The sequence below is a fragment of the Lycium ferocissimum genome, chromosome 10, assembly GCF_029784015.1.
Source record: "Lycium ferocissimum isolate CSIRO_LF1 chromosome 10, AGI_CSIRO_Lferr_CH_V1, whole genome shotgun sequence".
Lineage (NCBI taxonomy): Eukaryota > Viridiplantae > Streptophyta > Magnoliopsida > Solanales > Solanaceae > Lycium > Lycium ferocissimum.
Genome location: NC_081351.1, coordinates 11,428,266 through 11,500,354, shown reverse-complemented (window position 1 = coordinate 11,500,354; position 72,089 = coordinate 11,428,266). Strand labels below are relative to the sequence as shown.

The window sequence follows — 72,089 nt, the reverse complement described above, 5'->3', positions numbered from 1 at the left end:
AGTGCTTAGGGAAGTTTTGAGTCAATCTTATTCAAAGTTTACCCTACCTTAACCAAAAGCCTACAATACAACCCACAAGTCCTAATTGATTTCGAACAAAGTGTATTTACATTAGTGGAGAAATACTTGAAGGGCAAGCCTATGGCATCGCATTTGTGCACTTGTATATCTTTTGTGAGTGTGAGTTGTTCTCTTCTCCTTCGTCTTTTATCCCTGGTGTAGTTGTAAATATGTGTGTTTTGGGACTATTTTCGTCTTTTGTGAGGACATGTGGATTGCAACACTTAATGAAAGAATTACTTCTCAGCTTACGATTCTAGTGCCACTTTCTTGAGGCTAATAGCATTGTGTCATCGAGTGAAGTGGTTAGTTAATCCTCAACCTTTAAGTGAATGCACCATGTTTTGCAAAAAGAAGAATGAGGGGTATTCATATCTTAAATGCATACTTATAACTGATCACTATCACCATTGTAGCCATTATTATTTTGAAATGCTTGAACACTTGTCATGTGGTTATAATTTTGTTTAAGTTGCTTGAGGACAAGCAAAAGTTTAAATTTGGGGGTGTTGATGTGCCGTGAAATTACGGTACATTTAATCCTAATTCCTTGGACTTTTGTGACTCTTCAAGTACTTTCGGTGTTACTTTTCTTATGTTTGTGTCGTTTTGTAGGATAAGATGTCCGGAGAGCATAACGGAGCAAAATAGAGCAAAACAACCAAGGCTGTAGGAGAGCATGGCCTGCGAACCACAGATCATGCCTGCGAGACGTAGATGAAACGCATAAGATGACAACCATTTTGGAAAATATGAGAAATTGGAAGTAGCACCTGCAAGCCACATTTGATGCCGCAGATGCTGCCACCCACACAATGAAGATTTCACAATCTACAAAAGTTTGGCGCAACTTGCGAACGACACCACCTGCGGTTCGCATGTTATGCACGCAGGGGTATTTTTGTCCAAAGCTGGTGCACATGTTTGGGATGTTATAAAATCTCTCCTAGGTTTTGGAAAAGGGATTCTCTATTTAGTTTGTTGTCACTTAGTATTAAAAGCTTTTAGTGTTGGTTGTTGAAGACTTTAAGAAGAATCTTGTACTTTTGTCATCATCTTCCATTATCTTTGTAAGCATTATGAATATTTACTTTATTCTTGTCTTTTATTTAATGAAAATGAGTAGCTAATCCCACTAGCTAAGGTTGTTGGATCAAATGTGTTCGTTATGTGATTGGGTTTTGGTATTCCAATTATATTTGTATGTTAAAAGATGTTTTCTATTAACTCTTCAAGCTTGAACTACTTTTAATGGTGGCTAACAATATTTGTGCCTAAATAATTTTACTTTGCTTGGAAAATAAAGTAGAAGTTAGGAAAAGAATTAAATAGCAAGAATTTGGGGCTTTAAACCTCATCTAATAGCTTGAGCTAGGAGTAGCAAGGTTACTTGAAACTAAAATGGGTGTTCACATGTATAACATTCTAAGGCTTGGAAAAGCTTAGTAATGAGATTTACCAATTTGGTTTAAAGACTTTTGGTAAAGTTAAGGAACCCATTGTTTATCACATCTAAGCATATAAATAAGTTGAATTGATACCCAGGTTCATTACTTTCCTTTGGAACCACAACCATAGTCCTTTTACCAATAGATTAAATTTCGCAACAAGATTTCTCTAACAATTAGTGTGAAAAACTTAAAATCAAATATTATTTATACCCCCTTTCCTAGAAATATAGACTATTAGTTGAATTTACACTTGCTAAGTACATTTCTTCATCGTATTCCCTGTGGGATTCAACCCCAGCCTGGTTGGGTTCTATATTTGACCAACGCCGCTTTCCTCCTATTTTAAGGGTGTAATTTAGGCATATCAAATTTTGACGCCGTTGCCGGGGAACAATTTAGCGTATTAAGTTAGTTTGAAATTTAAGCTTACTTTCTTTGATCCAAACTTGTGAATATTTGTGTAGTTGTTTTCTTTGCCTTTGTTTATTTTCTTAGTTTTGTAAATGTTGTCATATAATTAAAATTGGTCGGGTGGTAGTTGTTCATATTTTGATGACCCTTGTCCTTATTGTGCAGGACCACACTCATGGCAAAGTTGTTTGAATTATCTCGGGGGGGGGGGTAGGGATTACGATCTCAAACCTATGAGTGGAGTATTTGTGATAGGTGTGGTGGTCAAAATGGTCATTGGTATAATTGTGCGTATTTGTCCTCCCCTTCCCCGAACCCCTACTATGATGATTCTACTTTTTGTTTTGATGATGCTAGGGATATGGAAGTGGAAGAAGTTTCAAATGCTCAAAATGAGAAGATAATACTCATGTTGGAGACCATTCTTGAAAAGGAGGAAAAGTTGAACTTAGAACTCGAGGACTTGAGGGAAGCATTTAATGACATGAGTCAAGCAGTTAAGTGCAATGACAAAGCTATTCACACCTTGGATGATCAAATGAAATCATTGGTTGAGGTTCATAGTCCTCACCAACACGAGGGTGTTGAAAGTAGTCAAGAAAGGTCCATATTCGAGGAAGAAAGTGAACTTAATAGTGAGGAATCAAAAATTGAACATCCGCCAACCGGTTCTATGCTTATTAGAGATGTCGGAAAAGAAAGAGAATTAGAGTCAAATGGTGTCATGGAAAATATGGTTGAAATTGACTCTAGTTCGGGGGAAGAAAAGAATGTCAAAATATGAGAGAATGTGTATTTTGGGAGCTTGGTTTCTCATTCCAAGCATTTTTCAACATTGGAGTTGTGTGGTGATATAGAAATTGAACCACATGAATCCATGTGGGATTGCGAAGAGGAAAAACAAGAGCCTTACATTTTGCAATTTGATAGTTCAAGAAGACAAAATGACATCCCTCACTTAAAGGCCAAAAAGTGCAAGATGTGACATCCGAGAGTTGACCACTTTGCTTTTCTACCACCGCCCCATATCCTCCAAGTAGAGGGAAAAGTGGTAAAGTTAATTCACGTTGTGCTACGACGTTAAATTCGGTGCTTGGTGGGAAGCAACCCATATTTTAAAAAAATTTAGTCGTTTTTTAAATTTTCTTTTTTAGGATAGCTGGTTTATTGTTTTTGACAATTATACCAAGTTTCATAATTTTTGAAATTAATTTAGATAAAAATTGGGGTGTTAGAGTGGCTGCACAGTGCAAAAAGAAATGCAGGAAACTGTTTTAGGTGCCTAAAGGTGAAAAATGTTAAAAGCAGTGGTACTTGCTTCACAAACTCAAAGCTAGAAAAAAAAAAGCTACTGGGCAAGAAAATCTCTTGTGCTACGCACGCATGGCTAGCGAGCGGTGAACTAAATGAAAATTTAGGCAACAAAATAATCCATTGTATAGAGTGAATAGTCAACACAATGTAATTTCTTTTCATTCTGATTTTAAAACAACCCAACACCTGGCTATTATTATTTCTCGTCCAAAACAAAAGAAATCCATCGTTCCAGTACACCATCGTCCCTCCATTCAATCTTGCACAGCCCAGGTAAGTCTCTCCACCTTTACTCTCTCTCTCTCTCCCCCTCACTCCTCCGTTTGCAGATATTTTTTTAATTCCTTCTTCTTCTTACTTCTCTTATCTTATCGTTCAATTTGGTGTTGAATTGAGAGCTCAAATTGTGAAACTCTTGTTGTGTTGTTGTTTGCTTGAGATGAAACCTTGATAGTTGAACTACAATTCTCACTTTTTTGGGAGGGTAATTCAATTAACCAATTTTCTCATAGAGCTTATTTAAAGTGCTGCACACAAACTGTTTGATAAGTTGTTAGAGAGGCGATTTCATCCGCCGGTGAAGTCTAAGTAACCGAGCGAAATGATGTGATGTTTAGAAGTAAGTGTGAGGTAGTTCGGGTTGATTTTAAGGGGTTTTGTTCATATTGTTCAGCTGTTCATTGCAACAACTCAATTACGTGATCTTTCGGCATCTAATTGTTAACGAGTCTTCAGAATGAATCATTTTTTTCTCATTGCTTAACTGCGTTATATTGACCATTGGTTCAAAATGATGTAATGTTTAGTCTGGGATACTGTTTTGGCTTGAAAGCATTGTAACACTTAACATTTTTGTGCTTTAGGCATCTGCAATGAACTTTACTATATGAATTGTTACTTAAATTGAAATAAGGGTGTGCCTTTGTGAAGATTCATTTGTCTGGTGGCATTAAACTTTGGTTCAGTGAGTCTTGAAGATGTGTTAGAATGTTATGCTTCACTAAAATTGTTAATTGTAGCTTGCATTTTAGAAGTGATGATTATAATGCAAGCTGCTTGAAGTGTTGAAACTTAGCATTCTGGAAGATTTGACGAGGAACGGATCAAGTCATGGAGGACGAGGTTTCTGATGCTACCATAGTTAACAGGAAGTTACTTCTAACTTTGATTTTCACTGTTTAGTTGAATTAGGGACAATGCAACATTTTTAGTTGGGGGGTGAGACTTCATTTTGATGGATATTTTGTGATGGGGTGTGATGTGTCATGATGGATAATAATTAGGTAGATTTGACTATATTTTGGTATTTTTTTTCTATTACATATTTATATTAGTATGCGTTACAGGCTATGCATCCACCAATTAGTGTATGAGGGACCTGATTGAGTACCAGTTTCCTTATGCAATGCAGTAAGTACAGAAGGCAGGATGTTACCGTGAAAAACTCCTTGCTCAAGGGATAAAAAACTACGACCTACCTCAGTTGGATTTCAACTCCACTACACGAGCAACTTCAGATTACAACCTATTGTAAGCTAGGAACTAACTCCCATAATCCCTCACCCTTACGATAACGTTTTTGCAACCTAGGAACTAACCCCCGTAGTCCCTCTACACTTGTGATACTCCGATTGCAAGCACCTCCGCTTGACTAACTCTAGCCAAGGACCTAAGGTTGACTACCTCTAGCCAAACCCAACTAATATACCTTAGACTAAACACTAGCCAAGGGTACCACTTAATAGATTGAAAGGTAAACTGCCTAACAACTACTAAGAGTTTGAAATATCTACAACAACTTCTTATAAGAGAAGAGTACGTTTACAAGTTAAAGCACATAAAACAAAGCTTAAAACAAACTAAGAGAATAAAGCATCTTCAGTGTGGAAACAGATCCTTCAGTTTGTGATTAGCTTTGTTGAACACTTGGAGTGTCTTGTGACGGCTGCACCTTTTGAGTGATTTTTAGGTTTTCCAAGTGATGCACAATATGTTGCAACATATTGTATATACAGTAGGAGGCATGGGGGATGGATCAGACCATTTCGTTATTATTTGACCTAAAGCACGGGCCAGCCTCATTGTTGTACTTGTGTGCGGTGAGTAGCTCGGCTTCTACGGTTGTCTCGCTACCGTGCAATATGCAGTAGAAGCGAATCACGGACAGTCTCTATGGATTCCGAATCAGTTTGTCAATCGTTAAAACAAAAAGCACTTGGACGTATCAATTTCCCCCTTTTTGATGATGAAAACTTATAGACTATATTCCCCCTGAGGACCAGCTTTCCACTTGTTCCCCCTGCGAAGTAGACCATCATTGTCAAGGCACCTGCAACATGTTAGCAACATAATACCATTTCCTCTACTGGAAAACCAACACATATCAATCTTTCCCCTTTGATTTTAGCATGTCTTCCCTCTTAGAATCACAACTACACATCAACATCAAACCAGATGCATATCAATCTTTCCCCTTTGATTTTAGCATATCTTCCCTCTTAGAATCACAGCAACACATCAACATCAAATCAACACATATCTTTCCCCTTTTGGAATCATAAAAAAGAAAATAGACCACAGCCAATAACTGGTACGAGCAACAGCGAATGAAAAAAAAATAATAGCTTAAAAATATATAGTTGTTCAAACAGTGCAAACATATGTTAAATAAACTACTTTTATGCCAGTCAAAAAGAGAAAAGTCATACATGGGAGGGGAGTACAGGGACTAGGGGGAAATGGTAGGGATCGATTACTAGGGATGATCCGAGATCGTGAAGAATTTTGTCAATTTTCTCGATGTGTGCACCACGATCCTGGGAGCGCTGGTTCCTAAGATCTTCCTCGTAGCTTTCAACTGATCCTTCAGAAGAGCGTTCTCAGCCTTCAGCTATTGAATTTCTGCATTGGCTGCCTTTAGTGTTTCGGTTAGGAAAGAAATGGTGGAATCTGTTCCTATCAGCCACACACTTACTATTTTTCAGAGTAGCTCTGGACAACAAATTCTCTTATGTTCCTAAGGTAGTTTTTCTGGTTCTTACATTAAAATGCCTAAGCACCTTTGTCAAGAGAAAGCCAAAAGCAAGACCAGGCTCATTTTCCCCCGTGCTCACTACATTGATCATATGTTTGATCATGACAGCGCGATTGATTGGTTGAGAGCTTATAGGGCTTTCGCGAGTACCAAATGTGTCGTAGTGACACTGCCATTCCCTCCAACTCTCGGTATGAGTACCTTGTCCACAAATTCAAAAATCAGTTGGTAGGTAAGCGCAAGCTCCTTTTTGGAGAGTTTTCCTAGGAAGGCTGGCATTTTTTCCTTGACGATTGCATTTTTTAAGGAGATGGACACCATCGATCACGTCCGCCAGCCCGCCGGCTTTTACTCCAGTTTCGGATTTCTTGATTCGGTCAAAACAAACTCTTGTCATGTTTACTAATATTGAGAGTTAGTCTTGGTGGCATCCGAGATGACATAGTCTTTTAAACGATTCGATCAACTTTGACTTTATACACGCACGGAGCTGGCGGAGTAAGAAGATGAGTCCAATCTTGAAATTCTACCATTTCCAATAGTTTTTTTTATCCCATTCTCTTCTTCCAGGTTTATATCAATCATCATTCCAAAGAGAATCTTCTGTGTTTGGAGATGTCCCTCTCTCAGTTCACTTCCATGTCTCATAGAGGCACTCAGTTCTTTACTTGTGCTTATCCTCCTCTTCTTTTGTGAAGCAGACTCTCCTCCTATCTTCTCTTCTCCTTATGTCTTTCTCTTTGATTTTCTTTTCTTGTTTTCTTTTGAGGCACTGGTTTTTCAGCATAGATGGAGCACCGAGTTTTCTTCTCGGGGTGGGAGATGGGTAAGACATCAATAAGATTTTCTTCCCTATTATGATTTTCGATCTATTGTCCCGCAGAGTTGTCGATGTTATCTCTTTCCATTTTAACCCCTCCACTTCTGTCGTTTAATTCTCTCGACGAAGATTCTGACGATAGCAGGTATGCATCTACACTTCCGATGAGGTCAAAATGTTTTCTTTGGTCAAGAAAACCAGATAAGGATCTGAGATTTTCTTGAAACTCTTCGTCTACTAGTACCTGGAGGGACGAGTATTGGGGATTTTGGAATTGGTTCAGAGGTACTTTGGTTAGAGGAGATTGAGTGCTCTGAGGAAGATGGTTTGAAGACCGTTTTGATTTGGTTTGAAAAGGTTTTTGTGATGCTTGTACTTGAGTTAGTTTAGACAGCCTTTTATGGTATCCGAGAAGGCATTTTAGGACAGGGGTAACAGGAGGGAAAGATTGGTTCAGAGGTGAAACGTTGATTAGAAGGTTTAACATTTAAGTTTTGAATTATGAGATGCTTCACCGACTTGGTACTTAAGTAGTTCAGAACATATAAAAATACTGAAAGGACTACTAACCTGAGTCACAAAGAGACCGGGTCTCTGGACAATTTTGACAGTATCGAGCAACAATTTTGAAAACTTGTTCACATGCTGTCCTGTACCTCCTATGTGTGTATATCCCTTCTCCTGTCACATCCACCTTTTGACCTAGCATTTGCATTTTCTGCTTCATCTTACTTCTGCCTGGAGTATCTTTAAATTTTGAACTGCAGCATCTGACATTGAGATGCGTCCTTTCCTTTAGAGGAGAGACCTCTTTGACTAACCCATGAGATTTTTGCTATCCCTGTTTGTCAACATAATTGACGGCTTCCTTTCTTCTCTCTCTCTTCTCAGCCTGCACACGATGCTAGTGATTGGATTTAGGAACCTAAACCATCTTAAGGGATGAATCAGGATTCTTTTAGCCCATGTGGGCAGCACTTCTTTTCTCCTTTCTCGAGATCCTTTCTTTCGAGAACCTGTTCCTTTCGTTCCCTTTCGAGAACCTTTTTTTTTATGACCAGTTTTTCCTATTTTGACTCCCTTTTTAACAAAGTCTTTGTTCCTTTGAAGAACCTCAATCCTTTCTTTACATCCCTCCTTGTAATGTCCTGGTTTCACACAGTGAATGCACAACCAATTTTCAGTTGTGGAGCCATACTTGCTGTATGGATTATAAGGCATTTTCTCTCTGTTAAAACCAATCCCTTCCTTTTCATATCCTTGACTCCTGTACATGGAGGCATTCACATCAGAAGACCAGGTCCAATTGAGAGCTTTGTCAAGATCACACTTGATCCTTTTCATATCCTTTTCTAGGAACTCATTCTTCGCAATCTCAGCAATGCGGCTTAGTTTTGCTATCTTTAACCGTTTTTAAGGCACTAGAAAGGTTTCATTTGCTTCATCTTTTCCCTTGAAAGACATTTTCACCCCTTTTCTCACTTGGCTTTCCAACAAAATGTTCAGTTGGTTTGTCTCATGGATTTGTTTCTTCGTTTCTCCAGAGCATATACGTAGGTCATCCCTTTCCTGCTTTATCTCATCAATTACTTGATTCAGCTCATCCTTCTCGGCAACCGTAAACATGATACGCATCAATTAACACGCTTGATAGAGATATCAATTTCTTTGAGAGTAAACTTTCAAGTTTTTCTTTATGTCAAGAAAGTTTCTCTCCTTATCCTTATCATCCGTGTTAGACCTAGCCATGAGCGCACTTATTGACCCATTTTTAGTTGCTTCATCTTCAATGGGCATCATTGATGTGTCCCCTTAGTCGTTTTCATCTTCAGATTCACTAGAGGAATTTCCCCATGCAGCAAGTGCTTGCTTTACCAGCTCGTCAGCAACTTCTCTTTTTCTGAATATTCTGTTAGGGATTTGGTTCCTCCTGACTATCCTGTCATAATTGTCCTGCTTGTTTTGAGGACAATCCTTCATGAAGTGGCCAGGTTTTACACATATGTGACAGCAGTTGTCGTTTTCTCTAAAGTTTCTGCTAGAGCTCCCTGTCTTGGTGAATCCACCATTCGTCTTGATTATGTTATGAAACCTCCGAGTAAGATAGGTCATTTCAAATTCATCGTCACTTGAATCCCCTCTTGCAGCTTTAAGAACGAGATTTCTCTCTTTCTTTACTTCATTCTTTTCTGCCTTTTTCCAGGTCATCTTCACCTCATATATCTTGAGATTTCCTATTAGTTCATCAACGGTCAGCTTAGCGAGGTCTTTGGCTTCATAGATGGCATTTACTTTCTTTGTCCCAAGAATCAGGTAAAATTCTGAGTAGCTTCCTTACCAGCTTGATAGATGTGATAACCTCTCCTAGAGAGTTGAATTCAATGATTATAGAAGTGAATCTAGTGTGCATGTCATAGATAGATTCGTGCTCTTTCATTTTCAACAACTCATACTCTGTAGTGAGCATGTCAATCTTGGAGTTTTTTACTTGAGTTATTCCTTCATGGGCAGTTTGGAGAGCTTCCAAGATCTCTTTGGCAGTTGTACATGCTAAAATTTGATTGTACTCATCAGCTCCTATTCCACAGACAAGAATCTTCTTTGCTTTATAGTTCTTCTCCACAGCCTTTATGTCTGCCTCATTATATTCTTGCCTTGTTTTTGGAGTGGTTGCCATGCCAGCTTCATCTTTGTTTACAGGAACATGAGGACCATCACAAAATAATATCCCACAGTTCTGAGCCCTCAGCCATAATGAAGTCATGCATCCTAGCATTCCACCACCCATAATAATTTTCGTTGAACTGGGTGGTCTGATGAAAGATTGACCTTCTTCCAGGTTTGGTGGGGCTGCCATTCCACAAATTCTTTCTAGGTTTTAACCTTTTAGAAAGCGCCTGATTTGATACCAATTGTTACAGGCTATGTGTCCACCAAATAGTGTATGAGGGACCTAGTTAAGTACCAGTTCCCTTATGCAATGCAGTAACTATAGAAGACATGATGTTACTGTGGAAAACTCATTGCTCAAGGGATTAAAAATCGCGACCTACCTCAGTAGAATTTCAACTCCACTACACGAGCAACTTCATATTACAACCTATTGTAAGCTAGGAACTAACTCCCATAATCTCTCACCCTTACAATAACACTTTTGCAACCTAGGAACTAACCCTTGTAGTCCCACCACACTTGCGATACTCTGATTGCAAGCACCTCCACTTGACTAACTCTAGCTAAGGACCTAAGGTTGACTATCTCTAGCCAAACCCAACTAATGCACCTTAGACTAAACACTAGCCAAGGGTACCACTTAATAGATTGAAAGGTAAATTGCTTAACAACTACTAAGAATTTGAAATACCTACAACAGCTTCTTATAAGAGAAGAGTAGGTTTACAAGTTAAAACACATAAAACAAAGCTTGAAACAAACTAAGAGAATAAAACATCTTCAGTGTGGAAACAGATCCTTTAGTTTATGATTAGCTTTGTTGAACACTTAGAGTGTCTTGTGACGGCTGTACCTTTTGAGTGATTTTAGGTTTTCCAAGTGATGCACAATATGTTGCAACATGTTGTATATATAATGGGAGGCATGTGGCATGGATGGAGATCATTCATTCAATAATTGACCTAAAACATGGGCTAGCTCAACTACTGTACTTGTGTGCGGTGAGTAGCCTAGATTTACAGCTGTCTCTGCTTATCGTGCAAGATGCACAGAGGGTAGATCACAGACCAGGTCTCTATCTGGTTCTAAATCAGTTTGTTAATCATCAAAACAAAAAGCACTTGGACGTATCAGTATGATATGCTAGTCTTTTGTTTGTTTTTGTATGCCCATGTTTTGCCGTGTTTTAGCAATATCCTTGGCTTTTCTTTGCCGCGATTCTTTTTCAGAGGATGCTAATGTCTTTTGAAACTGGTATTTTTAGGTAGTTTTGAGTCGGCTTGTCCCTATGATAGATCATTGGGCACTTTCTTAAGGGAAATAAACCTTGTATGTTAGGTGTAGAAGTGAGTTTTAGGTAGTTTAGGAGGAAAAATAGTGAGGGATGTGATTTTTTGCCCTTTGGCTAACTTTTGGCTTGTTTGGTACCAACTTATTTAAACTTTGACTTATGAATTCTTGGTCTTTGAAAAAGAAAAATGTTTGAAGTAATGATTCTTGTTTTGGAATTTAGACTCAATTTTTGGCTCTTTCTTTCACTAATTAGTCTATTTAGATTAAAAGTGACTTTTAAGTTCATTTGTTTCAATTGGATTATGGAGACATCTTTTACTTAAGTTCCATGTGCCATTTGTGGTGAGATCTTCGTGAGTTCTTTTGTATTATTTGTAGTCTAGAACTTGCCCGGAATGTGTTTCAAGGCGAAATTCTAGATTAACTTGGTTTGAAAAATGATGTTAGGCCTTCCTTGGACTGTTTTTGTGCCTTAAATTGCCTACCCTTGCATACTTTCCCTGGTCAACCCCCTTTGAGCCTTGAACCTTTTTGTTGGCATCCATGTTACAAGTTTTACCCTCTTATTCTTAACTATCCTATCTTTTGGCATCCTACCTCCCTAAGTATTTCGAAATTGCAAAATAGGCTAAAAGCCTAAGTTTAGGGTTGATGGTTAGTAAAGTTGTGATGTGGGAGTTGCTTGAAAGGTGAAAAGATGAAAATAAAAAATAATAGTAATAAAAAAGTGTGGAACCTTCCTTGGTATTTTCAAAAAAAGAAAAAAAGAATGAAGAAAAAGGAAGGAAGAATAAAGAGTTGAAGACTAGGTGGTGAAATGAAAAAAGGAAGAAAAGGTTGGAAAAGTTTTAAAGAAAGTGCATTTTGATTGTTGAAAATTTTAGTGCTTAGGGAGGTTTTGAGTCACTCTTACCCAAATTGTGTCCTACCTTAACCAAAAGCCTACATTACAACCTTTTAAGTCCTAATTGATTTTGAACCAAGCGTGTCTACATTAGTGGAGAAATACATGAAGGGCAAGCCTATGATCTTTTGCTTGTGTGCATTTGAACATCTTTGTGACAGAGAGAGTTAATTCTTTCCATTTGATATTCCATTTGTATTTTGAATTGCATTTTATGAGTTTGGGATTCTCTCTTGATTGTGAGGGCACATAAAAATTTGAGTGTGAATTTGATCCAACTTCCAATTGGGAGGAATGAACAAAAGAAAGTCGTTTGTGATAAAGAGGCAAACTTTGAAGTTCTAGTGCCATGACTTGATTGCTACTTTGATTAGTTTGATGTTTGAGCACTAAAATAAAAATAAAAAGTTTTTGAAAAGTTGATGAATCATATGTTTCAGATTAATTGTTGGTACCAATCAAAATCACGTGTTTGTGCTTAAAGTAAACTTTTTGACTTGGTATGATGTTGGTGCACTATTGAGTTGATTCTTTGGATGGAGATTGTATGTTTTGATTTGCTTGAGGACAAGCAATAGTTTAAGTTTGGGGGTTTGATAAGTTGGTAAAATACCAACTTATCTCTTCTTTAATCTTAGAGTTTTGCTAAGTTTGATTGAGAAAATAGTGTATTTAATGTCGCTTACTTCCATTTTATAGGTTCTATGTGATTTAGAAGAGATCGGGATGAAACCAAATGAAAATGAGGCAAAAAGGAGCTAAAACGAAGAAATGAGAAAATTGGGTAAAATTGCAAAAAAGGACAGAAATGCAATATCTGAAATCTGGGGCTTATTTTGTTATTTTTGTAATTGAAAAAAATTGGGAACTATAAAAGCAAGACTTGGAGATATTATTATCATCTTTGGCCATTCAACACAAGTTTTGGAGACTAGGGTTCCTACACCACACTCTGGGGTTCAAGATTTAAAGATTTGGTTGAGCATTTTCTTGAACCTTTACTTCATGTCTTTAATTTCTTGGTTTGTAATGAACATCTAAGTGTGTAGGATTTCATTTCAATACTTGAACCTTGTTTATGGAAGTATACATTCTTAAAGTTTGGATTGAATCTCTTGTTTTGCTTATGTATTAAACAAATTTTATTTCTAATGAAGTGTGTTAATGTTTCTCTATTTGCTCTTCAAGCTTTAATGTCATTTAGTGGTTGCAAACATTAAGTGTGCCTTTTAACCTTGGCGTTGCTTGGAAAATAAAGTTAGGGTTAGGAAAAGAGTAAATGGAAAGGATTTGGGGCTTTAAACCTCGTCTAATAACTTGAGCTAGAAATAGGATAGTTAACTTGAGGTTAAACTGATTGTGCTTAATATCACACTCTAAGGCTTGGAAAAGTTTAGAGTGAAATTCATTGATTTAGTTGGAAGACTTTCAATGAGATTTTAGAAATCATTATCTATTAACATAAACTCGCTCTTAGTTGTAAAATAGTAAAGTACATTGAATCGTTACTTGAGAGTAATTTCCCTTGTATCCATGCTTGTGGCCATTGATCATTTTACTTGCTTTCTAGGTTAGTTTTATCTTTGCTAGATTTTTAATCAAAAAATCAATATTGAAAAAGTGTTTGGCTTAGCTTAGTTGGTGATAATTTCTTACTTTCTTGATCGCCTAGTATATTATTCCCTGTGAGATTCGATCCTGACTCATAGTTGGGTAAATTATATTGCATACGACCATATACACTTTCTCTTTGAGGAGCGGATTTGGAAGTTATCAAGACCACACGAGCTAAAGAGAGGGAACATGGCTAGGCATGGCAGTGGGTGCTCGTTGAGGCAAGAAACCCCGCAAGAGAGAGGGGGAAAGGTAACATATAACTTGACTTTGAAAGTGTATATCTCCCAATCTACAAAGAATTTGGCCAAGGTATTCGAATGAAAATTCTATCCATTTGATTCTAGTTTCTAACCGTATAAACCGTTCATCAGTTCAATCTACACACGCACATCATGATCATATCAATGACCTTATAAATTCAATAGTCTCATATCAGTATCTTAATCAGATTTTCAATAGTCCCCATATATTTGTGACTCTCAATAGTCTCCATCTCTGTATTACGAGTGAACTCACAAGACTCATAGTCCCACAGTTAGATCATAACACAAAATAAGAAACAATGATAAAATAGCATGAAAGACGAATAAAACTGGTGGATGAACCAAATCTCCAAACTTATTGCCGAATCACTAACTTAGTGCGATAGCAACACTAGGAGTAAGATCACTATTTAAGAAAACTTAATCTTGTGCGATCGTGACTCTGGCATCGTGATTGCATTAGTCAACTATGTGGACAATTAACACAATCACGCATTAAGCTTTGCGATTACAAAGTTGTGCATCATCCTGCACCGTGATTGCATCACATGGACAGCAAGTCAGCAACCGCGATGCATGGTTGCACCAAAAAAAATTGTAATTCTTGTAACTTTAAAATGATGTCAAAATTTGAATTATTATAGCAAATGACTGAAATTGTGCACTAGGGTAGCTGGAAGCGGTTGTTGTTTGCTGATAATGAAATTGTTGTTGAGTTCAGAAAAAGAATGGAAGTTTGTAAAAAATAAAAAAACTCCTCTAAATTTGCAAATAGACAATAATGTTTGATCAAGCTTAGAAAACTTTTTATTTTAAAAGACATTAAATTTAAATAATTTGTTAGAGAAATACTATGGAAGAGTAAAAATGTGTATTTGACCAATTTATTTGAGAAGCATTTCTTTTTGTATTTGATAAACATGTTATTATATAGAAATATTTTTGAGATACTATCTTTTACTTATTTATAAAACTATAAAATAAGTAAAATAAGTAAGAAGTGTCAGCGAATTTCCTACAATATTTTTTAAATATGAAATGAGTAAAGAATCAAGCTACAAATTCACCAATTTTCTAGAAAAGCATTTTTCACTGGAATTGTTTTCCTCTATGCCAAACACACCCTTAATCTTTAAAAAAGAAAATCAATTCTTCTAAGGTGCATATGGGGAAAGAATTTCGACAAATAAATTTGGAAAAAATGACAAAAATGATCCGTTATGTTTTAGGGTAGGCTCCAAATAGTCCCTTAAGTATGCACTTAACAGTTTTGGTGCTTTAAGTTTGCCAAAAGGTAACACTTTTAGTCTCCGTAAAATATTTATCGAACTTTGTCAATTAGATTTAAAGAAAATAGTGGGAAACAAAAACTTAACTACAGGGGAGAAGCCAGGTGGAAGAAAGGGCCGGGGTCCATCGAAAACCTCGATGGACCCCCTTCGGCAGAGAATTACACTATATATACATAGTTCAATTTATTTTTTAGGGCAACTTACAGGAATAACTACCTTTTAAGGGTTGTTAACAATTAGTAGCTACCTTTTATCAATTTACAATTCGTAGATAGTTTATGGCGAATTTGGTGTATTTGAATACACTTTTCAGTTGTCACGTGTATTTGATGTCACGTGTATTTGATGTCACGTGTATTTGAATACATGCAACCTTAATTTCTTTGAATACATGTGTATTCAAAATGATTGTATTCCAGTGCATCTAAATACACGACGGAGCTCTGTATTTTATTGTATTTATATATTGACATATCCCTTTATTTTGACTGTATTTGAATGTATTCGAGCTCCGATCAGAAAGGTCGCCACCGGCGTCGTAAAGTTGAATGTATTCGACTGTATTTCGACAAAATTGCAGATGCAAAATTTCAAATAAACTGTATTTACTCGAAAAAATTGTATACAAACATATGCATATAGACCATTCAAACAAAACATACAGTCAAATACATCTAGTTTTGATCTGAGAAAAACTATGTATATAGAGAAAAAAATAACGAATACGCTCAAATACACTCTGATCTAATATACAACATATGTATATAGAGAAAAAAAATAACGAATACATTCAAATACACTCGGTACAACAAGGAGAAGAAGCCACGGATTCCGGTATCAGTCCAGATCTGAGAAGCTTTCCTCTCTGAAGCTTCTTCTAGTTTCCTCAACTTTTCTTTAAGTTCCTCACTTTTTTCTCTGGGTTTTGGATTGAAGACCACGAAATTGAGAAGAGAGAGGGAACAGAGATTGTCATGGTGGCGCCAGTAGTAGAGGGGTGGTGGTTAGAAGCAGATCTGAGAAGAGAGAGGGAACGGAGAGTGAAGTGAGAGAAGAGAGAGAGGAGAGAGAGAAGCAGATCTGGAGATTGTCGCCGGCAACGGTGGTTGTCGTGGTGGCGCCGGTAGTGGAGGGGCGGTGGTTAGAAGTAGATTTGAGAAGAGAGAGAGGGAACGAAGAGAGAAGTGAGGGAGAAGAGATAGAGAGGTAACCGGAGAGAGAGAGAGAGAGAGAGAGAGAGAGAGAGAGAGAGAGAGAGAGAGAGAGAGAGAGAGAGAGCGAGGGAGAAGAGAGAGAGAGAGAGAGAGAGGTAAGGGAGAAATACAAGCCATAAATCCAATATATTTGGTATAGCTACGAATGGTAATTTGCAAAATCATTGTAGCTACTAAATATAAATAAATGAAAATGTAGTTATTATCAATAATTACATCTATGAGGTAGCTATGCCAAGTAATTTTTCCTATTTTGTTATGTATATATTGTACGTGTTGAATCCCTTTGGTTTCTTCATCTGTTTACTTCTTCGTATTTTGAAACCCTTAGTGAAAACTCTGGCTCCGCCACTACTTAACTATAAACATCAAGATGGTCAGATCAACTCCTAAAATATGCAACACAAAAAATTACGCTAGTTACTAGAAAGATATAAAAAATCACCAAAATTATACCACAAAAAGTTGCGCACCAAACTATAGAATTTTTTTTTAGCAAAAACTGCGATATTGTACCTCTAAATGTGAGTCCCGCTAAGTTCTTTTTTTTCTTCATAATTTCCGTCAATTCTAACAAACAGAGTTCAATAAATATGTCACGTAAACTAAAAGTGTTCAACTTTTGATTAATTTAAAGGACCAAAACCGTTAAGTGCATACTTAAAGAGATTATTTTTAATCTACCTCAAATATAAGAGACCACTTTTGTTATTTTCTCAACATATTTAATTCAACTTGAAGATACATCCAAAAAACTTTTCCTTTCCCTTCTTTATTTCCCTGAAACCATACAAGAAAAAATATTTTCCCTCATGGAATCAACTATCCTACAAACCCAACCATTGCAATTCATGACCCCAACAATCACTTCAAAATTAATCCTCACAATTCGATTTACTACATTCAAACTCTTCTCAGCAATTTCATCTTCAGCTGCAATAACTACCACAAGTACCCTGTCATTATAGAACAAACCCATCACCTGAACCAGGGGCGGAGCTACAATGTTATTGGGGGGTTCGGACGAATCCAGTAGCTTTTGTGTAGAGCCTGGATTTGTACTAGAAAATTTTGTTAAAATAAATCAATATATTACAGGCGAACCTGGTAACAAAAATAGTTGTCGGTTCAGCGGTGCGGAAGAGGCTAACAAACTCCTTTGTTTTCCTGTGAGATGTGGGTTCGAACCTAACTGCTGCATTTTGTTGTTTTCATTATTTGCTATCACTCTTTTAAAAAGAAAATGTAAAATAGAATACTCATTGGGTCAACTATTACATCGCTTTTTTTCCTTTCTCCTATATGTAGAATTTTTATTGAAGTTTATTTTTATAAAACAAAACATAAAATTGATAAGTGAAAAACATAAAATCGCTTCGGTACACACATTCGAATTGAAGTTTGAAAAAACCGAACCGAATAACCGATGTTTGGCGGTTGTTATACATTAGCTGACGTTGTTGTCCTGTCTTAAAATTTCGAACCCACAAACCTCAAATTCTGGCTTCGTCTCCTAAACCAACGACTACTTCTTCGAGAAATGGAACTACAAAAGGTAGGGGTAGTAAGGGAATTTTGGAAGCTCAGCTTAAAGTGGACTGGTTTGAGTCTTTGTTTTGCCCATTCCCATATACATTGTCCAAAAATTGTGCTATTTTCTTAGAAAAAATAATTTCTGATAACAGTTGATTATGTTTTCAACGTTTTATTATAAAACTGAACTCTATTCACACTTTCGAGTGAAGAGCAAATATAACATAATTTTTCTATAGTGAACTCTATAAAAACAGGGTTGGTTTTTTGCGTTCATTAAGAGCATGACACGTGCAACAAAAACAAAGTAGGCTGTTTCTGGTTGACCCGCGGCATAAGAACAAATAATTCAAAGCAGGACGAAAAGGAAATAACGAATAAGCCATGGAGACAAAGTAATACAATAATCAAAGAACAAGACAACAAATAGTAACAGAAATCGAAGCGCAAGAAACTACAAGAGTAATAATACGCCTAATAGAATGGAAGGAAGAGCATGACACGTGGCTATTTTAAAAGCTGAAAATGAAGTTTTAATGATTTACCCCCACTCTAAAGCGTAAATATAATTAGTTTTAAAGGTGAGAGATTTTCGACAATAAAGGGACAAGTATGGCTCTTTTCTGTTAAAGTAAAGATACACCCGAACAATTTTTCCTTTCCCTTTTTTATTTCCCTCAAACCATACAGGGAAAAGTAATTTCCCTCGTGGAATCAATTATCATACAAACCCAACCATTACAATTCATAACCCCAATAATGACTTCAAAATTAATCCCCAAAATTCGATTACTTCATTCAAACTCTTCCCAACTTCATCTTCATGAACCATTATTACCAAAAATGCCCCTGTCATAATAGAGCAAAGCCCATCTCCTGAACCAACTTCTCCAAGAAATGGAACTACAAATGGTAGGGGTAGTAAGGGAATTTTGAAAGCTCAACTTAAAATGGATTGGTTGGAGTCTTTGTCTTGCCCATTTCCATATACAAACAAAACTCGTGCTATTTTATGAGAAAAAATTAATTTCTGATAACAATTTATTACGTTTTTAACATTCCACTATAAAAGTGGACTTTATTTACTCTTTAAAGTGAGGGGTAAATATAACGTGATTTTTTATTTTATTTTTACGGTAAACTCTATAAAAAATTGGGCTGGTTTATTGTCCAATAAAAACATGATGACATGTGGCTTTTTAAAGCTAATAATGAAGTTTTAAGGGTGAGAGATAAATATAGCTCTAAAGTAGGAAAAGATGTCAAAAGTACCTCTCTACTTTCATTTATTAGTTAAGTTTATCCCCCATTATACTATCCGGCTATTTATATCCCTGCCATGACTAAACGTAACAAAAATACCTCTAATTTAATGAAGGAAAAAGTACATGGTGTGACTATCAGTGGAAAAAAAAAGACCTAAAAAGGCCCCATTTTGAACAAATGTCCTGAGTTGGGCATTCGGCCAAACTAATGCCATGTGCTAGCAAAAAAAAAAAAAAAAGAAGGATCAGAAGTCACCACTAAAAGTTCGCTGCAAACAAAAAGATCAGACTTTTTGTGGCGACTTTTAAAATCGCCACTAAAGATCAGGGATTAAAAAAGAAGTACTAAATAAATAAACTAAAGTAACCATCATCGAAAACTTAACAAACTAAAATATATCAACTACAACCTAATAAAATTAGTAAGTATACATTAATTATATTAAACATAAATTATACGTTAATTATACATTTATTATACACATATTATACAAAATTGATACAGTTTCTATACGTATGATACATTTTTTTAATACATATATAGTAGTGATACATATTCTATACAACAATAATATGGTTTCTATACGTATATGTATTATATATTTTTTTATACGTATGATACACTTTCTATACAAGAATGATACAGTTTATATACATATGCTAAATTAAATATACACTTTCTATACAAGAATGATACAATTTATATACACTTTCTATACAAGAATGATACAGTTTATATACATATGCTGAAATTATATATACACTTTCTATACAAGAATGATACAGTTTATATACACTTTCTATACATGAATGATACAATTTATATATTGTATATGTATGATACATTATCTAGATGTATGATACACTTTTTATACAAGAATGATACAGTTTATACATAAATTATACAACAATGATACATTTTCTATACTATGTATGGAGTATGTATAATATGTGAATCATTAGTGTATAATCAATGTATAACTAATGTATGATTAGTGAGTATACGTTGATGATGCATTTATTTACACAAATTACACAACAATGATACAAACCTATGATACATTTTCTATAGATATATGGTAGGGATACATATTCTATACAAAAATGATACTTCTTTATACGTATGATACATTTTCTATACATGGTTGATCTTTCGTGCGCGACTAAAAGCCGCCACAAATAGTCCTTTTTTTGCAACGAACTTTTAGTGATGACTTTTAGTGGCGACTAAAGTCGCAACAAAAGTTTTTTTTGTGCTAGTAAATGGGCTGGTTGTCACGACCCGACTAGAATCCCATGACAGGTGCCCGGAGTTATCTACCGAGCACCACTCATCATGCTACTATTGTCCAAACCTGTACACATATAATCTCCAATATGATACCTACTATGAACTGATCATAAACTATTCGGTAAAACATATGTATTTATACATAAGCCCAAACGGCAGCAAAAGAATGATATACAAAGTATATACAATGAGGGTCACATAACATCTACTACCCACACATAAGTATCTACGAGCCTCTAACTGAACACTGAAGTCATGAAGATGGGACAGGACCCCGCCATACCTAAGTATGTACACAAAAGAATATATCAGAACTGCACCTCCGAAATATAGAAGTGCTCCTGTGCAAGCTGATCCGACTCCTAGGAATCTGGGTCGTCTCCCTGTCTACCTGTGGGCATGAGCACAGCGTCCAGAAGAAAAGGACGTCAGTACGAACAATGTATTGAGTATGTAAGGCATGCACTATAACATAACAAAGAAACAAGAGAATAAAGGATGATGGAATAACCTATGACTGCTTGCCTCTTAAGGCGGAGTCATGCATGCAAACTTATATAAATAACAACATCATATCATATCATATATTGCTGTGGAACGTGCAGCCCGATCCATGTAGTCATCATATATCGATATATTGCCGCGGAACGAACGACCCGATCCATTTACCCATGTATCCCGCGTCCGGGCATTCCGCGTCCGGGACGATATCATAATATACCAGTTGATCAGGTGGCCATGTGTATATAACGCCTCACCTTTCCCCATGTCCCCTCTATACATATATATATCATACATACATATATATAATATAAGTAGCATGCATGAGAGCCCAATAAAAGCTACGCTTTATCGGAGTGACGTAAGGTCGTGGATGTCACACCCCTACCACGAGTATGACGGGCTCCGACCAGTAGGCCGGGAACCACCTGACTTATCCGTTACTTTGAACATTATAAACCATAACTCGAAGAACACCTGCACGCAGAAAAGGCCCAACATAGGAATACCCGATCATTCAGCACATATGTTCATAAGCGGACCAATAAGGTCGCCACAACATAACATATATCATAAAGCCGGCAAGGCTAACAGTAAAGTATCAAGAGCTCAAAATAAGGCCGACAAGGCTACCAATATATTATACAACAATATGAACTGGTGGAGCTATAAAACATCTAACTGTGCACACACTTCTACGAGCCTCTACATAGAATACAAATGATCATAAGGACAATACTAAATAGACTGTAGCTCCGAAGTAAGTGGAGTGCTCCTGAGAATCTGCTGATAGAACACCTACGGGTTTGATCCGTCTCCCTGCCTACCTACGGGCATGAGCGCATCGTCCACAAGAAGGGACGTCAGTACGAATAATGTACTGAGTATGTAAGGCATGAATAACAACATAATATAGATATGAAAGGTAACATGGAATATGAGAGATGACCTGTACATCTGGATGCCTCATAAGGCGGTGTCATGCATGCTTAGCCTTTTAAAAAAAATATTTTTATACATATATATAGTACCATGCCCGGCCATTAAGGCTCGGTGTCATATATATAGTATCATGCCCGGCCATTAAGGCTCGGTGTCATATATATAGTATCATGCCCGGCCATTAAGGCTCGGTGTTACAATCATTAGCGCGCGTCCGGGGCAATATCATAACATGCCCACTGCAGTGGTGTGCACATCTATGTGCCATGCCCAGCCGACTATAGCGCGGCGCGGTGTGATAAAATACATACATATATATAAAGCATGCATAAGAGCCCAATCAAAAGCCACAACTATATCGGAGTGACATAAGGTCGGTAGCCTCCGATTATATTATGGATCAATCATCATCGTTTATCCCACCTTGAAGGAACAAGGGTCATAAGGTGAGATTACCCACAATGAAGGAAATTAAGAAATTGCAAAGTAAGCTCAATGACCTCATAATAATATAAAGCTCATGTACTTGAAAATCTCTATGAATAAATCATCTCATAATAACATGAAATTCGTATGCCTTGGAGCTTTGATAAATAAATCCCTGATAATCATCGTCATGGTTATCATAAAAAAAAAAATTATTTACCTTTAGCACCATAAAAACTTTAAGAGTCATGAATCTCTAACATTCTTGGAAATGAGGATTTTCATGCATGGTTTGGTAGGAAAAGAATCATACCTTTAGAAGCTCAATAATATCATAAAGATCACAAGATTCGTGAACTTCTAGCATTTGTGGAACCAAGGATATTATGGGTATGACACAAAAGTTTATAACAAAACGATCATGCCTTTAGAAAGAAAAGGACTAGCCTTAACATACCTGGAAGATAATTTCTCGACTTCCAACTTACTTCCTGTCTTGCAATTCACTTAAGATCATTCGTAGCCTCGTAATTTACATATACAACCATTCATACTATTGTTAGGCTCATCGTCATACACTCGTCTTAAACCCTTAATTTAAATTCATTTAGAGTGTCATTTTAAATTAAGGGTAAAGATTCTCCCTTGTTTATATGCCTAGCCCGAAATCACAATCCAATGACCAACAACAACAACAATACCAACATCAAAACAACATTATCAACACCCATAGGCTCATAAAACATCCCACACGATGTTTTCCAAATTTCTCAACTAACCAACTTGTGATACAACTATTTAATAACTTTATTTCCGTAAAGAAATCGAAATTAATACCAATAAGGAGAGATTCATACCTTTTCCGTGTTAGAACAATAATATCTCCAATATCCACCTTGAATCCAAGCTAAAATACACCGCAAAACGATACTATAAGCACGACTACACGTTGTCTGGACCTCGTTAATATTTCGTCACTTGAAATTACTCAAAATCCTCACTTTTATGAGGTAAATATGCTCTCTTTTGCTTGCTGATTTTTCTGGAATATTTGGGAGATTCTTATGACCAAAAAGAGGGATTTTAACCCTTTTATAGGTGGGTAAAGTCGGTGACAACACGCGATTCTTGTAGCGCATTTCTGCTCTGTCAGCCTAACTTGTAACGTCCATAATTCTCTACTCTGAGGTCATATCGATGAGAGGTTTATTGCATTGGAAACTAGACTTGATAAACTTCATTCTCGGCTTTGAAATACCTTAAAAATTCTAATATACTAGGAGATATACCCCTCCAAAGTTGACTAAAAATCTGCCCAAAATCCTGCCAACTTTTTTCAAATTTTCGTCAAACTTATTTTCTTTGATTTGCTTAGTCCCAAAATCTTCCAAAACTCCCCCTACATGATATTTATCATTTGTTATACTTGATATGGTCATGTTCTTGTATTTCAAGGTTGTCCTTCTCGGTAACGACTTACGAGATCGTAATTCATCCTTTACTTCATTGTTACGTACTTCTCATAGCTTGTACCTTCCAAAACTTCATGGGACGTTTCCGATACTCCATTACTACGGTGAAGTACATGGCATGCTCATGCTCTGAATGTGCGGGGTGTAACAGTGGACCTCCAATTACATTATGGCGTCATCATCACCGCTATGTCTCACCTTGAAAGAACTAAGATCATGTGGTGAGACAACAATGAAGGATAGCATCAATGAGATCATAAACATAGAAATATCAGCATCATGAAAACATTATTATCATCATCACTTTCGTGGAACATATCTCATAAGAAGCTCTTGAAGATCCTTAACTTTCATCTTAGGGATGTAGGAAGGTCATGGAAATGTAGAGAAGAAATTATAATACATGAGTCATGCCTAGAAAGAAGGGGACTAGCCTTACATACCTTTATGTCTCCTTAACAATATCGACTAAGCACTCTCCTTCCGAGCTCACGATTCTACATAAAAAAGGGTTTGTACTAAAATCAGATAATCGGAAGTATACTTAAGCTTAAACTAGAGCGACTAAGAACTAATGCAAATTGGGCAGTATTTCCTTTGTTTCAACAACTTTTTCCCATATAATAAAACAACTCTCAAACATCACAACAACGCCCATAATATCACAACACGTAAATTCCCTCGAGCTAGATATTATTCGGCTTCCAATTTCCCTTCCAAGATCTTCCATAACCATAACTACAATACAACATCATGTTCATCATTCACATGATATTTCCTTAACATCGTTAGCGTCATCCGTAACAAGATTATATGCATATTATACCATGAATCATAACTCAAACTACCTTTCAACCTAACATACCATTATTAGCATATTTGAGTTCATATTCCATATTTGTTCCTAATTCAAATTCTTCAACTACTCAACACCATCAACAACATGAAACAATTGTAAAACTCACCTTTGGTTAGGTAGGAATGGTCTTTGGATGGAAATACTCCACTTGAGAAAAGCTCAACTTCAATACCCAAAGAGATTCCCAACTTCTATCAACCCTAGGAAGCATCCACACTATTGGTTCTACCAACTTTTGATGTTTGATCTTTGATTTCCCTTCTTGGATATGTGTTAGTGTGATATGAAGAAAATTCTAGAGGTTTTAGGAAGGTTGGAGAAGTGAAAAATGAGAAAAAGGAAAGGAAACCGTGCATATATAAAAATTGAACTCGGACCCGACCCGAAACCTACGGTCTAATATACGGACCGTATAAATTATACAGTCCGTATAATGGACCGTATGTTTCTTCCAGAAACTCACCCTTCACTGGAATGGTTCCACGGTCAGGTATACGGGCCGTATAAAATTTACGGTCCATATATATGACCGTATAATCCACATTTTTCTCGGATTTGTCCTCATCGCTTCGTTTGATCTCGAATCCTTATGGAACCTTCTTGGTACTTGTTTAACACTTCCTTAATAATCTAACGAGCATTATAACTCGTCCTCAAGACCTTACTAAATATTCGTTAGTTCGATAACCATGAAATCCTTCCCAAACATAGCTTATACCTCGCTTCCTTTGACGAACCTAGTTTCACCAAGTCATATAACTTAAAAATCTTATCGTATATGCCTTAAGGTTGCCAATCACCCGCTTATATTCGTGAGAGCTTCATGCTCGCCTTAAGCTGGCGTTAGTCTATTCACGACGCAACGATATGAAATTGCCGAGGTGTAACACTGATGGGCTACAAAATGGGTTTGGAGAAACTTAGGCCATCTGGTGGGATTAGTTTGGGCCGGATGGCCATTTATGTCCTTTCCCCTTTAATGAATTCCCCAAATGAACCCACTTAAAATTACCCAATTTTCCTCTTTTAACCCGATTCGACCTTCTAAACTAATTTAACCCATATGAATTAGACCCCCAAACCCATTTTCCCTTCTTTATTTCCCTCAAACCGTACAAGCAAAAGTAATTTCCTTCCAATTCTTTTCATGGAATTACAAACCTAACCATTACAATTCATAACCCCAACAATGACTTCAAAATTAATTAATCTCCACAATTTGATTTACTTCATTTAAGCTCTTCTCAGCTTCGTCATCTTCAACAGCAATTACTACCACAAATACCCTATCATAATAGAAATAAAGGAGTAAAAAGAATACATATATCTCTTCTCTAAAGTGTAAATATAGTTAGTTTTAAAGGTGAGAGATTTTCGATAATAAAGGGGCAAATATGACTCTTTTCCGTTAAAGTAAAGATACACGTGAACAATTTTTCCTTTCCCCTTTTTATTTCCCTCAAACCATACCGGGAAAAGTAATTTCCCTCATGGAATCAATTGTCACACAAACCCAACCCTTACAATTCATAACCCCTATAATGTCTTCAAAATTAATCCCCACAATTCGATTACTTCATTCAAACTCTTCTCAACTTCATCTTCATCTTCATCGACCATTATTACCAAAAATGCCCCTGTCATAATAGAGCAAAACCCATCTCCTGAACCAACTAATTCTCCAAGAAATGGAACTACAAATGGTAGGGGTAGTAAGGGAATTTTGGAAGCTCAGCTTAAAATGGACTAATTGGAGTCTTTGTCTTGCCCATTTCCATATACAAACAAAACTCGTGCTATTTTATGAGAAACAATTAATTTCTGGTAACAATTTATTACGTTTTTAACATTCCACTATAAAAGTGGACTTTTATTTACACTTTAAAAGTGAGGGGTAAATGTAACGTGATTTTTTTTTTTTTTTTACGGTGAACTCTATAAAAAATTGGGCTGGTTTTATCGTTCAGTAAAAACATGATGACATGTGGCTTTTTAAAGCTAAAAATGAAGTTTTAACGGGTGAGAGATAAATATAGCTCTAAAGTAGGAAAAAAAAAATGTCAAAAGTGCCTCTCTACTTTCATTTATTAGTTAAGTTTATCCCCCATTATACTATCCGGCTATTTATATCCCTGTCATTACTAAACTCAACAAAAATACCCCTAATTTAACGGATTCCCCAAATCAACCTACTTAAAATTACCCAATTTTCCTCTTTTAACCCGATTCGACCTTCTAAACTAATTTAACCCATATGAATTAGACCCCAAAACTCATTTTCCCTTCTTTATTTCCCTCAAACCATGCAAGCAAAAGTAAATTTCCTTCCACTTCTTTTTCCTGGAATCAGTTATCATACAAACCCAACCATTACAATTCATAACCCCAACAATGACTTCAAAATTAATTAATCCCCACAATTCGATTTACTTCATTTAAGCTCTTCTCAGCTTCATCATCTTCAACAACAATTACTACCACAAACACCCCTATCATAATAGAACAAAACCCATCTCCTAAACCAACAACTACTTCTCCAAGAAATGGAACTGCAAAAGCTAGGGGGCAGTAAAGGAATTTTAGAAGCTCAGTTGAAAATGGACCGTTGGAGTCTCTGTCTTGCCCATTTCCATATACCAAGTCCCTTACTTTTAATTTTGAATTGTCCAAAAATAGTGTCATTTCTTTCAGAAAAAATTAATTTATGGTAATAATCATTTCCTTTTCAAGTTCTGTTATAAATTAAACTCTATTTACACTTTAGAGTCAGGAATAAATATAACATGATTTTTTTTACAGTGATCCGTGTAAAAATGTGTTTGGTTTATTGGTTCAATAAGAGCACACGTGACTTTTTTTTAAAGCTGAAATGAAATTTTAACAGATGAGGGATAAATGTATTCCTTCCGTCTCAAAAAGATTATCTTATTTGACTGGACACATTAAGAAATAAAGGAAGACTTTTGAAATATGTGGTCTAAAACAAACCTTAGATATTTGTGTGACTGTAAATCATCTCATAAAGTTTAATTATTTCTAATTATAAAAATATATCAATCTTTTTGGGAGAAACTAATAATAAAAATACACAATCTTTTTGAGACGGAGGGAGTAACTTGTATTAACATGTGAGAGATAAATATTAGCTTTAAAATATGACTATAGGGTTATATTTATTGAAAAAGTATAACAAATGACATACAATTTATTTTCGACAACAGAGGGGCAAATATGACTCTTTACCTTTCCCTCTTTATTTCCCTCAAACCATACATGATACAACACTTCTGTTCCAAAACTAATAAACCAATCTTGAAAATCCATGTTTTTCATGGAATCAATTGTCACACAAACCCAACCATTACAATTCATAACCCCAATAATGACTTCAAAATTAATCCCCACAATTCGATTCACTACATTCAAACTCTTCTCAACTTCATCATCTTCAGCACCCATTATTACCACAACTACCCCTGTCATAGAACAAAACCCAACAACTACTACTCCAAGAAATGGAACTTCAAAGGCTAGGGGCAGTAAAGGAATTTTGGAAGCTCAGTTGAAAATGGACTGGTTAGAGTCTTTATCTTGCCCATTTCCATATGCAGAGCCTTTGAATACGGGTTGGGTTATTGGAGTTGACCCGGATACTTCTGGTGCCTTAGCACTCTTAAAACCAAATCAACCTCCTCAGGTAATATACAGCTTTTGAAACTATTTACGCCACATAGCCCAATATACAATACTCCCTCCCTCTGTCCTTAATTATGTGATATAGTTTGACTAGATGCGAAGTTTAAGAAAGAAATGAATGACTTTTGAAACTTGTGGTCTAAGATAACTCATACGTATTTTTGTTGCCGTAAAAAGAAAAGTTTTAACTTAAATTATTTTTAAATAATTCTTTTATTGGGAACAGACTAAAAAGGAAAGTATTTCACGTAAATTGGCACAGAGGGAGTATTATACTTGGGGGGAAGCATTATACATAATGTATCAACCTTGTATAATAGTGTATAAAATTTTATACGCAAGTATGTTGAAAATCGGGTGTTTATACACAAAGTATGGGCTATGTTGCGTAAATATTTTTAAAAATAGACATAGAGCGTAATTTTCCCAAACTCTCTATCTACTCCCTCTGTTTAACTTCATGGGGTCGTTTGGTAGTGTATAAAAATAGTAAGAGTGTATTAGTAATGTTGGATTAGTTATGTTGTGATTAGTTATGCACGTTGGCATTATTTTTTATGGACTGTTTGGTTTGTTGTATCAAATAACATGCATTGCATAATTTTTAAATAGTATTCTTCCATTACAATTTATATGAAGGTGTTTGACTAGGCACGAAGTTTAAGAAATAAAGGAAGAATTTTTGAACTTGTGGTCTAAAATAAGTACTCCGTCCGTTTACCTTTACTTGTCCATTATACTAAAAATAGATTTTCACTTTTACTTGTCCACTTTCGCATATCAAGAGAAAAAATAATTTACTTATCTTGTTTTACCCTTAGCATTAACTACTCATTCCAAATCATTTTCCAAGTCCATTAAGATTATACACTAATTAATATGAGTATCATGGTAAAATATGCACTTCATTTATTATTTCTTAAGGGGTGTGCAAAGTCCACAATGGACAAGTAAAAGTGAACGGAGGGAGTATTAGATTCATTAAGGGTATAATGGGTATTTTAAAGTTCAATTGTTACTAAATAATAGAAACGTGTCATTCTTTTTGGGACTGACAAAAAAGGAAAGAGTTTCATACAAATTGGGACGAAAGGAGTACTCAATTGTGCTTATTAGAATAGGAATAGTATTGGTATTGTTAATGCCATGGTTTACTATGTATAAGAATAGTACTGGATAGGGCGTATAACTAATACATAGGTTGAAAACACTACCAAACAAGAGATTAAATAATACCAAAACTAATACCTATATTATTTTCTCTAATACCTCTTACAAACGACGCCTATGTGTCTTAGTTACTATTTGGAGAGTCAAAGAATATTTGGCTTTATCATAATGTTTTCAAATACTTTCCAAGTATTTTGAATTGTTAACTATTGTAACTTTATTTAGTTTTTAAATACATGTATTTTATTTCAAAAAAATTGAAGATTCTATGTCCGGATTTTACACTGAACATTAGTTAGTTAACCGTTGTACTCCAAATCAAGCCACATAACTTGAAACCAGTGTTTTTCTTTGGTTAACCGTTGAAGATTGCATTATTTACCAGTAAAGAGTTACAAAGCTATAGCCAGTTTATACTCGCTATTTTCTCATCAGAAACTACATCAGTGATCAGACTAATAGGAAAAACAGCTACAACTTAAAATAGAAACTGATGAACAGCAGTTGCAGATCCTTTCCCCGCTCGAACACCACACATATAGGCAACTCTCTAGCAATCAACTCCCACCCTCTATTCTTCTGTTCAAAGATCCTTTGATTCTTTCCAATCAAACAGCATATAGCATTTTGAAGATTTGAGCACTTTGTGATTTCCCTTTTCCACTCTATTTCAGCCAGTGTTATATCTGGCAGTTATACCTTCTTTGCGTATCCATAAACTTTTAATGTTTTCTTGTGAGTAGCAGTAGTAACATAGTTCTTTTCACTCTTTGAGTCCAAGTTTGTTATTTAGGTGCTTGGTTAAAATATTGAAACTGCAATTAGTAGTTGCCGAGACAAGTGAGGGCTGCTCTAGTGATAAGAGTCGCTCCGTTCTAACCATTAGGTTGGTATTTTGGGTCACTGAAGGTGGGGTTGGGTAAACCAAACAACTAAGAGTTACTTATTGGTGCTTTTCTCAGTTAATTTTCCAATAGAGTTAAGTGAGTTGTGAAATGTATATCCATCAATCTCAAACCAAAGTAGGAAAAAAAAAAAGGATCTTGTGCTCTAAGAAGTTACTACATCGTTCATCGATTTGTTTACTTCTAAATCTGAAGTGTACTTCTCATTGACTTCCTATTCCAATCTCCAGGTGTTTGATTCTCCTCACTTGAAGGTACTTGTTGGCAAAGGACTGCGGAAACGCTTAGATGCAAAAGCTATTGTTCAGTTGCTTCAAAGTTTTGAAGCTCCTATAGGTACAACAAAAGCTGTCATCTTAGAAGTCTTTCAAATCTCTGTTCTTAACTTCCTCAGTTATCTGGACTGAATGACTTGTACAGTAGATTCTGCTACTTCCTTGAGATTTTATTGCTAGTTTGTTTGTATCCTTTGCAGGTGACAAACTGACAATGCTCTCTTTTTCTTTTTTCCCCCCTTCACCAAGAAACTAAATATCAGTACTGTTTCCTGGTATATATTGTTAATTGGCTGACCTGTTTTCTGCTTCTGGACTACGGTGTGGGCTGGGGTAGCGGTTGATGCATCTTTTATATGAATTCCCTTGGGTTTGCAAAGATTCTGAATTATATTATGTAAATTAGTCGACATTACCAGTTTCAATTTTTTTTTTTTTTTTTTTTTTTTTTTGTGTAAGTTAATCACTTTTGCAGGATAACGTCTGCGTACACACTACCTTCCCCAGACCTCACTTGTGGGATAACACTGGGTTTGTTGTTGTTGTACTCACTTTTGCGGGATAACTGTGAAAGCCATTAAAGTAAATTAGTCATTGATTCCGAATCTTGTGGTTGTTTGGATGAGTGCCCTTTATGCTGCATCTATATAATAACATTGCAAGGAGTGATGCATGTCGTATTGCAGAGAGTTATAGTAAAAAATCGATATATATGAGGCTGGCATGAGGGATGTTAGTTGATTATTCTCTCCCTCTCCCCCTTTTTTGAGCTTTTCATTGGGAAACACTATTGTTTCTACTTCAGAAAACAGTTTGGCTTACATTATTTTGATCTGAGGAAGTCCTTGATACTCAAAGAATATTCCTTTTTATTTTATAGTATCTTCTGTAAAATAAATGTCTGTGTACTGAGACTTAAATTCATTTAGTTGAACAAATATGGTGGATATCTTCATAGTTAAAACTAGTCCAAAAAATATGCTAATATGGTGCTATGTCTTCTTTCCTAACCTCATCCTTCGGGCCATTATCTTATGCTTCAAATAATCATTTCGGCTGAAGAAGGGTGGGAGTGCTTGGATTTGAGAAGCTGTCTTTTCTTGGAGTCACATAGAGGAGTTAGAGATGCAAATTACCTTGCAGATACAGTGGAATGAGACAGGCCGAGATGGTGCGGGGTGAGTAATGAGAATTCCTCTAGCCGAGTTCATGTGGTTGTAATTGTAAATTTCCTTGGAGATGAGCCGTATTGTCAAAGGTGCGCTTAAGCCCTGAAGTGAGGCGCATAACATGTTGAGCGCTTTGTCTCGCCTAGTAGGCGCTGCAGTGTCTTCATCGAGGCTTGAAGACATAATTTTCCTTGCCAATGACCATAATCCTGAAGATGCGATACTTAATAGTTGATATTTCACTGTATCATATATATATATATTTTTTTTTCAATTCTTTGACCATATATTTATTATTTAGTCTTCGAGTAAACATTACATATTTGTATTTTTTCTCCATTCGAGTAAACATACATATTTCTTAAAGCCCTAATGGACGAGTTTTTTCCCCCTTTGATAACATTGCAGATGAGCAATTTGTTCCTGTTTCTGGTCTTATCAAATTAGTTGAACTATTAAATTCGCTATCTGATCATTTCTCAACTGGAATTTTCAGAGGCAAATTGTTTTTTTTTTTTTTTTTTTTTTGGATCAGTAAGAGTCAGATGACATATTTCATTTTGTTTACAGGAACAATTGCGTACGTTGAACAATCAACTCCGTATCCACAAGATGGTAAGCAGGTTAGAAACTATTATTAACAACAATGCCAGTATGTACTGCCACTAGCTTATCAATATTATTCAAATGATGGTAGCTATTTTCATGTCCACTTGCTCTTTACGATCAAATAATTCTGCATTGTTGTGAGTGTTTATTACTTATAACATATGCATCTACACTTAGTGGGCCATACATGTCGATCCTTCATAGCTTCACCAGATAGAGTCAGTCAACTATGTGCTGATGGCATTCTCTAGCAACTAGCATCTATTAATTTGGACTTGTTACGTATGCTAAATAGGTGTAAAGACTTTTATGAATACCATAATTTCCTGAACAAAAACTTCACAAAGTAACAATTCAACTTGTACCTGTGGTTGGTCGAGATAGCCATCCAATATTGTGATATTGTTTCTGGAAGATAAATTGTATTAAGGGTTTGCACATTGCTAGTCATTTCGAGGTCCTTTAATTTTATGTGCTCCTTATTGGGACGGGTTTAGGGGTGGGTGGGTTTAAGTTTCTCAAATACTTGGAATTTCTTTTTCTTTTAAAACCGTGGTATCCGGGTCAGCTTCGCGCACCTCGACTAATTCCATGGGATACCTACCACCTCACATCAGCAACAGGTACACTAGATAACTCTATCCTCCAAGGCTAAATTCTTGATGGATGTCACTAATGCTGTTATGGTTAGAGACATTCTGTAGGTAAAGGTGGTTTAGGAAGTGTATTCTTACCACCTTACTGGAAGTGTAGGCATCATACATTTTTCACCCTTACATGATTTAAGCAACCTAAGTATTTACTTATTCAAAAAAGAAAGTCAGTTTGTATCATTAAAAAATGGAGTAAATATGAAGAAACCACAAGATATGTGTTCTCTGTTCATTGCACAAACTAGTCAGAATATATTAAAATGCTATTTTCCATTACCTTTTTTAGGTTGGACCTTCATCTCAATACTAAATTCAACTGACGGGAGTTCTGAGTTCCTAAAAATAACTAAAGTTGAAAGTAACTATAAGTCTTAGGATAAAGAATGTTTACCACATTCTTTTGAGTGCTGAATAAGTTCTTTGCGCCCCCCACCTCTGCGCCCCCTCCCCCCTCCAAATTTTGGCTCAACGAATGCTAAAATGCTAAATACTTGTTGGCCATCATCTTCTTGGAGCTATCATCACTTTGTGGATAGAACTTGTTTAGTGTATCTTATTTGTATTTTTCTCGCTGGTACACTATTTATCAATATATTTTTACTGCATCAAGGGATGGTGGAGTGGAGGATTCGGCTATGGACTATGGATTGGGTTGTTAGTTGCGTCCGGATTTTCCGTTATTCCTGTGCCGTCAAGTGCGTGGAAGAGTGAGTTTCAACTTACAAGAGAACGCTCAAACAAGGTCATTAAAGTTCCTGCAATTAGTTGAACATAAATACATACTATCGTCATAGATTGGATTTACTTCATTGCTTCAAGCCTTTTGCTCTTCCCTTTCACTAACTGAAAAGTCCATCTAGTTAGATTTTTCAGTTTTGTACTCAGAAAAATTTCTGCAGATTTCCTAGAGCCATCATCTAATATCTGTCATTCAATTAATTTTATTTGCAGGATTATAGCAGGGAAGCAGCATCTTCATTGTTTCCCTCTTTGAGTACTCTATTAAAAAGGAAGAAAGATCATGGTAGGTATACTTGCTTCATGTGCTAAGCATATTTATTTCTGAAAAAAGATCTATGGCTTCGTATTGTTTGCTGGTTTGTGTAACTTGTCAACCAAAAGGAATCATTCAGTAGACTGTTATCTATCCAGATAGGAAGTATAACAGGCAGTGAGATGTGAAATCTTTTAACTGATCAGGAGGAATATCTCTCTCTAGGAGGGACTATCTTGAAAAAAACATTATTTTTTTGTCTTGTACTCAATCTGACATCAATTTTTGACATTCAATGGCCCTAGTAACTTTTCCAAAATACATTGCTATAAGTCTTTGCTAGACTCTGGCTGTAAGATTGGAAATCAGGGTGTCACATTTTATTCGCCAATTCTAGTTGCGGAACTTGGTTTATAATGGGTTGCCCCTTCTACCCTTCTAAATACCATAATCGGTTCACAACACGATTCAAATTTGTGACGTGTGCTTACCACACATCCTCTGTATACTACCTTTACCGTTGAACCAAAGCTCTAAGGGCTTCACATTTTAGTTGATCTTATAATAATGACTTTGTTTTCCTTGGCTATTATAGACAGGTTATATCCATCTTGGTCCTAAGCGTATATACATTGCGATTTTATAAGAACTGTGAATATGTCATACTTGCTCCTTTCGTGTACAAGTTTGTCTCCTTTTTTTATTTCTTTCCAATCACTAAAATTTTGGCTTCTAGTACCCTCTTTTACTTTTCTTAATTTGTAGTTATGGCCTTGAAGACTGTAAGTTGGAACTCATTTCCGAGCACTTCGAGTTGGGGAAATTCCTATATAGGACCTTTCTCTTGCAAGCTTTACCAACCTCAGAATTCAAATCAAATAACAATCCTTGATCACCTTTTGGCCTTTAAATCAATATTTCATATTCTTGATTAATAGATGTGGCATCAAGATCTTGTTTGCTAATACTTGTTTTATGTGTCTTATACCGTCTAAATGTTATTTGATGATTCTTTCTTAACCTTCCAGGTCGAGCTGAGGCTCTTCTCATTGCTGCTTATGGGAAAGGCATCAAGATAAATTCCGACCCTGTTTGCGCTGTGGAAAATTAGATGCCTTAGGAACTGGAGAAAAGCTCCGATGCTTAATCGTTGCTGGATAAATCCATTTGGAAGAATTATGCAGTAAAAGAGAAACAATTAGTCGACAAGGTTTTTCAAGCAATTCAAATATTTCCAACTGACTCCATGAGATCTCAACGTAAGCATTGGCCAAATCGAGCTCTTCCTTTCTGTGTCAACTTAATTGTCAGTTCTGTTGTAAAGGAATATCTTCATCTAGATTGTAGGATAAGTAGTGTAGATGCCTCATTAATCACATCTAGAGAAGGGAAATTACAGACCTTAATTCTTTGTTCTGTATTGTTTTATCATTGTATTGATGCACGTTTAGCATGAAACACTATTTATATATTTATTTTTATTCACATATACAATGACATCCAACAATAGGTTCACGGTTTTGGCAAAACTCGGTGTTTAATCATCGAATATACCTAACAAATCCCTGTCATTTCACTTGGAAAATGGTCTGTTTTGAGTGTTTGAAGTGGATGAATAATCAGCGTACGTAATCAAGTTTCATGCCAACATGTATGCAAAAAACAAGTATAGATAAAGTTCAATCTCAACTCAAAACCGACCATATCTAAATTCTAAATGTATCACTATACACTCCATTGATTCAAGTAGAAATGTTGTTGTCGAATGGCAAAATACATTTACAGACACTTAAAGTTAACTCCAACTGTTAGTTGAACATTTTATATTACTCAATTATCATCTAGGCACTTCAACTTGCTCCCAGTGTGTCATAAACACATGTCTAACATGGCAAAGTATGTGTCTTTCACTTAATTTTAAGAGCAAGAGAACTCAATCGTGCTTTTTTTTTTTCTTTTTCTTTTCCCTTTTTATAAGTTAAGCCCTCAATAATGCTATTTCCCATTTTTTTTCACAATCAGTGTCTGTGCACGTGCGTCGCACATGTATATCTTATTATACAATAAATAATATTATTAAAATAGTATCAATATTATTGAAATAAAAACTTAAGTAGATAATTATACATGAAAGAATAAAGTATAAGTTTTTTGTGAATGATAAATGTGGATTGACATATGGTGACTTGTTTATCAAGGTTAAGATGATTGAATATTCTCTGAACTTATCAATTATGTACGTAGTTTTTTCACTTATCTTGATTTTAGGAGGTATAAACATGTAATCAATATATATTTCACTTAATACTTGCTTGTAGACTATATTCCTAATTTACACTCCTTTCATCAACTTTGGCTTTTTTATATTCGAATACCATCGATTATGTGCAAAATATATGATAACCAATTGAATTTAGGAAAGTGGAGCAAATATACCCTCTCTTAAAAAATAGTCTATTTGTACCATTACACAAATGCGACCTATTTTAAAATTATTTTTCAGATCCTTTGTTAAAATAAAAGCTATGCGAGTTTAATTAAATTCTGGCCTCTAATTAAATCTTTCTCGTAAAGTTCAAGCATATATTTGAAGACCACAAATTTTGACACCTTCTTCTCCAGCATTTTGTTCTCAAATTGAAGAACTATTTCTTTTATATTTTCAACTTGAAGATGACATTTACAATCATCATCCCATTCCAAATAATATATTTTCTATCCTGCCAGCAATATATATGTAACAAAATTAGCCTAAATCTTTTATCAAATATTAAACCTTAAATCTGAAACTAAATGAGAATGGAAGGGGTAGCCGATTTTAATAAGAAAATCAGAACCCTAACCGGAGTTAGTGGAGAAATTGGACCTTTATATTGACTTTCTCCTAACGGTTATTTTCATTTTTTTGCGCGGATTGGCCTTCTTTTTGGGTGGTCTTTAATTTTTGTCCCTCAAATTGGGGGTCTTTAATTTTTATCCCTCGCTTAATACTCCGAGATTCTGGGTTCGAACCCAGCTCAATAAAAGAAGAAGGAATTTCGCAAGGCAGAGGTTTGGATTCGCAAGGCAGAATTTTGCCTTCAAAACTCTGCCTTAGGGTAGAGTTGAAACTCTGCATCAACTCTACCTTAAGCATACAAAACTCTGCCATGCGATTCCAAATTCTGTCTTGAGGTTTTTTTTAAAAATTTTGACTGAGCGGAGGTTCAGACCTGAAACCAAGGGATTTTTAGCGAAGGGCAATCAAATTGCCCGATTATTTTTAAGAAAAAGAGATTTGGTTTTTTTTTTTTTTTTGGGGGGGGGGGGGGGGGGGGTTTAAAAGGTGAGGGAACGGGTCTCTGCAATTTGAAAACAATATGGTGGAGAAGAAAGTCACGAATTTAGATACAACAATAACAACATACCCAGTGTAATTTCACAAGTAACAAATTTAGATGTTCAAATATATTCTTGAACTTTGCGACAACGCTTTAATTAGAGGGGGATTTAATTATTCACGTGGCTTTTGTTTTAACTAAAAGAAATATAAAAATAATTTTGAAATTGGCTTTTTCACTGCCGTCAATAGAAAAGAATATATTTGAGTCGTGTGTAACGACACAGACACAAATAAGTTGTTTTTTTTTTATAACTTAAGGATATATTTATTCTAAATCACACTATGAATATATTTGGACTTTCCCCCCTTGAATTTAAGTTGGGGATACGTTATTAATGGAAGGAAACCTTTAAACTTTCCTCTCCTTTGCCTTTCCATGCTCTTCATTTCCCAAACAAAGAAGCATTAAAAAAATCCAAGAAAAGAGTGGAGAAATGTCCAATTACTAAAATAGTATAATATGATCACAAGTTGGACATTGTGGATGTTTTGACTAAACCAAATTTGGGTTTTGACTCTATCAAAAAATGCCTTCTGCCAAACACACTTGACTCCTTCGTTATATTATGCCTAATACATTAACGTACTTCACCTCAAGACGTCGTATATAAATAAACCTTTCAAAAGTTCCACTGTGCCATTCTATCCAATTTTTGTACCAATAAAGTATTTGTTTTGTGATGTTTGCATAACATTTTATGCATGTGCTGAGTTTCTTCTTTGTACAAACTAAGAAGTTGACAACCTTTGTATTAATGAGTCCAAGGTAAGTGTCTGCTTTGTTTTGTTTTGTTTTGCTCTGTGATGAAATGTATGTGCATAATCTCATAATTAAGGATCTATTTAGCATTCTTTAGTTTTCTTAAAGAGTTTTGCTTTCTGGGAATTTCTTGAATTCTTGATTGCTATATGAGTAAACCATTCTTCCTTTGTCATTTGGTTTTTGCAAACTAAGCCAGAAGGGATACGTTTAATGTGATGTATTACATATTTATTTATAGGGATAAGGAAAAGAAATAAGTAAATTAAAGAAGAAGTTTACTTGTTTGTTTGGGTGATGTAAGGAACATAGTTTCCATTCTTTGATGGTGGAAGGTAGCGGGTGTGCCGTGGAATATTCGAGGTGCATGCAAACTGGCCCCAAAATCGTTGGCATAAAAAAGAGACATGGTTTCTGTTTAGACATTCCCATGTTTGATCATCTGTCCCAATTTATTTGACACTCTTTCATTTTTAGCCAATCCCAAAAAGAATGACATATTTTTATATTTAGTACTACAATTAGAATGACAAATATTTATAAGTAGTAACAATTTAAATTTCAACTTTCAATTTTAGCCTTAATCAAATGATTTATAGCCAAACAAATAACTATAAGGACCCGTTTGGCCATGAGAATTTTTCACTTATTTTCGGATTTTTTTTTTTCACTTTATTTGAAAATCAGCTTAAATTCCAAATACAACTTTAAGTTGTATTTGAAATTTGGAAAACACTTAAAACCCTGTTTTCATTTTCAGTGCATTCAAGCAACAAAATATTTTTTGCCAAAACTATAATAAAACACAACTCCATCTTCAACTCAACTTCAAAATTCCAAATAAAGTGAAAAATATTTGATTTTCATGGCCAAATGCCTACTTATTTTTCATTCTTAAACTCCATGTCAGTCAAACACCATCCTATAAATTGAAACGGTGTACTAGTTTTTTAGAAATGGGATGGTTGAGAAAGTTTGAAGCTTTATTCTAGTTTGGATCAGAAAGATGCCAAAGAATTTTTTTTTTTCATTTTTCTTCCCTGTTCCTCTACTTAATGAATAAAAGCATGGTTAAGTATATATTGGCTATCAGAATTTTGGGAAGAAATGGAGCTAGTTTTGGGTTTGCTAACACAAAGGGAATTCCTTTCTTGTCCAATACAAAATTGAATATAAGAAAATACTTTCCACAAAAAAGAAAAAAAAAAATTCTTTTTCTGGCTACGGATTTATGGAACCTCACTTACTAGTTTGAAGTTGAAAATTTGAAGTTGAAAAATTGAAGCACAGGTCCTTTATATAGTCTTTCGCGGCTGTATAACTGTGTGGCTAATTCAAAGGTTTCGTATTAAGTATTGGAAATGAGTTCTTTCCAAATGAACATAATACTATACAGTTCTTTCTGCTGTTCTTGATGACGTTAGTAGTTTCGATAGGCACCGTTGTTTGGGTTGTTTCATGGGCTGTGCAACCATGTGCTAATCCAAAGTCATTTTAAGGAATGAATAGATTTTTGAACTCAAGAGTGCTGCCCAACAGTCATTGAAGTGAGTGAAAACCAAAGGAGATCCTTTATCAGAGACAGAAAAAGTGATTTCTGGTGGTGCTGGTAGCAGGTACACCAGTGGAGCAAATGAGGTGTGCGAAGTTGCTCGGACACTACGTTTATAAAAAAGGCAATAAGTAGACTTTTTGGGGGTGATTTTAATGAGCATAGTTGGCTAGGATGATTTACACCACGTAGATATAAGGATTGCAGTTTCTTACTTTCTTTGTCTTAACTTGTACTGAGATTGAACTCAAGCTGCCTTTAATGATATGCTCAATGTCATATATATTTTTCCCATGATGTTCAACATGTCACAAAAAAAGCTGATATGTAATTTTGGAACTTGTTCTGCCACTGGCTTATTTCTTGGAAGTTGATGTCTGGGCCCTCTTTTTTAATTTTTTATTTCAATTGAAGAGGTTTGTCCGTGGTTGTTTCTATGGATTCTCCTGATTCAATTGTGGAAAGAATTCATATTGAGGATACTAGTAATGGTGGCCAAGTCAGAGAAAGAAGCTTCTTAGTCTACCAAGCCAATAACAGGCGTTTCTTTCTTTATGTTTGCATATATTTTTATTGCTGTTGCTTGTTCTTTCTCCTGTTCAGTTGGCTACTGTTTCTAATTTCCATTGATCTTTTACTTGCTTCAGATCTTTTTCCATGAAGTTTGTAAATAGAATCGACAATGATGTGGAAAATGGGAAGTTGGAGATCAAAGAGAAGTCAATACGCAATAATATGCTCGTCACTGTACAGAACAAGGCCTTGCTATCTGGAATTGCATATTGTATTTCTTCCTGTAGCATGATATTAGTTAATAAATATGTCCTTTCCAGCTATAACTTTAATGCAGGGATATCCTTGATGCTCTATCAGGTACCCTCAATCTTTTTATACTGTTTGGTAAATTCCTTATAGGTACTTAGGTTGGCTTTTGAGAAATAACCTTTCAACTCGTTATGCAGAATTTTGCCTCGGTGGTGGTGGTTTCTCTGTTGAGCTTCTTCGGTGTAATTTCTACGGAACCACTCACATTGAGGCTAATCAAAGTCTGGTTGCCTGTTAATTTTATATTTGTTGGAATGCTTATAACAAGTATGTTCAGGTATGGATAACTATCTTTTTATATCTGCTGTACCTTAGCTGTTCATTTTTACCATCTAAATACCATGAATTTTATGCTTAAATTTTGCTTAATGGAATTATAAACAATCAAAAGCTTGTTTTATTTACTCCTGGCAGCACAAGACATGCATTTCCTGCAATGTATAGGGCTAATTATCGTATTGACACAAGAAATTACATGTTAGGCAACGGTTTTGAACTAGAATGTGAGCTATTTTCCAGGAATGAATTAGTTTTAAAAGTTCACCATTTTCAAGGTGTTGGTAAGGTCTGAAAAAAAGAGAATGTGTCACAGTTTAGGTTTAATAAGGAATTTATAAAAAGTTTGGCTTAGATGGAGAAATCCTAAAATTGGAGAAATTAACCTTAGATTTTTTTTTTTTTTTTTTTTTTTTTTTTTTGGTATTATTTATTGTCATTCTTCCATGGTAGGAGAATTTCATCTTGAGTAAAGAGGTTTATAGTTTTACTAGCCATGAATATCAAACTAGTGAACTCAGTTTGATGAAAAAGTGTCTAGTTACAGTGTTCCCATTTCCTAGATATATTAGAAAAAATTATATTAATCTTGGGGTCGTATAGAGAAACTGTGCTGGGAGGATGAAACCAAAGTTGTAAATAGGTTTTCAAACTTCACAATGGCTATTGAGTTTTCATCATAAATGTGATACTACATAGAAACTCAAGTTCAAATTAACATATTATCTCACCAAGAGCAGTGTCATTAAAAGCAATCGCTTTTGTCGCCTAAAGCATGAAGCAATGTGAAGTGTGGGTTATTGCTTCATGGGTGAAGCCATGCGCTTCAAATAATGACCCACGAAGTGACTCCAACGAGAAGCAATCTATATTTTGAATCTCAACTTTGAGGAGCTGGATCATCATCATTAGTATATTTTGGATACAAAAATTAGTTATTTTACTTGAAATTTGATTTATCATTTATGGCACTAATTTCATATACGCCTGATGCTTTTTAATCTTCCGTAAATTGTTGCCTTCACTTTGCTTCAAGGCCCACGGACCTTGTAGCGTTTTTGCACTTTTCGCTTTTAGAAACAATAACCAAAAGTTTTCTTTTGGTTTGACATTATAGCCTTTCGTTATTTCCATTTTCATACTTCTTTGGCTTGATTGTCCTTATGCCGAGGGTCTATTGGAAACAACCTGTCTACCTCCCAAGGTAGGGGTAAGGTCTGCGTACACTCTACCCTCCCCAGACCCCACTTTGTGGATTTCACTGGGTATGTTGTTGTTGTTGACATTATAGCCTTTTCCTCACCACTATTGAGTAAACTAGGCTCTTTCTTGCCTAGTTTACTTAGATTAAAAAAGAAAAGAAAGGGCTGTCGAAAATCGTGGCCATTAATATACTAAATTTTGTTGTGTTGCAAGGGAAAACCTAAAGAGGTAAAAAGACCCTTTAAGGATTTTGAACAGAAATAAAGTGCAATAAGAAGGACATCTTAATTTCAAGCAATCTTCTTCTTTTCATCCTCGACAACACCTGCATCACCAGCGTCAACTCCTTTGAATCGTATCCTTGAATATACAATTATATTTAATTTTAGCATATGGTTTACTCTTACTTTCACTTGAGATTTCGGCAGAATATCTTGCTCATAATTTACTTGTGATTGTCACACTTTCTGCACTTTGAGGTACATAAATGTTGCTATGGTCACTGTCTTGAAGAATGTTACTAATGTGATTACTGCTGTTGGTGAAATGTATATATTCAACCGACACCATGATAACCGAGTGTGGGCTGCTCTTTTTCTAATGGTATGCTCGTAGCTTAAACAAGATCCTCTTATTCCTCGGTCCTTTCTTTTCTCTTGATTCATTTCTGTACATTCAATTTTCTTTGTCTCTAGATCAATTAAGAAAATGTAGTAGCCGTTCTCTTCTTGTCAGCTGCATTTGATAGCAGCCTTTCTCCCTTTTCTGTTTGAGTCTGGGTGAGGGCATGCGTGAAATCATCTGCAGTTAGTTAATGTTTTTTCTGGGACAAATAATCACATTTTTGGACCTCTCACAAGAATAATAGCCAGAAAATGTATAGGTTTTGTGTATTAATTAAGTGTAAATAGACATATAATATATAACAATATACAAATAATATACATAATCAGTGTATACATTTTGTATGTTTTGGCTAGCGCATTAATTTCAGATGACGGGCCAAAAATGAAAAAAATAAAATCCCATTTGTTAGATGCTTTCTTCGTCGTCTTGACATTTTGTACTTGATAGGAGTCATTCTCTCTCTTGCCGTGTGTGAGAGACTACACAAGTGCATGCGTCAGTCTTTTCATCCAATGATGTCTAGCCCGATAAGGATTGAACTATCTTCTGATTTGTTCGTTATATCCGCATCATAGTTCATATATACCACCATCCTTCCACAAGCTTTTCAACATGTTCTCTGTAGGAAGTACTGGTTTTCAAGTGTAAAAGAGCAGCCTAAGCCAATCCCACCAATGCCATTTTGCTTGTGTCTATCTTTCTTTTCCCTATAACCTTTAGCAGAAGTATGTTAGATGGTTTTAGGAATGAAAGCTCAAGTACCAATGTCTCTTCTTTGGCATAAATTTCAACTACACTGTTAAAGATCTCATAATAACTACAACTTTTTGTTGATCATGGACCCAAGTCACCTAACTGGCTTAAGATCCTGGCTTGGCACAAGTCTACCAATATATATTCTAGCATATTTAGCGTCTCCCTAATGGTGCCTGTACAACCTTTGAAATCTGATTCCCCTATGAATTATGTGCTACTTCCTCTGTCCCAATTTATGTGAAAGGTGTTTTACTAGGCATAGAGTTTAAGAGAAAAAAGGAAGACTTTTGAAACTTGTGGTTCAAAATAAGGCATAAAAATTTCTATGGCTATAAATCATTTCATTAAGGAAAAATGGGAAGTCTGAAGTTAAATTGTTATCAAATATGGAAAAATGTCATTTTTTTTTTGGGATTGACTAAAAAGGAAAGGTGTCACATAAATTGGGACAAAGAGAGTACAATTAATTTCTATTTATTATTCCTCAGAGCAATATTATGCCCACTGCCATTTGTAGAATATACTGATCTTTAGCACTTGAAATGCCTATGGTGGAACTAAATTTTAATTGTGATGTACTCATGAGATCAAAATCTGGAGATAGTAACTTTGTTGTCTACTGTGCAGATTATATCAGCAGTCTCTGGAGGAATTACAGACCTTTCTTTTCATGCCACCGGTTATACCTGGCAGATAATCAATTGTTTTTTGACAGCATCATATTCTGTAAGTACATTCCTTTTTATTGGTACTTTTCCTTGTAATCAGATATTTATGTGCTCGACCAGGTTCTGAGTCAAGGTTAAATGCTGTTGTATTGCTTCTTGTTTTTGCACTTAGCTTTGTAGTTTTGATCACTTTCCAGATAACAAGATTCTGATATTTTGTTCATTTCTTGCATTGACACGATGTCCAATGTCTATTTCTTTTTGCATCCTATTTTTGTTTTCGCTGCTTTGGAGTAGTGTCGAGGGGGAAAACATTCGTCACTATAAGGGTTGTCAAAACAATTGATCTGCCTACCCGAGCAAGCGTGTATGGCATTATAAAGAATTCACCAAACTTTATTCTAGAAACAGGTGCCTTTTAATAGGTACACAATACGAGAGAGTGGTTTATTTCATATGATTTGAGAGGCTTAGTCATATTTAGAGCTGGCAGAAATGATGACTTTTCGAAAACAAATTGTTCAAGGATGCAGAATGGAGTCTGTTGATTTGGACAGGACTAACTTCAATAAATTATTCATCAGTTATAAAATTTTATCTGCATCTTCTTGAATATTTTACTTGATTGCCATGCTATTACTTTTTTTCCGAAATGACAAGCAGTTAAACCTGTTAGTATGATTTTGATCTTATGGTGCAGTTGACTCTACGTAGAATCATGGACACCGCTAAGCAAGTGACAGAATCTGGGAACTTCATGAATTTTCAATGGTTCTGCTAAATAATACCCTTTCACTGCCTTTAGGCCTTTTCCTTGGATTACTGTTCAATGAGGTCGATTACCTTTCCAGGACGTGAGTTCTACTTTCTCATTATACCACTCTCTTCATTTATGTTTACGATAGTCTCCTGCGTGATTAATTTTGCGTTCTTCTGCATACTCATTTGATGTTTGGCATCTGATATCAGTCCATCTTTCTCCAATTTCAATTGCATCACGCTAAGATTGTAAAATTGAAAAATCTGCACCTTCTGAAGTGCTGGTTAGTGTTAGTTGATCTAGTTGTTGAGATGTAAGAGTTGAAGATGTGCTGATTACTTTATTTAGTTTCAGCAAAGTTCTTACAATAGTAAATGTTCATTCAGCTAGTTATTGACATTCTCTAAGCTCAAGTGCTTCTAGTCTATGTTGCTCGGACTCTTCAAAAATGTCGGAGTATGTGTGTCGGATTCTCCAAAAATATAATGCAGTTTTGGAGGATCCGACACGTGTGCAGCAACACTTTTGAAGAGTCTGAGCAACATAGCTTCTAATACTATTCAATATTTTTGTTGCAAGTGTATGTGCATTTTAAATAAATGTAATTTTGGTACATGTATAATTTTTTTGACAGACCACTACTACGATTGCCAACATTCTGGATGGTAACAACCATAAGTGGATTTTTGGGCTTAGCTATTAGCTTCACATCTATGTGGTTTCTTCATCAAACAAGTGCCACTACATATAGGTATGATTTTGTCTTAAGAGCACTATTTCTTCCTCTTCATCAAACATTGGATTTATATTGTTTCAATTTACAGCTTTTTTTTTAAAATAGACTTGGCTGATACTAGCCATTTCCCTAATTTTCCCCTTTCGAAGAATTAACCTAAATAGCCGCACACCAAACTGCGTAAACTAAAGATATATAGCCGATATGTCTAATATATGTACAATTCATATATAACATGTGTATGACCGTGTGTAATATATGTATATCCATGTATAAAATGTGTATAACTGTGTATAAGCTATGCATATGCCAGTTAGGAAAAGTAAACAGTGAATTCGGCCAGCCATTTGTGAAAATATCCCTTTCCTTTTTTGCTTTGACTTTGTTGATCACTGAGTTCATAGAGACACAGTTGCCTTGTGTTTCAGGCTCAGAATTCATTTCTGCAAAGCTTACATGAGAGAGCTACAAATGTCTAGAGACATTTGTTGAGTTTAATCTTCAAGAGATACTTGTAAGACATTCAAATCAAACGTTTTTCTTTTCGTATATGATAAGCCAAATATTTGAACGACAGAACGACCTGATTACGCATGCTTTCCCAATTTATACAACACTCTTCAAATTTTAGGCTGTCCTAAAACTTTTCACACCATTCAATTGGTAATACCTTTTATATAACTTTTTATAAATTCAAGAACTTTAATGTGTTTTGCTATTCAGATCTCACGTCTAATCTGATATTGTCTCTTCCAATTATACTTTTCGAAATACCATTTTATTTTCTTCCATCATTACCAATTTAATACAAAAGCATAATTAACGTCTTAAACTCTATTTCCGGTTAAATGTTTTCACATAAAATTGGACGGAGGGAGCATCATTATGGAAAACTACACATTTTGGTGCTTGATTGGCGGCTATGTTACTCCGACAAATGTTGTCCTACCCCAGTCAAGTCCTCCAAAAATGCACTATTGATGAAATTTTTGAAGAGTCCGAGCAACATAGGTTGGCAGCTTCCCTATCAGACTAAAACTATCATTTTGTAATAAACCAGATTCTCAATACAAATATATATATATATATATATATATATATATATATATATATATATTCACTAATAGCCAAATAACAACTACAACACTCAACCTATTGAATTACGATGGAGAATACTGAAATGACGAGTAACTAAGGATAGAGATAAGAATGGGAATGAGAAGTTAGACTCTGAGAAGGAGATGAGAAGAACAATCAATTTCTTCCACAATACACATAACTCCTCAAAATCGCAGACGACAACCCCTTTATCTCTACTCAACCTGGATCCCAAGCAAATCTATTATTGGGCTGTCTAATTCTTGGGCCTCTTTGTGGTTTAGCCCCAGGCCCAATAACTAGGCCGTCCTCTGGGCTATTCGTGTTAACAACAATACTTCCCTCCTCAATAAGAACCTTGTCCTCAAGGTTCGAGTAGAGCAATGACATAAATAAAAGATTAGCATTCTTGTAAAGTGACACATACTTTTTCATGTCAAGGGCCTTGAGGAGTAGTATGATAACAATTCCATAACTAAGATGCATCACATATGCTCTGTTTTGTTTTCCAATCCAGAACATTGGTTGAATATCATTGTTAATTGTTTGATCCAACTCCTCGAAAGAATACAGTACAACAAATGCTTTATGCAAATTCACCATGTAACCGATTCTTAAAAATAGTTGAAAAATACTATATTAGTGTTTCCTCATGGAAAGGAAGTAGAGTAGTGTACCAAGGAATAAATAAAGAGCAAGGTCCAGCGGTCCAAAGACCAATCGAAGGGACAAATATTTTCTCATCCGATGACGTTCTTGTTGGCATGTCATTGCCTGCTCCAATATCGAAAATGCCCACTCCAATGGTTAGCACCACAACAGCTTGAATGAAATATGTAGCGCAATATTGCTCTCCTAAACCCACCGAGAAAACTAGCTGAGTTGAAACAAGTAAAGCCAATGTAGAAACATGAGGTTTGGCAGCTCCAAAAGCACAAAAGTAATCGTTAATGCCAATGAGCAAACCATATATTAAGCGTGCCATAAACATTTGACGAGGAATGACTATGATCTTAGTGTTCAGTTCTTCGAATTTGCGACGATGAAAGTGAGCCGGGATTAGCAGAATGCTAGGTAACCGGAAACTATAGTGATATGTGGCAGTAGGTGCAAGGCCCGAATCAACATTCCAACGCAGGAGCATGCCAAGACTTGCTGAAACAATAACTGCCAGCACACACGTCTCAAAAGTAGGTACATCCAGGCGTTGCGCCTTATTTTCATCAAGCCATAACAGCAAAATAAAAAAAATTCTTTTCCAGGGTAATTCAGTCGCCTTTGGTGCCAATGCTTTCGTGTAGGATGAAAGGTCTCTTTCAGCAATATAAAATTGAGTAAAAGTTGGAGAACGAGTAACTGCTCGTGCCGTATCAGATTGCAAGATGTAGGGATTCACACAACTAGATTGTCGGGGATCCCGCACTCTACACATAGAGTTAGAATGCGCAATTAAGCAAAACTTGCCAAAACATCCCTGCAATTGTAGTGCCTCCACGTTCACGGGATAACATGTTAGAGCCATGGCCTCAAAACTTATTCCTAGATCCCATACACAAAGGTTCGACGAAGTTACACTAATGGGTACCATAAAGAATTTAGCACCAGGAGCAAACGGAAAATATGGAATCGGGTAAATGCGATCCTTGGCAATATGAAGTGGGTGTTGATCTGAAGCAAGATCAAAGAGGAAACGACGCAACATACTCGGAGTAGGTACAGTTTCAATAAAAAGTGAATCACATGTTACCTCATGATCCATGAAAATAGAGGCAACGGGCAGATCGATGCGGCCCTCGATATCGGGCATTGTATCCCCAACTGCGATAACAAGAGACTGAGAATCTGGATCAAAAGTCACGATGTCCTTCTCCTCCTCGTTTTTCTCTTCCAAATCGGAGTTGCAGTTTTCCTTTTTCGCTTGAGTTACCAAACTTTCAGGGCACCAAGTAGATTCGTCAAGAACCTGTGGTAACTGCAAAGGCAGCCCCTCCGAATCATCCGCCACCAAATCAAACGCAGTGTCAATTTCATGGGCGGAGTTTTCACTTTGGTGAGAACTTTCATCGGACACTTGGTCCACATGGCCTGAATATTCAGTGTCTATCGCCGAATCAGTTCCAGTGGGAAGGGGGTCTGTGCCGATCGAAGTATGAAACGTCTCGGGATGGCCCTTGACATTATCCACAGGAATTAAGTTCCTTCGAGCAAAGGAGAAGCAATCTCTCCGCTAACGACTGTAGCAGCACTAGTTCTTGTATCTTCTACTGTTATTTTAACCCGCTGAGACATAAATGAAAATTTGTCCTCGATCTTCTGTAGCAAAGCAAGAATACTAGTAATTTGAGAGTCCACAATAGGAGACTTTGCGTAGGTTTGTTTCCGAAAACGCAGTGCTAACTTCTCCTTAAAATGTTTCCAATCAAAAAATTGTTTGTTGCGAAACATCCAACGGAACCATTCGAGGGCCTCACCATCGAGATATAAGGAAGGAAGAGGTAGCCAGTATTCCTCAGAGAAGCCACGGAAAGTGAAGTATCTCTCCACCCGATAAATCCAGTCCTCTGGATTACCGGCACCGCTGAATCGATCTAATACCACCACTGTCATTAGAGTACGTCAATGAAAGCACCAATGTAATAAACCAGATTCTCAATACAAATATATATATATATATATTCACTAATAGCCAAATAACAACAACAACACTTAAACTATTGAATTACGATGGAAAATACTGAAATAACGAGCAACTAAGAATAAAGATAAGAATGGAGATGAGAAGTTAGACTCTGAGAAGGAGATGAGAGGAACAATTAGTTTCTTCCACAATCATAACTCCTCAAAACCGCAGACGACAACTCCTTAACCTCTACTCAACCTGGATCCCAAGCAAATCTATTATTGGGCTGTCTAATTCTTGGGCCTCTTCGTGGTTTAGCCCCAGGCTCAATAACTTGGCCATTCTCTGGGCTATCCGTGTTCACAACACATTTACTTGATATTTAATGTCATCATTTTTTCTTGACTTTGTATTCTGCAGCCTTGTGGGATCACTAAATAAGATACCTCTCTCTGTTGCTGGTATTCTTCTTTTCAAAGTCCAAACTAGTCTTGAGAACACTGCCAGTATATTTTTTGGTTAGTACTAACTTTTTCCTTTTCTGAATTAAAGATGTGCTTTGTTTAGCCAAGAACAGTTATGAAAAATATGTCTGTAACACAATTTGCAGGCCTCTTGGCAGGAGTAATTTTCGCCCGAGCAAAGATGCGGGAGAAATCTCAATCCTAAATTGTTGAAAACCTGTTTTTCTCGCTTTGTAGATTAGCATTTGATTTGAATTGTAAAGCATGTTGTATATAACAACATGATTCTCTAAACATCGAACAATAGTATTGAAATGCAATGTAACTTTATCAGCAAAGAAAAAAGTGTTGAAATGCAATGTGACCGATTAAAGCATAATGGATATCGAATATTCATAGTCATCCAACTAGTTTGGGATTGAGGTATAGTTTATTGATCATCGATCAGCAGTTTCCTTGTCAGTGTATACTTGAAGAAATGGATCAGATCTTCATTCACCTTTCTTTTCCCCTAAACAAAGATCTTCATTCACCCGACAGCCAGCTAATTGTGATGCAAGTTTTTACTATAGTCCATTGGTTCTTGCACTTTAATTTGTGGTCCTAATTCATTTTGTAATAGAACTAATTCATGTTCTCGAGAAGGTTATTGTGTACTATTACAAACTTCAGGGAGGTTATGTACCGTAAAGTAAGGGGTCGTTTGGTGGTTGTTAAAACTAGCATAGACAATACCATGTTTGGTAGCTTTTTAGTTGTTTTGTAGTATAAAATTTAGCACACCAAGTACCATGTTTGGTTATCACTTTACGATCCAACGTAAATAAAAGAATTATAAGTTATGAGTCAATCTACGTATTATTTTATATGGAATAACTCATAGATGGATTAGTAATACATGGACAAAATACTAAATGAAAATTTTACCCTTTGGAGAGCAAGAATGGAAATGTTGATGCTGCTAGACTCTTCCTCTTCTCGATTTATTAGAGACAAAACCAGTAATTATAAATAAATATTATATTTAAAAACTATATAATGTAAATTAATATCTAATACAACAAACATCTAAAAATATAATTCATGCATCGTAATTTCTGCATTAATTATTCATATATAAACACTGCATAATTAATGCATGCTTTTGCTTTATTAATACCTATAACTTATACCAGCAACCAAACAACCTCTAGGTGCTTTATTAAAGTGTAACCAGCAACCAAACAACCTCTAGGTGTACTGAAGTGTGACACCATCCCCTTGTTTTCTAATAGTAGTCTGGCTTAATGGTTGTGTGGTTGACATTACATGTTTATTGTTGTATCATCGCTATCAATTCCTACAAAAAAATGTAATTAGTTATGAATTTCGTCGCTAAATTGCTTGTCACTAACAAAATTTATAATAATCCGTTGTTAAATAGGATTAATAACGGATTTTGCTGTTTAACTACAAAATTTGTTCGTTGGTAATTCCTATTTTTTCAAAATAATAAATCTTCATGTCAAACTATATATATATATATATATATATATATAGTTATGAATTAACCTAATCCAATTTAGCTTCAAAATTTAGTTAAACTGACTATCAAAAAGTGAAAAGTGTCACGTAATATTGGGACGGAGGGATTATATGATATCTAAGATATGATACACTAGAATTGGATAACAATAATAACATATGTTCATAATATAGACCTAACCTAACTATGAACACGTGTCATTTTGATAAAAAAATAATTGTTTTGTTTATTTTCTTGAAAAAACAAATTTCTTTAATTTAACAAATTAAAGTAATTCTAGTTTTCAAGTGAAACGAAACTGAGAAAGAAAAATAATCTTCCATCTCTTTCTGTTTCGTTTCGTTTCTTCTATTTCACCTTCCATTCTCTCCTTCCTATTTTCAAATCAAATCACTTATACAATATTGTCACAAATCTGACCAAGGCAAAGCAAAACATTGTCAAAAATCTCACACAATTATCACAAATCTGACGAAGTACGTGAAATATTTTTATATACAAATCTGATTAGACACAGGTAATTAAAACTTTGTCATGAATCTGTTGAGAATAGGCAAATGAAAATTTGTCGCAAAATCTGATCATAAAGGCAAAGACTTCGTCACAAATCTGACGAAGGGAAAGGAAAAAATAATCCAATTTACGTGCCATGGACGAGCTAGAATTCAGACGACTTCTTGAACGCTTCCCAATCGTCCGATTTCGAGATTATCATGTAAACCTTTTGCTTTCTCACTTTCTGTTAATCTGTTAACGTGTTTTTGTTACCCATGCAAACACTACTACCACCAAAAAAAAAAAAAAAAAAAAAAAAAACTGGAATTAGCTAGGAACTTTGTTGCTATCTGTTGTTAGATTACTCGTAGCTACAAATATTTTTGCTAATCCATCGTTAAATAAGATTAGTGATGAATTTTCTTGTTTAGGTATTGAATTTTTCTGTTGCTAATATTTTTTTTTTTCAAGTGAGAAGCAGCTGTTTATTGGATTTTAAAATGGTTGGCATTTCCGGATCTAAAAATAGAAGGAAAGATGGATGTCTCTCCCCTTAATGCCCCATATCGATTCTAGTTTCCTTTTTGTGCTTTTGGGCTGTTTAAGGTTTTGCTCATATTTTTCTTTTTGATAATGGTGGTGTCCAAGTTAGACGGGTGGTGTCCGAGCCAGAATTCGAAATTTATGAGTTTAGGATTCTAGCCCTTTTAAATTTTTGAGTTCTAAATTGATAATTTATACATATATTAAATGGTTTTCTTAAGACAAATACAGAGTTTGAACCAATGTTAATATGTTTTGGGTTTGGTCGAACTCGTACGATGGTCTCTGGCTTACCTTACAATACCAGCTAGTGGTGGAGTCAGGATTTTCACTAAGGGCTTCAAAATATGAAGGAGTAAACACACGAAGAAGCCAAGGGGATTCAACATCTACTATATGTACCACAACAACAACATACCTGGTGTAATCCCACAGGTCGGGTCTGAGGAGGGTAGAGTGTAAGTAGACCTTACCCCTACCTCATACATAAAGAATAATTTTAACCATGTATATACAACAATATACCCAGTATAATCCCACCATGTGGGGTCTGGGGAGAATAGAGTAGCGGGGCGGGGGGGGGGGGGGTGTGCTGATGCTTCCACTTGGCTCTGCCCCTGCCACCAGCGCACAAGTATTGGTTGACTTTGACCTCCAATGCTTAGGTAGAAGAAATAACCATAATTTTTCTTTTTGAACGGTGATCTCCCATGATTTTCATCCACTTGATTGTCCATAAGGCCTTACTCTTGGGTGCAAGATTTTGTTGATACAGGACAAGACATGTCAATGTAGAAAGCTGTACTTTTTTCTGAATTCGGAGCTTGTTGAAGCAATCTCATTTTCTGGTTTGTCATCTGTTTGTTACCTGGTCAATTAATTTGTTATGTTAACAATAAAACTTTTTGCACAAAGTGATCCTCAACTAGTGTGGATTGGAGGAGAGTGGGTGAATACCTATGAAACATTTTCCTTACATTTCTGCCAAGAGGTTATTTTCACGCATTCAACCATTGATATACAGATTTTTATAGGAGCAATTCTACCGCGGTGTCTTGGCTCGCCATAACAATTTGTTATATACGTTGCAATGATGAAGTAAATCATTTATGTTAATTATTCTGAGACTTGCAGAATTTGGCTTTATATGTGTTCCTCGTGACTTCAATTCGGATGCTCCAACATGTTTTGGTGATCCTTGTTGTTCTAAATTTTGATATAATTGAACGAGTGATGTCATATACATTTTTTGAATCCCAATATCGGGGTTATGGAAGAAGCCTTTGGAAGCAGGTTGCCTTTGGGAATTATTCTTATAGGATATTTAGGTAGATTTCACAGGCCGATGTTGTTCCTCTATGTCTATGCCTTTTGTACTGATATGTGCTATATCATTGATGGTCATTAACGTGTACGTCTCTTCCATAGGCCAATAACTCCATAAGATCAGTTATAGTCTGAACATACATGTCTTCTTCTATTTTTGTTTCTTGGAGGAGAATATTGTCTGATTCGATGATGTATATAGATATTGTTCTGTTTTAGGGGTAAAATCACATGAGCTGATTTCATGACCTTTCTTCTTGGTCATATGTTTTCATATGCTTCTATGCATCACATCCACTTAACTAAGAAAGGAACAAACAAAAGGGAGTTACAAGTTGAGGTGTGGGTTACATTTACCTTATTTGATAAGGATTTAAGTAACGAAGAAGTGAAACAAAAAGTAGCATCCAAGGGTGTGGCCTAGTGGTCAATGAAGTGGGTTAAGAACTATGAGGTTTCAGTTCAAATTTCAGCAGAGGCAAAAGACACCAAGTGATTTCTTCCCATCTGTCCAAACCTTGGTGGATAGAGTTACTTGGTACCTGTTGCTGGTGGAAGCTAGCAGGTATCCCGTGGAATTAGTCGAGGTGCGCGCAAGTTGGCCCGAGCACCACTGTTGCCAAAAAAACAAATAAGTGAAACAAAAGTAATTCAAAACCCACAGCATCTTGGGCTTGCTTAAATTTGGCTTGAGATGGAGGAGGTATTGCTGAAAGTGGACAGAATTATCACCTTACACCTACATATGAGCCTCTCATGTAAGATGTAGAAGTTTAGATTCAAAATAACTAGGTTCCCATCTGTGTCATGCTCAATGTCAATCATCTTGCTCTCATCCGACGCCTGTATCGTTAATTGTTCTCCCCCTCCCCCTTGTTTTATGTTAGCTCCTATGTTTCGGTCTCTTCTTTTTGGTTTTTGACATCAATTTGACTCCTGACTCTCATCTAACTTGTGCTTATCTCACAGATTGATAACGACACAACAAAAAGATCAACCTCTCATTCAATAGAGAAGGAGGAGGTAGAAGAGAAGCTTTTGCACGTAACATTATCTTTTCTTTCAGTTCTTGACTTTTTCTTCCTAACAGTAAAAGTTGCATCAGGAAAGGCAATGGAAAGAGACATGGAGTAAGGGACATAAACCAGAGACTGGAATTCAAGCAATGCATCGTGGTGGTATGGACCCTATCATTTGTTTTTGTTTGGAAAATGACCAGAAATCACCATTCTTGACCACTTGTAGAACTTATTCGTTACACAACTTGCAACAAAGATGCTTAGTGTTAAACTATTAAAGAGTGTAAAGATATCAAACAAGTGAAAAAAGGAGTACCTGGTTCCAAAATATGAGAATGAAAGAGATATTCATAGTTTCGAGAGTCATTGTGGAACTAAACATATGAGTAAAGGAAGAAAATTTGGGATTAGGTTATAGAGTATAGACTTAGAGACATGATAAAGGTGATGGAGAATAAGTTTGAAGTTAATCCTTGTAGAGAAGAAGGATCTTCACATAAAATTCATTGACATAGAGAAATTAGATGCTAGAGTGCCAATAAAAATGTGTGGCTTGGTTCTTGTAAAGAAAAGAATTAATATAAATATAGAAAGGCATGAAGGAGAGGTAGAGAGCTGTAACAACCATGAAAAAGGAGGAGACTGAGGATTTTCCCACGACAATAGTTTTACAGCATCAATCTACCTTATGCCCGGGTTTGTTACTGTGGTTAATGGTTGAGCTACTCAACAATATTGAGGATGAGCTAAATAATCAATAATTACACTGCATGGGACGTACTTTTTATAGAATGATTATGTATTAATGATAAAACTAGGGGGTACCACAAATATTGGACTTACAAGTTCTTGTTCTATTTATGAAGTAGGATGAAGCAAGTCAACAAAAAGTTGAGATTATGGAGTAGTATGTTAACAAATAAGGATTTAATATAGGTAGAAGTAAGACAGAATATACAGAATATATGCGTATTAAATTTAGCCCAAACAAAAGAAAGAAGGAGAGTGAGATAAAACATGATTATGGGCCTAGACGCGGATGATTTCTATAATCAGGTTGAAGTCTTTCAATAAAATGTCATGACATATAGAGAGTAGGACAAATAGAATGACTGAAAAGGAGGAGCGTCACATAATTTCTATGAGATAAGAAGACATCTATCAAGTAAAAGATGAGTTATGTAGGACGGTTATGAGATTGCTAGTTTTTATGGGACAAAGCGTTGAGTCCCTCAGGTCCAAAATACATAAAAATGAATGTCGTAGATATGCAAACGTTAGTATGAATATATAGACATGCAAGGTCAGAAAACCTATAAATGATCATTCCAGATAGAGGGTCCAAGTAGCAGATATAGAGTTTAAAATAACAGGAAGTTATTTGAGATGATTTGAGCATTTCATTTGTTGACCTCTGGATGTACCAATCTATTATGTGCAATGCTATGATGATTGATGGAGCTAAAAAGGGATGAAGTAGATCTAAAATCACATAGAGGAAAGTTTTCTCAAATAAATTGCTACTTTTCAAACTCAATGTACATTTAGCAAAAGAACATAACACAATATAAGAAAAGGATCTATGTAGGAAACACAAGCAAGTTGAGATAAAGATATAGCTGTTGTTGTTAGTTTGTTACACTTACACTTATAAGTATGGTGTTTGTCAAGACTCTCTTTAGTTTGGCAAGAGACTTATATGCTTATGCAAAGAATAAGTGTAAGATTTGTAAAACACATAATTTGAGTGACAGATTATTTAATAATGGAATAAATGGACCAGGATGGAGCAGAACATATACAGAGGATTTATATAGCCAACCCCAAATAGTATTGATTGACCGAATTTTCCTTTACTGAGTATCTGACTATGGAGAAAAAAAATTCTGACAGTTTCCTGAAGTAACATACCTACATCTTTTCTTCTCAGAGATTTTTCTGTGACACCCTTTTTATTTAGATCCTAGTTATAAATCAATGGTACTTAAGGTTTTTAGGTAAATTCAGGTTGATTAGTGTGAATTCTTAATCTATAATGAGCTTGCCTTGATGGTGAATTCTTAACCTTTTGTAAAAGGTGTAGTAATTGTATTCACTTAAATGTTACAGGTGCATTTTGGGGCAAAGTGAGAGAAGCTGCTGAGAAAAAGGTGAGTCATGTTATTTATATCTAATACTAAATAGATAAAGCCTTTTCTCTGACTAAGAGATGACATTCATATTTTAATCCTAACCAAAACATAAAATAAATAAAAATAAGAAAATAATATTGAAACATCTTATTTTTAGCTGCACCAGTCTCCTTTGTTTAGAGAAAACTCGGCTTAAAGATGGACTATTGCAGACTTACCACCCATGTGTATGCGCAAAACTCTGTTGGAGGGAACTTTCCAATCTTAAAGGACGTTTATACCTTGCAATGCAGAGGGTAATTAAGGAAGTGGTTAAATTAGCTACTCCCTCCGTTTCAATTTATATGAACCCATTTGACTGAGCACGACATTTAAGAAAGAGGGAAGACTTTTGAAACTTGTGGTTCAAAATAAGCCTTGAAAATTTGTGTGGTAAATCATTCATAAAGTGAATTTGTTTCCAAATTAGGAAAGAGGTCATTCATTTTGGCACGGACTAAAAAGGAAATAGGTTCAAACAAATTGAAACAGAGGGAGTATATTATAAGTAGTGTCTAAGAAACTGCAGTGGGAGTAACCACGAGGTAGAAAAGCTAACTTTTTTTTCACCAACTAGGACAGTTGCTGGATAACATGTTTGCATATACTATAGAAAACTGAATAATGCCAAATAAAAGATAGTTTCGCTTCTTTCTCGATCAAAAATAGCAGCCTAATAAGCTACTCAACTAACTATTCAAATGATTAACAAGAAGAAGGGACTCTGCTTCTCCACTACGAGTTTCCAAGCCTACTCAAAGTATCCTAGTCTGGAAAGTCAGGTGTTGAAGCTTTTGCGAAAGGAAGATATTTATTGAAATCTATAAGAAAGCTGATAAAGAATGCTCAAAGTAATTGAATTGTAATGACGATAATCAAATTGAGTGTTTTTTGATTGAATGATGTCCATCACCATACAAACTAGTTTTATTTATACATACAAGGTGAGCTGTTAATGGACCTTAACGACTGTCGTGTCCCTAACTCTATCTCTAAAATTTATACACGACTTAATTTTTACCATCTGAATAAGTTAGTTGCACTATGATAAGAACCTTGTTTGATAAAGTCAGCAACGCTAACTTACCTTGTTTATTTGGGAAGGCTATGGATTTGATTTCTGCATATCATCTGACTGGACTTAAGCTCATTTGTTGAAGATCTAATAAGTCACTAAGTCTCGTACCCAGGCCTAACCTTGTATCTAGCCCAATTTGATGCCCAAATTTTTTGCCTCAAATTCCACCCCCATAAACCACATTTTGACTGCCTTCCCCTATATCAATTGTACTTGAATTGTTAGTTAAGCATAGTTGATGATACTATCACCGCGCCATCGCTATTACAAAACTGTACATGAGATTTTCGGCTCCTCCGAGATCACAAATAATCTAAGGGCCCTTTCCTATTCTTTATCTTGATATGTTTATCAGATTGAGTCAAAATCTATCCTAACTCCTGAGAATTTTGTCTGCTATACTTAAAACAAATAAATAGGTGCTTCTGAATTGATCTCATCTTTTAAGAACTTTTGAATTTATTAATTCAAGGATGAAAGTATTGTTGCTTTTTAGAAGGATATTCTAGTTACAATTAACACCTATTTTTACATGCTCTTGTGGCACATTATCATATAGGAAAATGTCTTCCGAACATTGCATTGAATATCTTTTCAAATGTATATGATGGATTTCCCGTGATATGGAAAAATTATGGAATTTTTCTTGGATATTGTGTGTACTAAACTAAAATTTGAAGACTGCCTACATCACTTATCTCTGGTTTTGCAATGCAGTGAAGGGACTAACTTATTTTGAATTGGGAGAAATGTTATTTCATGGTTTGAGGAATCATAGATCTCGGACATAGTGTTTCCACTTAGGGCATTGAAATGGATATGGAAAATGTTGAATGCTTTAAAAAGTTGCCACCTCCTACTTCAGAACATTAGAAGTTTTGTTGGACATGCTCAATCGCTTATACAATTTATCTAAGATCAGAGGCGTATGTAGCCTATAAGGTTGGGGTTCAACTGAACCCCAAACTTTGGACGCGGAGTCTAAATTTATGAGTAAAAAATTATTAAAATTGCAATAAATAGTAGATATGAACCCCTAACTTTAAAAATATAATGGGTTCAATGCTAAAAATCTATAGATTGAACCCATAAAATTTAAATCCTAGATCCGTCTCTGTCTAAGATTAGCTAAAGATGTGAAATATAAGTTGTCTGATGAATATTTATATGCATTTCAGGTCTTGAAGGAAAATCTTCTTGCAGCTTTATGCACTCAATCAGGAGTCCGATATGATCCTCATGAGGAAGTGGTGATGGCGGCTGCCCGACATATTGCTGATGAGAGGCAGGCTTCAAGTGGTGCAGGTCCATCTCATATACCCCGCTCGTCGGCCTATGCATCATCATCAATACCGAACCGAATGACATGTGTTGAGGAGGATTTGGATCACATACGCCATTTTCAAGCCTATCAGGTGAAGCACAATCAAGCAATTGCTGAAATGCTGCGAACTATGGCACTTCACCATGGAATGAACATGAATAATTTTCCTAGTTGTCCGTCATATATGCCCCCAAGGGACAAGGCAGTGCTCGACGATGATGACGAGGACGACGATGATGATGATGAGGACGAGGACGATGACGAGGAGGATGAGGAGTAAACATACCCTATTCAGGAGTGCTTCTTTTTCCAATACACATCCCTGCCTTGAAAGAAAAAAAATTAGCGTGAAAGATCATTTTTGTTAGTTTTGATTGATAAATAGCCTGGAAGATCTCTAAGTGTTGCATCTCAAGGCAAAATTTTCAGTATCAGTCACAATGTTATAGTTGTTGTGGTGGCAAGAGAAAGGGAATACAACAGTAGTCCTTCCCCATCCTTTTCCCTTTTCAATTTTGTATAAACCTTTTTGGTCCAAGGGGGGAAGATACAACAAGTGAGGAACTCTGTTTGGTAGGGAAGGAGGTGCCAAAAATTATGAATAGCACCTCCAATCTTGTAAAATTATGTAACAATTTTGATGAGGAAAATTGTTCTTTTTTAATTTGTTTAACAAACACCATCTCCTCCCCCTTGCCCTTGTCTTTTATATATTGCAAATTTACAAAAGTTACTGTTCTGACTCTCATCTTGTGCCCTTGCAATTTTCTCATTTCTCACACTAGTCTCAGAGGGTCACTACTTTGAATTGTTTGAAGTTTCATAGTCAAATATAGAATTGTTTTGAGAGAGTAATGTTATTATGGTAGTTTTCTAGCTCTGGTAGAGAAAAAGATGATGGACAAAGAGGGGGAAAGGGAAGGATATTAGTGCAAAAAAGTGAATAGAGTAACCCCCCTCTCTATCTTCAAACTTATGACACAGTTTTGCTTGCCTGGATGTGTCATTTGCAAGAAAAATGCTTATCCGTAACAGGTGTCTACACCATCATTAGTAATAACATTAAGATGCGAATGTGAATTGATTGGTCAAATATTAAACAGTTTATGTAGGCCCTCAAGACTTTGATTTAGTGGTAACAGCGCAACACCTGACGGGCATTCGCAGAATTGCCCTTCTTTTGGGGTGGTCTTTAAATTTTGCCCCTCATATTTGAAATGTTTAAATTTTTCTTGGCTAACACTCATAGATTCCGGAGTTCGAACCCACGCGCGATCGAAATTTTAAAAAAAATTTGCAAGGCGAGTTTAAATTTCGCTATACCGCCAACAAGATACACTTGTTAAGGAATTACACATTTTATGCGGACCCGGCATACTCATGCCTTATGGGCGGACTTGGCATAAGTATGCGGGTCCGGCATAACTTTGATAATTCCTTCACAAAGTTATGCGGTGGGGCATACTTTTAATGGGCAAACTTTTATGCGGACCCCGCATAACTTTGTGAAGGAATTATCAAAGTTATGCGGACCCGGTATACTTATCAAATCGCCCATAAGGCATAAGTATGCGGGTCCGGTATAACTTTGATAATTCCTTCACAAAGTTATGCCGGTGGGGGCATACTTTTAATGGGCAAACTGTTATGCGGACCGACATAACTTTTGAAGGAATTATCAAAGTTATGCGGACCCTTATACTTATGCCAAGTCTGCCCACAAGGCATAAGTATGCCGGTTCCGGCATAACTTTGGTAATTCCTTAACAAAAGTATGCCGGGTCCGGCATAGCGAAATTTAAACTTTGCCTTGCGAATTTTTTTTTAAAATTTTGATCGCGCGTGGGTTCGAACTGGAACCTATGGGTGTTAGCCGAAGGGCAAATTTTAAAGATTTCAAATATGAGGGGCAAAATTTAAAGACCACCCCAAACGAAGGGCACTCCGCGCAAAAAAATGACACCTGACGTGTAAGTTAAGCTCATGTTACAGGATCGAACCCCGTTATAGATAAAAGTCTAGCATTTAAGTGAAAAAGGGCATATGAGCGAGCTCATTGTCTGCCGAGTTTCAAACCTTGGGCCACGACTCTTAGTATTTCTCAATTCTCAGTTATATAAAAAAATTGTACAAAGAGACATATCATATAGTATTTATTTGGATGGAATAAACGCCAGTGCAAGTAATAAGTTTCGAAAGGACTTTAATTTTGTTTTGATGTGCTTTACATTTTCCCTTAGGTGCACATTCTAAATGATTGTGGATGATTGACAAAATAGGTTACCCAGCTTATTTATTCTGTAAATAACACACAGTTGATCGCTATAACTGTATCATGTATTTTCAATTTTTAAATTGTTGTCCTACAAACTACAAAGTAACAATAGTCTGACGCCAATTTAGAATTTAAGCTAGAATGTGTAAAGTACCACTAAATTTACTTTTTAATTTTATTTATGACAATAAGTACGATTTTGGTGCAAATGTGTTGGAAAATGTTATTGAGCCGGGTCCATCTATAAGGGGTGCTAATTAACCCATTAGTGTGTCGTCTTGTGACGATTTTGAAGACCGGTGATACAAATGTGGTTCTTTGTAAATCCGTTTCTATTGTTAGGGTTTTGCCCTGATTTTCTTACCATATCTGAATTTTACCTTTTTTTGAAGGAAAGGCAAAGAGTTTACCATAATTGATTTTATTTTTTCCAAAAGGAAAATATAAATCTTTCATATTTGAGTAACCCTTTTCTTGGAAGAAAAGTTTTGGACATCTATAAATTGAAAATCTCCTTCTCACAATTAGAGAACACCATAGCATCCACAATGTAGTTGTTTAAAGAGTTTTGTTTAGGGGGGAGATTTTTTCTCAAATAGTTTTTATGCTTTTAGATTAGCTTTCATATGTAGATCAATTGATCAAACCATATAACTAGAATATTATGTCTTTTTTAGTATGTTTTTTTCTGTCGTCTGATTTATCGTTGTTCAAGGTTTGAAATTGTTAGCTTCCGCATGTCGTCCTAACTATTTCCATCTCAATAAGTGGCATCAGAGCCAATGGTTCGAGATTCAAGACAGGTTCAAAGCGGTTTCAAATCAAGAGCAACCAATTTCACGATAATGAAGATTTTATCCAGGAGTACTACATGTGGAGAAGAATTTCAACCATAATTTCAACATCCTTGCTGCTGCATCTTTAAAAATTAAGCAAAATATTTTAAAACCAATTTTTAACCCATAATATTTTTAACCTTATTTTTAACAATGGCAAGCAGTGATGAAGATTACGTCAAGGGGGCGGATCAAGTTTTGTCAAGAAAATCCAGGCCAAAAGGGGAATTTGTTAGGATTTTGCCCTGATTTTCTTATCATATTTGGATTTTACCTTTTCTTGAAGGAAGGACAAAGAGTTTACCATAATTAATTTTACTTTTTCCAAAAGGAAAATATAAATCTTGCATATTTGAGCAACCCTTTTCTTGGAGGAAAAGTTTTGGACATCTATAAATTGAAGACCTCCTTCTCACAACTAGAGAACACCATAGCATCCACAATGTAGCCGTTTAAAGAGTTTTGTTTAGGGGGAGATTTTTTTCTCAAATAGTTTTTATGCTTTTAGATTAGTTTTCATATGTAGATCAATTGATCAAACCATATAACTAGAATATTATGTCTCTTTTAATATGTTTTTCTTTGTCGTCTGATTTATCGCTGTTCAAGATTTGCAAATTATTAGCTTCCGCATGACGCCCTGTTATTTCAATCCAACCTCTGCTGTGGAGAAATCTGAAAGTCTCTTGAACTAGTATTTGTTATAATAAATACTACAATATGTATCATAAAAGTATCAAGTATGTTTAACTTAAACATTAACTAACAAATGTTTTTGGTACATACATCCGCCAATGATTTTAATAGTCATCCTCAAACATGATATTGTTATGGCAATCACGAAATTTCCAGAACACTCTATGCCAATTAGGGAAAAATATTTACCCGGTTTAGCCCATATTTATTTTTTTCACCCGCTCTAACCGCAGTTTCTGCACGTGAGAGGAGAAGCGAGCATTGTCGCCGTCGCCGGTGGCTGAGCGCTTTTTTGGTAGATTTACACTTTTATACAGTAGAAGTGTGTATAAATACCTCTTACACATTATGTATAAACACCTCTTGTATAAGTTTGTATATATAATATTATATACTAGTCTTATACATTATTATACACTTTTATACAAGATTGATACATTGTCTATAATAGGTATATAAAATTGTATATTGTTATATAATGTTATATACCGTAAAAAAGCGGCTATGCGAATGTAAATTAAAAATATGACTACTTGAATGTATTTTCTTATCTTTGGATTGTACATTATTGAAATTTCCCTTTAAAAAATGTGCCAGCAAAGTAATTCCATCGGGTCCTCTTAAAAAAGAACACGGAGGGTTCAAAAGGTCATCTATTCAAGAATAGGTTAATACTCATCGTGAAAAATAAAGTAAACTTCAATACGGCATAGGAAGTAAATCTTAAAGTTCCTTTTAGTGCTAAACTCAAGCATGTGTATAAGTCCAAATGTGACAATAAATTGATAGTATCACCCTTTTGTGCAAAATCCTATTTATGCCCGTCAACAAAACCTTCAAGATGGTCACACAACAATTGGAAATCCTTCTATTATGCACACAACAATGGCCCGGGCTCTGTTCTAGCCCCTCGATCACAACCATTTCGAGCACCATCATTTTCTACTTAATTTTACGAGAATCTCATATTTTATCCTTAGATACATGCATGGTATCAAAACTATTTTGAAAACCGATCGAACTAAACCTAACCTAATCGATTTTTAATTTTCCTTTAATGAAACTATTGGTTTTAAGGTAAATTTATAACAGTATCGAATAATGAGATAGATTTTTTATTTTATAAAAAAGTACCAAAAATTTACAGAACAGAACCGAATAAATTATGCGTATCAAATATATTGTATATGTTAAATTTAAGAATATAAAATCAGTAAAAAAAATACCTTGGGTCTTGGGCCTTGGGGTGGATTACAAATTCTATCAAAACCTACCTTACCATTATAAAAATAAGGGAATTACTTGTTATTGACCTAACTTTAGTGTTTGGAACCTACGTTTCAAGAAGGCACGAAGGTAAGTTTTCAATTTTCTAGTGTTGTTCTTTTTCTTCACCCTTTATATTTGTGATATTAATCAAATCTTTTTTTATTTTTTTAATGTGCAAACGACATACAATTCAATAAGAGCTAGGCAACGACAAAATCAAACTACTAATGTTGAATTGTACAAAATAGTTAGATAAAGCAAGAGTGAGTTTCTGGAGTTTAATGTTAATTGTTAAGGGCCTTCAGACAGAGAGATACGACAATTGTGAATATTCAATGCCTGTAAATTATATATTTTATTCTTTTCTTATAAGCCCTGTTATAAACAAATTTGTTCTAACTGTATAAAAATTTGGAGTAAAATTTCATCCTGCATTGAAATATAGTAGCAGGTTCACGTTAGGAGATTTGGCCAGAACTGTATTTGATTGTATTGATATTTCATATCCAACTTTGGGGCCTTTATTTGAACACAATAAGTGGTGCAACAAGCCAACTTAACATATATAAAAACTGATCATCACAAGTTCTTCTTCAAATTACTCAAGTGCTGGATTGAATGCTTATAATTTAAAACAACACCACTAGTTGACTGGGCTTTAATTTGTAAAGCAATTGTGGAATCCTATATGACACTGAAAGCTGTTAATTTACTTAGTATCTATTTGGTTCTTTTTGAGAATAGCAATTTAGTTAGTATCTATTCAGTGCCTTTTGTTGAGAAAATCAATTTAGTTTGCCAAATATAAGTTTTGGATAAGCTAATTTTACTTTGAGAATCTTGCTATTTTTCTTTAATTAATAATAATTTTCATTTTCATTTGTTTTAATAGGTTCATTCTATGGAGCAATCTAATGCTATGGTTAAGAGCCAAACATTTCAAGATAATGTACATGATCATGGCAAAACAGAGATTATTATAACAGATTGAAAACCAGGTATATCTCTCCTAACACTTCAAAAATGAAAAAGAACCAATCAAAAAGTCCCTAAAAATAAAAATAATGATTCAGGGTTAGAAGTTTGGTTTCACTTTACTAAAATTGAAAAAAGTGAACCAGTTGAAGCTACGTGTAATTATTGTAAAAAAGAGTTTGCCACTTCAGAGCGAAATGACACTTCAGGCATGTGGGGTCATATGTATGATGTAAATTGTATACTTACAAAAGAGAAAAATAAAAGCCTATAACTGACTTTACCATTAAGACGAAAAAGTTGATAGAAAACTGACATATTAAGGTCACTTGATGTAGAAGAAGTTTGAAATGCATTGGTTGCCATGATTACTATTGATGAATTGGCCGTTTAAGATCGTAAAAGGGGAAGATTTTCAAAAACACAGCAGAGCATTTAAATCTAAATTCATCCGTTCAAGAAATAATGCTGTGAGAGATTGTGAATCTAGGTTCAACTGCTCTGCGATATCTTTGAAAACCTTCCCCTTCTACAATTTTAAACGGTGAATTCGTCAATAATAATCATGATAGCCAGTGCATTTCTAACTTTTTCTACATCAAGTGATCTTAGCTTGCCAGCTTCTTTTTCATTATCTTTTTTGCCATTAAAGGTAAAATGAGTCATAGACTTTGATTTTTCTCTCTTTTGTAAGGATACAATTTGCATTGATCCATATGAACCTACATGCTTGAAGTGTCATCTCGCTCTGAAGCGACAAACTCTTTTTTTTTTTTTTTTTTTTTTTAGCAATAATTACATGTAGCTTTTATTGGTTCACTTCCTTCAATTTTGGTAAAAATGAAACCAAACTTTTGAACCTTAATCATTGTTTTTTCTTTTGAGGGACTTTTTGGTTGGTTCATTTTCATTTTTGAACTGGTCAAGGTGATACTCTTGGCTTTGAATTATTATAATATACTCTATTTTGCCATGATCAGGTACATTATCCTGAAAACTCTGGCTCTTATCCATGTCATTAGATTGCTCCATAGAATGAACTTGTTAAAACAAATAAAATATAATTATTATCAACGAAAGAAAGAAAAGTAAGATTTTTAAAATAAAATAATTAGCTAACCTCCAAAACATATATTTGTCACACCAAAATAGGTAATTCTCAATGAAAGGCACTGAATAAATAATGAGTAAATTATAGTTTAGGGGGATCTTAATACTTTACAAATTAAAGTCCAACCAACTTGTGGTGTTATTAATCCAATCATAACTTTCTTCAGAACCAAACAGCCCCTTTAATAAAGTATAATAGAGGATAAAATTAATATTATATCTCTAATTACTTTTTAACCAATTTCTCTGTCTTCACTAATGAGCTGGATCTGACAATATGTGCCAAATATAATCTTTTATTTACCAAAAAGAGAAACAGACTGATGATTGGAAGATTTCCATGAAGAGGAAAAGAACAAGAAAAGCACCAGAAAAAAAGAAGAGAGAAAGGTTTAGTTATGGTTTTCTCTAAAGACTAGATGGAAGAGCCCGTGCTAGCGCGGGCCCAATAATGGTAATTTGCGAGAGAAAAATTAAGACAAAACACTTTGAATCGCTAATCAAACTTTAGTCACAGTTTCAAAGTTAAGAGAACACTTTAGCCACTTCTTAATTCAGAACATCATTTAGATGATCATACCCTGAGATTAAGACAATTTTTTTTTAAAACCTCACATATACATGCAACTTTGAATACAGGGACTCCATTAAATATTCTTAGAGTCAGCATAACACGTTTCAAACTCTAGGTAATATTTATGGAGTTTGAAATATGCAGTTTGAACTCAAAGAAAAACTCATAAAATTTCAAATTTTATCAACTCAAACTCTAAGAATTTTCATGAAATTTGAGTTTGTTTTAACTCCATGATTTTTACTAAAATTCCATGGCAAAGTATAGTAGAAGTATAAATCTCAAATACTATTTTTCTGTAGTTTTTAAATTTTTTTAGCTTAACAATTGCAACCGATAGAAATTTGCGTTTTTGTTTAATTAACATATTTTGGCACTATTAATATTTCCAATTATTTTAAAGAAAGTACTCAAAATTTAAATAAAATAACTTTTAAAACACTACTCTATATAAATTTTACAAAATAATAAAGTATTTTTGTATTATTACTAATGAGTTTAGACTAAAAAAGATTATTTGTGTGAGGTGTAACTAAACGGGTGTAGAATTACCAAAATATTATATTATAAAGATTCAATATGAAGTTATAAAAGTACAATCCAGTAACAGCACATATATGTGCTATTTGATTGTGTAAATTAACCCTCAATCAACCGGCGGTTTCACACCGGTTCAAACCAGGTAACGGACTTGCAGAAAACCGAATCAAGTTGAAGGTTAACCGTATTTTTTTTACCGGTCCAGTTTCGATTTTTTTGAATCCGGAACCGGTTAAACCGGTGAAATTTTTTTTTTTTTTTTATAGCCGGGCTGGTCTCGTCAATATCGATGGACCGTTGGCAACGGTCCATTTACAAAAATGGCTGTTGTTAGCCAAACGGCCATTTACTCTCTATTTGCCCCCCCCCCCCCCCCCCAAACCCCCAAACTTTTTTTTTAACACTTTAACCCATCCTCCACCCCTATATAAACCCTTCTTCATTTTCATTTTAATCCATACCAATTCACTCTTCTCTTTCTCTCAAATCTCAATTATAGTTACTTTGCAACAATTAGCCACTTTAAATTTCTCTCAAATAAATATTATAAAGTCTTATTATAGTTTCAATTATTAATTTTGCAATTACAATATTGTTGGTGGAGTTAGTGATTTTGCAACAATCCGAAGTACATTTGGTGGATTTGCAATTCTAGCCGCCTTCACTTTGTTGGAAATTAAACCGGCAATTTGGTACCTTCGTTCCAACTCTATCTTTATTTTTCGCAATTTAATTCTAGCAATTTAATTTGTTGCAATTTATTTTCTTGTGATTTATTTGAGTGTTATTTAAATTAATTCTATTTAATAATGGCAAAGAGATTTAGACGTGGTGCCGGTAGTAGTAGTGGTATTGTTTGTGGAAGAAACACCCAATTTAGGTATTGATGTTGGTGGAAATAATCCACTTTCAGGTCATGAGGCAATGCAACAACATTTTACCGACACTTTTAATGAAATTGATGATGATGAAACACAGTTCCTCGAAATTCCCATAGAAGATACATGTCCCAACAATCACATACACAAGACAAACCGCCTAGAACTCGAAAAGTCAACCGCTAAAATTTAGAAATTTATGACTAAGGATAGGGAAAGCCAAACAGCTAAATGTAGCCTATGTGGACAAATATTTGCTTTTAGGGAAGAAACTAGTAAAGATGGTGGAACGGGTACACTAAATAATCATATGAGACTTAAACATATGGATGTTTGGGGAGAGCAAACGGGTTCAAATGTGGGGGGTATTCAAATGACGATAGACCCACGAACCGGTAGAAATTTTAAGTATGACAAGAAAAAAGAGCGTGTAGAAATAGCTAAAATGGTAGCTTATGATTGTTTACCATTTTCCTTTCCTTCGGGTTTGGGGTTTGTTACTTACATTCAACGTTGTTATAATCCGTTATTTGAGGGTATTCTTAGAAGTACTTGTAGAGCGGATGTTATAGATTTGTACAAAAAATATAGATTTTATTTGCGCCATGTATTTAATTCTTTCAATTGTAATGTTTCGCTTACCGCTGATTTAGGTCTTAGTCTTAACAAATTAGATTTTTTTGCTATTACATGTCATTGGGTTGATGACAATTGGATTATGCAAAAAAGAATTATAGCTTTTTTATATGATAAAGGAAAAGGTCGTCACGATGGAAAATTTTTAGCGGATTCAATGTCCGCTATTATGAGATTTTTTAATATTTATAGAAAAACACTTTGTATTGCTTTAGATAATGCTTCTAATAATACAAAGGCGATTGGTCTTTTAAAAGAGAATTAAACCCTCCGCTAAAAAATATTTTTCATGTGAGATGTAGTTGTCACATTTTAAATTTAATTGTTAAAGATGGTCTTGACTATTTTGACGATTCCGTTCAAAAAGTTAGAGATGTGGTTGCGTTTCTTTTTTGTAATGCTAATAGGGAAGGCTTAGAGATTTTAAGAATGCTTGTGTGGAAAATAACCTTAGACCTAGGAAAATTCAAGTAGAAATTGAGACTAGGTGGAACTACACTTACATTATGCTACAATAAGCATATGAGTATAAGACTCCCATACAACAAGTTCACAACAAATATAATATTAATAGTGATGATTGGTTAAATTTTACGCATTGGGAAGATGTTAAAGAATGTATTGAACTCTTAGAAATTTTTTATAATGCAACTCTTGCTTTTTCTAGACAATTCTATCCCACGGTAATCGAAATTTTAGCCTGCTTAGCGAAAATAGCTAGAGTTTTACAAGAGTATAAATATAAACCCGGTTATCAAGCGACTATTTTTGAAATGATAATCAAATTTAAGAAGTATTTTTTTTCCATCCCAACTTTATTTATATTGGGTTCTCTGTTAAATCCTTGTTTAAAAGTGTCTTATACTAAAGCATTGGTTGGTCAAATTTATATATTTTTAGAAATTGAAGCGGGAGTTCAACCATCTTTAGCTGAAGCCGAACTCGCTATTGATGATATGTTTAGAAAAGTTTTTACTCATTATTCTAATTTGGAAGAACGTGCTACACCCGTTGCTCCACGCCCTACTACTTCTCAAAGTAGCAAAAAGGGCTTGTCGGGTTTATCGCATTTAAAAGTTTTACATTCTTGCCAACTCCTTCTTCTAGTGCAAACTTTGATGAATATAACTTTTATTTGATGCAGCCAAATGTGGATATCAAGGAACTGGATAAATTGGACGTCTAAGCATGGTGGAAGAAGTACAAGGCAAGTCATCCGATACTCTCAAGAATGGTTGGAGATATCCTTACGGTTCAAGTATCAATCGTGGCTTCGGAGAGCGCATTTAGCCAAGGAAGACAAAGAAATTGGAGACCATAGACACTCATTATCCGGCTTTAGCTTGCAAGTACTAGTGTGCATTCGCGATTGGATTAGATCGGAGCGACGCAACCAAAACTTAGAAGCGGAGGAAGGCGAAGAGGAAGAAATTGAAGATTTGATAGCAAGTGGACCGGACCAAATGGAAGACTTTGAAGATATCTCCATGGCCGAATATGATATGGGGGAAATTAACGAAATGATTCACAATTGGTGATTTTATTATTCTACTATTTCTTTACAACTCATGTATTATTTGCAAGTTAAAAAAAAAAACTACAATTTGCAAATAAATGTTATCCAAGAATGAATAAAATATATGGCTCATTGAACTTTCTTCTATTTACTTGTGTTCATATTTTTACTTATATTAAGTTAGGAATATACCTAAAATATACTAAGAATATACTTATAATATACATCTACTTAAATTTAAAACTAGAAAGTTATATACTTAAAAAATAACTAAAATATACTTATAAATATATATATATATATATGTTTAAGTTATACATTGTATTATTTATTATAAGTATATACATATATATAACTTAAGTATATAATAAAAAGGCTATCCCGAGCAATTGCAATAATCGGGTTCATTGATATTCCGGTATAGTAGATTCTATCACACATACAATCATACTCAATTCGATGGAATTGTTTGATCTTAAAGGGATCTTCTATAATTTCGCACATGAGAGGTTATTTCTTGGTTTCGTCAGTCATTAATAACTTGATTATTTTTAGATAATAGTAGATAGAAACAACGTTTGTAAGGAGTCCTATTAAAACCAAGAAATATAGGCACAGCTCGCCATCCACACCGTAATAAATAGAGTTTTCCGAAAAACCTCGCTAGTGTTGGAAGACCTCCTAGGGATAAGAGATATAGGGCTAAAGAGAGAGCCAAAAAGGATCTTTTGTGTATAATCCCGCACAATCTCGAATGTTATCGGATTCCGCACGTAGACCGGTTGACCTCTCGTAAATTTCATAAAAGGGCTTTCTAGAGAGATCCCCAATGACCAATCCTCACATGAATTGCTAAGGATCCAATAAGTCCAACATTGATTCCTTGAGATGTGACAATTGGGCAAATACGTCCATAGTGACTAGGATGGATATCTCATATCCGAAAACTAGCAAAGCATGCGCCGTCGTCCTCAGGGGCCCAAATAACTTAATTTTCTCCCATGAACTATTTGTGTCAATGGATTAGTTCGATCCAAAACTTGAGATAATGGGTGTAAACCGAAAAAGGATTCATAAGTAGTTGTTAATGGAGTTGAGGTTACCAAATTTCGAGGTGTCGGTATCAATTTATGCCGAATTGCTCCACATATAGTCCCCCGAACCACATTTTCTAAACGAACCGTGAGCCAATCCGAATTGATCTTGTAAAAGATGCCTTTCTGAACTTAATACGTTTATTTTTCAAATGATTCATATCGTCAAGTGCACCCATTCCAAATTTCACTTAATCAAAATGATCGGCGGCTGCAATATATCTCGTGGTAACAAAAATGTATTGTTCGGGGTATATCAAGGTTAAGTCTTGCTAATATTTCGGCGACCAATCCTCCCCAATTCACACCTTTGGTGAAAGAATTTTTTTTGTAATTCCTTACATAAGGATTCAGAAAATATTGGATCCCCACCTAC

The 72,089-nt window shown here is 35.3% G+C and overlaps 2 protein-coding genes and 1 pseudogene across 3 annotated transcripts; all 3 read left to right on the top strand.

The window, feature by feature from the left end:
- The first annotated feature begins 27,848 nt into the window (after nucleotides 1–27,848).
- Nucleotides 27,849–35,635, top strand: LOC132032455 (Holliday junction resolvase MOC1, chloroplastic-like). Of its 2 annotated transcripts, XM_059422070.1 has the most exons (6): nucleotides 27,853–28,332; nucleotides 30,637–30,742; nucleotides 32,421–32,473; nucleotides 33,723–33,854; nucleotides 34,064–34,136; nucleotides 35,135–35,635. In XM_059422070.1, exons 1-6 carry the CDS (start codon nucleotides 27,958–27,960, stop codon nucleotides 35,215–35,217), a joined length of 822 nt encoding a protein of 273 aa, XP_059278053.1. In that variant the 5' UTR covers nucleotides 27,853–27,957; the 3' UTR covers nucleotides 35,218–35,635. The 2 variants fall into 2 exon arrangements, with proteins under 2 accessions (XP_059278054.1, XP_059278053.1); XM_059422071.1 differs by lacking the exon at nucleotides 30,637–30,742 and having other exon boundaries at nucleotides 27,849–28,332; nucleotides 32,421–32,465.
- Nucleotides 35,636–38,115: 2,480 nt separating this feature from the next.
- Nucleotides 38,116–50,334, top strand: LOC132032454 (GDP-mannose transporter GONST1-like; annotated as a pseudogene).
- Nucleotides 50,335–51,662: 1,328 nt separating this feature from the next.
- On the top strand, nucleotides 51,663–59,975 carry LOC132032453 (uncharacterized). Its single transcript, XM_059422068.1, has 5 exons — nucleotides 51,663–52,073; nucleotides 54,692–54,745; nucleotides 54,828–54,900; nucleotides 56,851–56,891; nucleotides 59,169–59,975. Exons 1-5 carry the CDS (start codon nucleotides 52,008–52,010, stop codon nucleotides 59,592–59,594), a joined length of 660 nt encoding a protein of 219 aa, XP_059278051.1. The 5' UTR covers nucleotides 51,663–52,007; the 3' UTR covers nucleotides 59,595–59,975.
- The last annotated feature ends 12,114 nt before the right edge of the window (nucleotides 59,976–72,089 follow it).

Coding starts and splice junctions, on each gene's coding strand:
- LOC132032455 (XM_059422070.1), top strand. CDS start 27,958: ATGTTTTTCATGGAATCAATTGTCACACAAACCCAACCATTACAATTC. Junction 28,333..30,636: donor AACCAAATCAACCTCCTCAG/GTAATATACAGC, acceptor TCCAATCTCCAG/GTGTTTGATTCTCCTCACTT. Junction 33,855..34,063: donor CAAGAGAACGCTCAAACAAG/GTCATTAAAGTT, acceptor TTTTATTTGCAG/GATTATAGCAGGGAAGCAGC.
- LOC132032453 (XM_059422068.1), top strand. CDS start 52,008: ATGGACGAGCTAGAATTCAGACGACTTCTTGAACGCTTCCCAATCGTC. Junction 54,746..54,827: donor ATTCAATAGAGAAGGAGGAG/GTAGAAGAGAAG, acceptor AAGTTGCATCAG/GAAAGGCAATGGAAAGAGAC. Junction 56,892..59,168: donor GAGAAGCTGCTGAGAAAAAG/GTGAGTCATGTT, acceptor TATGCATTTCAG/GTCTTGAAGGAAAATCTTCT.